Here is a 71673-nt window from a genome sequence, read left to right on the forward strand (position 1 = left end):
TTTCTACGGGTTTTGGGTTGTCTCTGTTTCCCATACATACGACCATATACCGATCACAAGCTTCAACCGAGATCTGTTCCTTGTGTTTTTATGGGTTATTCTTTCTCCCAAAAAGGCTATAAATGTCTCCATTTGGAGACCAATCGGGTTTACATGTCCAGACACGTTATATTTGATGAAACTAAATTTCCTTTCACAACTTTTCTTTCTTCAGATTCCTCCCTGCAGCCACCTTCTGGATCAGATAGCTGGTTGTCTCTTCTTATTCCAGTTCATGCATCTAACTCTGGAGCGGATCAGCCACATGGTGCCCCTGTTCTCTCCAAACCGTCGGGTCCAACCTGCTCTGGAGCGGATCCCATCACCGCCTCTATTATTTCCTCCAATCCTTCGTGTACCACTCGAATTGGAGATGATCCTAGCCGCCTTCCCTCTATTTCCTCCTTACCTTCGGGTCCAACCTGCTCTGGAGAGGATCCTGTCACTCACCTTTCATGCATGGGCACTACTACTTCCATTCAACCCGAGAGCCTCATTCCTTCAACAGAGACTCAGGCTCAGCATCTCTCTACACCTGTCCCTTCACTCCAGAACTTTTCTAATCCACCCAGTCACTCCATGACCACTCGTAATCGTGACAAAACACGAAAACCTCGACTTTTTCCTGATCATATTGCCTATATCTCTCAATCCTTCCTTGATACCGAGCCCTCAACTTTTAACCAAGCAAAATCTCATTCTCAATGGCTTCAAGCTATGCAAAAGGAATACGATGCTCTCATCTTGAATCATACTTGGGATCTTGTTCCTTTCTCTCCCGAACAAAATGTTGTTGGATGCAAATGGGTGTTTAAAATAAAGAGACATGCGGATGGCACTATTGAGCGATACAAAGCCCGTTTAGTTGCCAAAGGTTTCCACCAAGAGGAAGGCATTGATTTTTTTGATACATTTAGTCCGGTAGTACGACCTACCACTATTCGCATCGTTCTCACTATTGCACTCACACGTGCGTGGCCAATCCGTCAACTAGATGTCCAAAATGCTTTTCTCATGGTGAACTCAAAGAAACGGTGTTCATGCAACAACCACCCGGATTCGTTGATTCCTCTCATCCTCACCATGTGTGCAAGCTTTCCAAGGCGATCTATGGTCTCAAACAATCTCCAAGGGCTTGGTTTCATACATTGAGCACCGCTCTTCTCCAACAAGGGTTCGTTGCCTCCCATTATGACCCTTCACTCTTCATTTTCTCTTCTCATGGATCTACACTAGTTGTTCTCGTGTATGTTGATGACATTATTGTCACGGGGAGTTCTTCACACCTTGTTCAAAACTTCATCTTATCCATCCAAAAGTCCTTTGCTCTTAAGGATCTTGGCCCTCTACATTATTTTCTTGGCATTGAGGTCGCTTCTACCTCTCATGGCTTACATCTCTCTCAAACCAAATACCTTCGTGATCTTTTAACTAGAACCCGAATGCTTGATTCTAACCCTTGTCCTTCTCCTATGGTTCCCAATTCCTCTCTTTCCCGACATGATGGAGACCCATTTGAAGATCCTCACCTTTACCGATCTATTGTTGGTGCATTGCAATACGCCACGGTGACTCGACCCGATATAGCCTTTGCGGTTAACAAGGTTTCTCAGTTTATGCACTCTCCTACCACCTTGCATTGGGCAGCTGTGAAGCGTATCTTACGCTACCTCAAAGGATCCATATCTCACGGCCTTGATCTCAAACCGGCATCCACTTTGACTCTACACGCATATAGCGACGCCGATTGGGCCGGCTCTCCGGACGACCGCAAATCTACCTCGGGATTTTGTATCTTTTTCGGCAACAATTTGATCTCTTGGAGCTCAAAAAAACAACCAACGGTTGCTCGGTCAAGTACCGAATCCGAATATCGAAGCCTAGCGGTTGCAAGTGCCGAATTGGTTTGGGTTCAATACTTGCTCAAAGAATTACATGTCGCCCTCTCTTCTCCTCCTTCTCTATGGTGTGACAACATTGGAGCCTCATTCCTTGCCTCGAACCCAATGTTTCACGCCCGAACGAAACATGTTGAAATTGATTACCACTTTATCCGTGAACGCGTAGCCAACAACACCTTGCATATTCGATTCATCTCCACCAAAGACCAAATAGCCGATGCACTAACCAAGCCTCTTGCTGCCCCCAGATTCATTCACTTACGCCTCAAGCTGACAGTCACCAAGGCTCCTTCAGCTTGCGAGAGGCATAAAACAGCATATGTTGGTCAACAGTCATCTTAGTCAACAGAAGTTAGTTTAGGCTGTTAGTGATTCATTAGTCAACTAACAATCTGTTAGACTGTTTGTTAGCAAAGTTAGTTAGCACTAATGTTGTTGTAACAGAAGGAATTATGAGACTAGCAAAGTCTTTATATACCATGTAACAATTACATTTGAGATAATGAAAAATCTATTCTCCTTTTACATTCTAATTTCTTCTATGTATCCTATTAGTAAAATTAGATAATATGGAGAGGTGTATTGTTAATAAACTTGAATTGTGTAAATTAATTAAGTAGGGGGCCTCTATGCAAATCTGAAAATTTTGAATTATAATTCAGCCTTAGGAAATGCATTTTTGAATTGGGCCATTAAAGTGTTGAAACTTGCCTTGAATTGTTATATTGGAAATAAAATGTAAATTTAAAATAGAAAATTGAGCTTATAACTTTTGGACTCGGTTGTAAATTAAAGTGGAAATGATGAAATATTATACTGAGCGCATGATAAACTTTTGAATATGATTAGTATGTCATATCTATTTTATAAAATCTACACTCTATATACTTAGTATATGTCAAATCATTTTCTAGACCTCCTGTTTTTCAATTGCAATAGTCATCAATTCAGGTTGAACCGGCACATTCGACCAGATTTGCATTTATTTCTCTTATTATCCATTTTTTTTTTTAAATTAACTAATCTTTTGATGTATGCTTATTTGCATTTACATCACTGGTTTTAAATCCATGGAGATTAGACTGATCGATGCTTTTTGGGGGTCCAATCGACATCGAATCAAATTCAATATGATATTTGATCTGAGCCATTTTATCCGTATCGAGATCGTGCATCCAGTTAGTTTTTAATTTTAATTCTCCGCACAAATCTTAGCGCAGATCTAAATGCTGGCTTTTTTACTTGCAAACCTCACTTATCTATGAGGAGATGTTAGAAAATCCAATATTTATGACAATATCAATGCACTTATTTTGATTTAGTGGTAATATATATATATATATATATGCTGTTAGTAGATAATCATGCTGGAATTGAAAGGAATGGACAAAAATTAGTGAATGTTTGCCTTTAATTCATCTTTTATGTATTGATTAGTTGCTTTAATTAAAGATTACAGGCAGAGGGAATCGAATATACAGAGAAGTTCCCAGCATTTGCCTACTAGCTTAATTAGAATAATGTGCAATTAGAGGTGCTACTTTTACCTGATTATCTGGATTCTATTCAGAACCGAACAGGATCCGACCCGGAACAGACTCGGATCCGATTAATTTGAATAGAGTATGGTTTAAAAAATATAACCGGTTAAATTATGAGTATGGTTACAAAATTAATAATTTAATATCCGACCTGGAACCGATAATGTAATGGGTAGGATATGAGTTTCATTTAATTATCCAACCCATAACCGAACCCGACCCGATACCCGTATAAATACCCGATAAAACATATATTAATAACTATTAATATATAAAAGTACAACTTTGCATATTAATTTTTGCATAAGCCGTGATGAGTCAAGTACTTTATTTTAATATGAGAAAATAGAATGCAGTGACATATTCACTATGTTTATACACATTGATGGATGTCAAATTTATTTCTTCTATAACAGCCGCATTAATTTTTTAAATAAAATTTATTACTATGGATACATCATTCAATATTTGTCTTGATATTATTTGCATAATAATGGAAATTTATTGCTCTCATTGATATGTCATTTCTACAAATTATTAGTATTCCATTAATAGATTTTTTGAACCATAGAAAATGAAATCGTCATCTATAATATTTTACTTTTTAAAAATTATATTTTTTCTTCAATATTTTTTTTCAAAAGTTATTTTCTCTCCATCGTCCTGATTTTTTTGTGACATATACCCACTCCGGATTTGGAACCGCCCCGTATCCGAACCGGACTTGATAATCTACAAACAAGTTATGGGTATATATCTACCGGAACCGAAAGACTGGACCCGAAATATCTACGGTAGATAGGTACCCGGATCTGGATTCGACCCGAATAGTAGTTATTCCAACATTTACAAGAAATAGAGAATAGCAACTATTCTCATTATTCCGAATAACAAAAATGTTATTTGAATGCATATTGTTATTCTGAATAGCCTTTATTATCAAATAGCTCCTTATTCTAGTTATTCTCACTACATCCAAACATACCCTAAAAATATCACGAGAATTGAGTTGCCGGACGTGCCCTTAGATTTGTATAATGCTAGAGTGAAAGAAAATGTTATAAATTATAAGAGAGCGTGTGGGGAACAGGGGAAGTGAAAATGAGAGAGAAGAGTTAGTGTGGGGAGTGGGGGCTCAGCTGGGAAAAAGTAGAAGTGAGAGAAAGAATAAAAAATGAGTGGGATATAGGGTCGGACCCAGTAGAGAATTAAAAAATTAAAAAAAGCAAAAGATAAAGTGGGAGAAATGGAGAGTGATTCGCATTCGCATTCGCACGGAAATGAAATGGTCGGTTCATTCTATTCGGTTTTAAAACTTTAAAATCGAATCGAACCAAAGTATTTGGTTCTGAAAACTTTTAAAAAAAAAAAGCGGAAGGCATATTTGCTGTTTCTATTATTTTTTAGAGTATTAATAAAAAAATCGGAAGTAGTAAGAAGAGAGAGATGGAGAAGAAATAGATTTCATTATTTGTTTTTCTGTATTACAACGCTGTTTTTTTTTTTGAGAAAATATTACAACGGTAGTTATTTTCTACTGTATTTGAAAGAAAATAATCTAAGCTAGAATACAAACTACAGCTCATGCTAACTGTAAGCGCCACAGAGAATATCAGTCTGTTGATTTCACTCCCTGTGAATTTGGAATTCAGATCCTCTGAGATATCTCATATTTTGCGTGACTTTTTGGAAACATCTGAACCGTTCAAATACGTTGTGCACCAATCTCGAAGCTCAAATAATACTGGCCCCCGCGCTACTCCCGAATAGGCACTGGACACGTCGGTCACGCAAAAGTTGAGATATCTCAGAGGATACGCACTCGTTAATTTGTATATCCAGGTTGATTGTTTGTGGCCTGCTGCTGTATATCTAACTTTCTGAAAAATAAATCTTTACAAATCCATTTGGCCTCACATGAAAATAGAATTAGAATTCTTTCAATTTTTAGAGGCAGGGATGTGATTTAGATTTGTACTATTTTGTAACTTGCTTTTTAGGTTTATACTCTTTGCTTAATTCAAATATATATAGACCAAAAAAACCAAGGCTCAGTGCCACATTGAAATGTAAAAAAAGAATAAAATCACCTTTAAAGCGTATTTATTGATGTATCCAATTTCAATTAACTGTATTATTGTGAAGGACATCAAAATCAATGGCAGAAAACCAAAGCTTTACAAATCCATTTGGCCTCACATGAAAATAGAATTACAATTCTTTAAATCTTTACATTTGTATTATTTTGTAACGTGCTTTTAAGGATTATACTATTTACTTAATTCAAAAGAAAGAAAAAAAAAACAATGGTTTCCTTGGAATATCAATTTGAACTCGTAATTCAACAAATTACAACTTGTGTTGCAAAAAGTTCGTCGTACTGGACCTTGCAAAAAGTTTATCAACTTTGTGTTTATCTAATATTGACAAATTTGCCCCTTGCATGGTACATTTTGTGCTTAGCTCAGACCGAACTAAAAAACCAATTAGTAATTAAAATAAAGATTTGAATTAAATTACCCCCAAAATCAGGCTGGGGTCGTGACAAAAAGAAAGTCAAGGAGGAAAACAAGAAATAATAGAACGAGATCGAAAAGGAAAATGTCCGGGGTGGCAGAAGAGAAACCACTGCGTAAGATTGCGGCTGCATTCGATCCGCTTGCTGATGTGGCAAACAGTGGAGGCACGGCGATGGAGCTCGAGGCCTTCTCTCGTGCATGTGCACACGTGTCGGTTGTCTTTGAATCTCTTGGCATCGCCTTCAAATTCGCTGAGAAGGATTATGTATCTAAGGCATGGACATTATTTTTCCTTTAGAGCTATTGCTTTAGACCTTTTAGACCTTTTGTTTATTAGCTGTTTTAACGTTTTTCACTTAATTTTTGGCATTTACCCACTTCAAAGATGGAAATTGTGTGAATATTTTATGAGATGTTGCCTTATTAATATTGTTTCCTGCACATAGTCCTGTCAGCATGTATCCATGCATGAACACCAAAGCAAGCTCATGCAGCTAATAAATTTCTACTCAGCTCGATGCATTTTAGGGCTTATTTGGGTTGAATATTGCCACAATAAGAAACCAATTCGAACATAATTCTTTGAAATTTAGAATGATGGACTTGGTGGCAGGTGGATGATTTGATAGAGGCATCAAAATCTATCTCGACATTGGAAAATATGATAGAATTAGACATCCAACAAGACTGTGTGAGACAAGTCGGGAGCCACACAAGAAATCTACTCAGAGTACTACGTGGTCTCGACATGATGAGAGTTCTTTATGAGGAGATTATCAAGTCAGAGTAAGTTGCAAGACCAGTGATATGTAAATTTATGAGCTGGGCATATACAAATACTTCTCATTTGTCATGTGACATCTGTGTTGTGTCAAACAACCTTTTCATGTGAATTGTGTGTTCTTACATCTGACAAATAAATGAAGGAATCATATTTGGTTTTAGTATTGTGTGATTTATGACTGCCATTGTGGTTTCTAAGCTGATATACTAGCATTTATCCTTGCTCAAATGCAATTGGTTAGTGAGGTACCAGATAAATGCTATTTAAGCCCTAATGCTCAACATTAAGCCCAAAGACACTTCCATCTTACCCTGTTTAATTCTTCATTTAGCCATGCTTGCAATAAGAGTCGGTGCTAATTTTTTTTCTTTTTCTTTGCAACATCCTTGTTAACAAATTACAGTGGCAATTCAGTAAGAGATGCACTATCAATGGCCTACGAAAAAGTTTTTGCACATCATCACAGTTGGGCTGTTAGAAAAGCAGTTGCAGCTGGCCTGTTTGCGCTTCCTTCCAAGTCCCGGCTCTTGAAAAGTCTGAATGAAGATGGTATGTTCTTTTACACAAATGTCTTGATTACTGTCTGGTTTTTTAATATTCTTATGTGCTGGTTCTAACTTCTACGATCCACTCAATGTCTCATTTGCTGAATTATTCCATTTGGATCTTAAATTGTGTTCTATCTATTACCAAGGATTAGAATGTATTAATTCCTGGATATAATGCTTTGTTATGGTAAGGTATCGGTTATCAGACTATCAATCTTTCTACTTTTTTTTATGTGGCTTTTTTCGTCATGAGGGACAAGGAGCATTGCTGGAAATACTTGGTCATATATTTATGATTATGTTTTTCGTCATTACCTCATCTAAAAGTCACAAACTTTTTAAACAAATTATCACAAAAATTATTTGTGTAGTTAACAGTATATGCATAATCATTGCCTTACAAAATGACTTAATTTAGTTGGTTTTTCGTATTTTGCACAGAGGGCTCAGCAAAAGTTGAGATGCAGAGTTTCGTCAGAACATCTGTGCCTGTTATCAAGTATGTTGAGGAATTGTTCAATTCAAGGCAGCTTGGTATTGATTGGTGAACCTTTTGCCAATGATGTCGGCGGAGATGATATTGTTTAGATGTTTAGGTATTTATATCTTGTTAGATGGTACTGTTCAGATGTTTATATTACTCGACATTTAGATGTATAGGTATTTATATATTATTTAGATGGTACTGTTTATGTTACTCGATAATTACTGTTTATATGTTACTTGATATTTTGATGTTTATGTTTGATGATATGGTATACAGTTTCTTGATATTTATGTTTATATTTGTTTGTATGTTTATGTTGTATGTGATGTTTATGTTTATGTTAATTGTATGTATCTATATTTATGTTTATATTTGTTTGTATGTTTATGTTGTATGCTGGTACGTGTGGTATCAATTATTAAATGATGAAAATGTAAGTAACAAAAAAAAAATCCATAAACCTGACAGAAGAGCATCAGTGACCGGTTTTGAGTATCAGCGATCGATTATTTTGGTCTTTGATAAATAGAGAATCAGCGACCGGTTTGGAGTTTCAGCAACCAGTCTGATTGGTCGTTGATAACATGTGTATCAACGACCATTTATTTTGATTGCTGATGCATTTTTATGACATCAGCAAAAACTAACAGTGACTAAAAAAAATTGGTCGCTGATAAGTTATCAGCAACCGGGTGACGTCATTCAGCGATCGGTGACGTCATCGGGAGAGCATCAGCGATAATGCCTTCAGCGACCAGAGTAAGGCATCAGCAACCAGCACCATACTTTTCAACGACCACCGGTCGCTGATAGTTGGTTCTGCTGTAGTATTTGCTGAAGTGGGGTCTCAACCAAACTTATCAATTCTCATATTGTTTTCTTCTGTTTTTCTTTCAACACACAGATTTATGTAACTATACTACTTGTCTTTGATAGTGCCAAAAATTCGTTTATTGAAAGTTTGATTTTTCTCTAACTTCCTATATAATTATAAATTGTTATCGTCACTCTGACTACAGTTTCAAGTAGAAATATCCATCTTCGCTGTCAAGTAGCTAAGTTGTGCACTTAAAGTACTTTAATGTTTTCATACTTCAACTCCCTTGATTTTTCAATTGTAATTTTATTTACCATATATGCAAGAAGTGGATCATGCATTTGAGGTGCTAATTTGACAATCACCCAAAAAATATTAAACCTCTACGAATCAACTTATTTTTTAGGGATGAACTAACTATCCTCCGATTCATTTCCCTCATTTATCTCCCAGTCAATAACTATATTTGTTGACCACTAATTAAGAGGGGAGCCACAACTTTCAACACTAAAAAACAAAACAAAATGTGTCATATCACTACAACAATGTAGATACTTTTTGCGAGAGAAAAAACAAATTTATGATGGTACTCCCTCGCGAAAAATACCGTCGCAAAAAGAAAAAGCTGAAGAATGTGAGTAGTCCGTCGCAAAAAGTCACTTTTTTATCCTCGCGAAAGGTGTCTCATTCTTGTTGCATTATCGATTATTAAGTTGAGGGGCTACTCATTTACTGGGTGGAGCACTAACTACTTGAGGGACCGCTTAATATTTGATAAATTTTACAACTGGCGCGTGCAAATATGGATACATATGCACACAAGTGTTAATATATAATAGATCAAGTATTCATACCTAATATATCAAGTATTTTAAAAAAAAACTGGACACATCACATCCATCTTTTACACGTTTTTAGAGGTGGGTTTTTTTTTCTCCGTTCAATCTCACCAATATTTCTAAAGATCTATGATAAAATTTGTAAATCTAATATCACGAATGTCTTTTACGTACTTTCGAGTTGTCCATCGCATAAGTATTCATATCTTGTCATGTAGTTTCATACCTCGTCGGGCAAGTATTCATACATCTTTGTGCAAGTATTGATACTTTGTCGAGCAAGTATTCATACCTCGTTGGGAAAGTATTCATAAATCGCCTGTGACAACCTACCTTGTTACCGGCGGATCGGTAGGAGCCGATGGATAGGTAATTCGATTTGTATTATTTTATTTTTCATATAAGGTTTGTACTTCATTCAATTTTGAATAGTGGAATAATATCAGCCGATTTTTTTATTTATATCCAAAAATAAATATAAATTTAAAAAACTAACCAAACCTCGCGTCAATTTCGAAAACTACCCAAACCGGAAAAAAAATTTCCGGTAAATGGATATTAAAACCGGAATAATTTTTCCCGGTTTTAGGATTTTTTTTTTTTTGAAAAATGAAAAAAAAAAGAATCCGAAAAAAAAAATCTTAAAACCGGAAAAAATTATTCATGTTTTAATATCCATTTACTAGAAATTTTTTTTCCGAAAATTGGTGTTGAAACTGGAAAAAAAAATTCCGGTTTGGGTAGTTTTCGAAATTGACGCGAGGTTTGGTTAGTTTTTTTAATTTATATTTTTTTTTTATATAAATAAAAAAATCGGAATATCAGGCTAAAACTTTACTATGTAGGATGGTATTTTACTCACAACTAAAATTTGAATTAATAATTACTTGAATGTATAACTAAGTACAATTGTGAGTATATATTAAAAGTTTAAAGAAGTTGATGTCCTACGATAGGAAGATTTCATATTTTTACTACTAAATCTCTGAGACTGCTTCTGCATCATTTTCTCAAGCTCTTAGATGATGTTGTATAGTGGGAAGAATTTAAAACACTTTTGCAACTCCGTATACATCAAAGTCATAAAAAGAAACTGGATATTTGGCTCTCTGCCTCTCTGTCCAACGGTAGTGCCTCATGAGCAGCATTTTTCTCTTTAGTTGCATCGTCAAGAAATGGGAGGTTTTTAAAAACAAAATCAAATCAAATCAAATTGTCAATAAATAAGTATACTTGTCCATAACCAAATACGCAATTACACAATTGCTTAACTATAAAATTACAAATTATCTAACAATTAAACTTAACTTTCTTCACATTACACAATTGCTTAACTATATTTAATAAAAAAAGTCTCATTATGACTTATTAAAGAACATAGTACGTGGGTGAAAATACATAAATACAATATTACGAAAATAAAACAAAATTTATAAAATATGATATAGTATATCAATTTCATATTCCTTGTTATAAAGTTTTTAAGACATAAATTTGGTTCAATAAATTATAATTTAGATAATTGTGTTTTAATAAAAATAAATTATGTTTAATGAACATAATAAACTAATAATAAATGTTCATTTGGTTACCATTTTCTTTTTTGAAAATAAAAAATGAACAATTATAATTAGGTTGGTATGAAATTATTTTTGATATTTATATGAAACATATTGAAATGCCTTATAGGTGTCACAGAAAATAATTATAATTGTTCATTTTTCTTTTAAATAAAAAATGAACACTTATAATTGTTCCAAGTGGCTTTTCGCTTATTTTTAATGTCATGGCTTATATTACCGCAAAAGTTTTTAATGATTATTTACCTAAATTCACGACAACATCTCTGGGTGCTAACATATTGTTAATTTTGTTGATTTTCTCTGAATTCTCGTTTTAGTATTTAGTAATATATATAGAACATATACATAATATTTTGACATCATTCTTACCAGAGCATTTTTTTTATATCAAAAGGATATGCTAGTATATGCTAAACCGCTTCATTTTTTTTCTTGTGAACTGAGTGATATCATTCGCATTATTTGAAATTGTGTATATTATTAAGACACACTTAATACGTGATAGGCCATGTAAAATCCCTCATTCTAATAATTATTAAAAAACTATCAATTTAAAAATAAATTTATATCCGTCATTTTTTCAACATTGACAATATACGAGATATTTCGGTTGACTGCCTAAGTTCCCTATTAATCTATGTCCAATTGTCCATAGAAAAGTCCATACATCCATCCTCGGACTGGATTGATCCGAATTCTTATCGAACGGTCTAAATCTAAACAGAAATATTATGTTGCCTCAGATGGGTATGGGCTCATAATGGCACTTGGGTCCTCCCCTTTTGCTCTTCCAGTTATTGCAACAGGGACAAGATTGTTTGTTTCCGTAAGTGCCAGGAGGCACGCATAGGCATGTCGAGCAGCATTTCTGGCAAAAGAATTAAAGAACATGCATGGCTTCTTCTATGCCGTGGCTGAGCATCTCGTCACACATCCACCGGGACATTCTGCATTATCCAGCGATTAACCGTTATGGGTGTTAATTAATTTAATAAGTGAGGTGCTTTACCTGATACCTTAAAAAAAGGAATATAGAAAAAGAAAATAAAGATATGCACTAATTGGCAAAAGAATTCCAAGTTAATAGTTACCTTGTGGATGTAGGCTTCCTGGGGTCACTCCATACTGCACAGAAATTTATATGAAACAAAAAACATTATTTATAGAAAAAAAAAAATCACTCAAAGTATTGCCAAATTAAGTAGCTTTGAAGGTTAGCATTTTTGAGAAAAATCTGACTATATCTGTTTGTTTAAGAGAGGAAAGATAAGGAAAAAGACAACAATACACTGTTTTTCTGTTATGCATAAATAACTGGTTTTTCTGAAGCAAACAACATAAATTTCTAATTAACAATTGAGTTAAGAGCTGTGAATGTTTATTGCTTAATTACCATTGGAACTGGCTGAGCAGCTGGTACAGAGGCATGCCCTGGTTGAGCTGTGGGGCCTGGAGAATACTTGGCCTACAAAACAGTTTATCTTATCAAACTATGATTATTGATTAGTGATTAGAAAGGAATGAATTTATCATGTCCAATTCAATTTGGCAAATAAAGGAATTTTGAAATAAAGGGAAAATGACAAATTAAGAAGATCTCACTCTTTGTAATCTGAATGCATGTATATATGTAGAACTTATCTCTCAATTTTGAAATAAAGAGAATTGATGGGGTCTTCAAAATCAAATAATTCGTATATAAAACCTTAATTAATAAAACTTCAGAAACCTTAATTAGTAAGACCTGGCCTTCATGCCCTTCAACACAGAAAAGTAACAGCATTATGGAAAGCTTCAAAATTACAACTCTCAATTGGCATCTCTCCATTGCTGCTGCTTTCTGCTCTCTCACTGGGAAAAGTTTAGTTAAGATGACATCCTTGCTTGGCACTTCTATATATACATAACATAGCCAGCTTTCTTTGGACCACTATTTTCCAAATAATTTTTTGAATGAAAACAGGGATCATAAATGGATGTAAATATTACTTTTGTGTACTAATCGTATAGTGGGTCCTCAGACCAATATCATAAAATATTTCTCCATCTAGCTAGCATAGTAACAAAATTCGTGTATAATTCATGAATTATTTAAATTTGAGTTGTTAGCGAATCAACTCGCGATTATTCGGATTTGAGTTGTTGGCGAATCAATCCGTGTATTATTCGGTATACTCAAATTATTTGCAAATTTTATGAATTATTTGTGAATTTTAAGAATAATACCGAATAATTTTCTGGGCCAAAAAACCTCGTATAATTTGGCTCTCTTGTGGGACTAAGATCTTTGATCCGGACTCAATGTATAACTCCGGATTTTCCGAATCACGAACTTTTGACCCTGCCAAACCTTTCTCAAATTATTAAGTTGTCACTATGCCAGCTAGCCGTTAACAAGCAGCTACATGTGTGGCCACGTAGTCAAGTGCCACAGCAGATCCAAAAGTAGAATGGGGTGTAGATTTATGTGAGATTGAAAAAGATTTTCTTGTCAGATTGGAGTTACTAAAAGTAAATTTTAAATAATATTTTTAAAATAAACATTCAAATAACTAAACTATTTAGTTGGATATTTCATGCCTGTCCCACGTTGTATGCGCAAAAAGTATATCATTTTTATTGTATTTTGGCGTCCATCAAAAACTAAAAAAAAATAAATCAACTTTATTCATCTTTTAATAACTATCAAAATAAAATCAAAGTTTCATAATTTTCTGATAATATATAATTAAGTTGACATAAAAACATATCAAACGATTTAAAATTTATAAAGTTAAATATGATATTATTTCAGTAATAGTGACACTGACTCCACAATCTATATAACAAATAGGTTTCAAGTAACAAATTCAAACCGTTCAAACCAATCTATGTTACGAGTGATGTATTTACATGTAAAATTTATTTATTTTTGAATACATTAGCATGAAGTTAAGTGGTAAAAAATGATGAAAAATGAATTCGAAAATTAACTTTTAAAACTTTATTTTTTTACTATACTTCATATGAAATAAATTTGAAAACTTACAAATTTTGCAAGTAAATGCATTATTCATAAGATAGATCGATTTGAACGATTTAGATTCGTTGTTTGAAGTTTATCTGATGAATTTTGAAAGACGGCTAAAACAACACCGATGTCATAATAACTACTCTTAAAAATAATAAAAAAAATCAATGATTTTGCATCTCTATGCCGAAATTATTTAGCAGTTGAGAAGTCGAGTCGGCATTGCAGAGGCAGTTGGTAGCTTTTGGCGCGTGGCAATTGAACTCATATATATATACACACACACTTAATAAATTAAGGCTCATGTGTTCTACACACTATAGATGCTTTGGTCTAGTCTGGATTTGTTGTTTGCTAGTGCACTTGGGACAATGATTTCCAATTCTAGTTTTGCATTCTGTTGGATTTGTTTGTTGGGTGCCACTTGGGACAATGAGTTGTTTGGTGCCTTTCCTTCAATAACATGACCTCCATATTTTTAACCCTTTTTAACTTTTCATCTCTTTTTTGATTAATTTTGTATGGGTGCAGTGGGTTTATTTTTCCCAAAAAGTTAAGAATTGGAAAGGGAACTAACCGACTAAATTAGGTATTAAGGTTGTAATGAATTCTTTATGCAATGTATAATTTAAAAAAAAAATCATCATTCCCATAACTCCGAGATGTACAGCTGAGTCGGATAAGATATCATGGGTCCCACCTGTCCGGGAGGAAAAAAATGATAACAAAATTAGTGCAGCTAAACTTTTTTATTGTTTTGGTAGTCATTAATTAAAAACTATTTTTCGCTTTTTCTTTTTTTGAATTACATGTATGTGAACAGGTTCTTTATTAAGAACAAGGAGGAGGATATGAAGTTATGAAAACAAGAGGCAGCTATTAGAATAAGCTTTTAATATGGTGATAAAAGATAACGTTATTGGAATTTGAAATACTAGAACAAGAGGCAAATCCAGAATTATAATTTAAGGTACAGCTTAATTAAGGATCTGTTCAATTGCAAAATTTTGTAAAATTACAGGTCAGTTTTAAAGTTTGAAAAATAAAAAATTGTATAAAACATAGTTTATAAATTATGTCTTTATTCTACAAATAATAAAAACATAAAGGACAAATTGAAAAATATATGTTTTCTAAACTATCGAAAAATCAAGTCAAACTGATTTTTTTTTTTTTATAAACCTGACCTTATGTTAGTTTTTCGTTGCGGTTCACATGTACTTGACACTCTGTTTCGTTAGTTATCTTGTGAACTGGCAACGGGATTTCATCAAAGCAAAAAAAAAAAAAAATCAACAGTAAAAGAAGCTTGTGATTTGTGAACTTGAAGAAATTTGAAACCGAGCATGAACAAAAAAGCTGTCATGTAATGATGTAAACCAGTGCCTGCTAAATCTTTCTTGTCTCTTAGCCTGAGACTATTTTTTATCGTGACCAAATAGAACAATGAATCTGTGGTACCAAAATTAACATGTACAAAATTCTTTGATCATTACTTGTCACAGAATGGATCAAAGACAAAAATTTGTTTCTCATATATCATTCTTTATTTAATATATTCTGTTCTTATTAACTGCAATTTATTTATATAATGTAGTATGATGTTTTATTAATTTTACCTATTACATGTACATTTTCTTTTTCTTTTTGTTTTGTGTTAACAATGAAAATACTAAAATGTTGTTAATCATTGATATCGTTTCTCTGGTAATAAAATGTTATCAATGAGTTCATTTAACCTCAACACAGAAACGAAATTTTAATATTAATCTCTTTGCAAGTGATATTTGAGTCATGATAAAGCGTTTTCTTGACGAGACAACTTATGGAGAGATATAGGGAGCAGAAAAAGGATCTACACATGGTATTTATCGATTTGGAGAAAGCGTACGACAAAGTACCGAGGAATGTTATGTGGTGGGCTCTTGAAAAAAATAAAGTTCCAACAAAGTACGTTACCCTCATCAAGGATATGTACGATGACGTTGTGACTAGTGTCAGAGCATGCAATAGTGAAACCAATGACTTTCCTCTTAAGATAGGACTACATCAAGGGTCAGCTTTGAGCCCCTACATTTTTGTCCTGGTGATAGACGAAGTTACAAGGGAACATACAAGGGGAGATCCCGTGGTGTATGCTCTTTGTTGATGATGTGGTGCTAATCGACGAGAGTAGGATAGGAGTTGATAGGCAACTAGAGTTGTGGAGACAAATTCTAGAATCGAAGGGTTTTAGACTTAGTAGGACTAAAACCGAGTATATGAGGTGCGAGTTCAGCGGTGTTCGGTCAGATGATGGAGATGTCACTTTGGCTGGACAAGTAGTGCCTAGGAAGGACACCTTTCGATATTTAGGGTCGATGTTGCAGAGTGATGGTGAGATTGATGAAGATGTTAGTCATAGGATTCAAGCGGGGTGAGTCAAATGGCGACATGCATCTGGCATTCTATGTGGCAGAAAAGTCCCCCAAAAGCTCAAAGGCAAGTTCTACAGGACAGCTATCAGACCTGCGATATTATATGGTGCAGAATGTTGGGCTACTAAAAGGCAACATATTCAGAAGATAAGTGTAGCAGAGATGCGTATGTTGCGTTGGAGTTGTGGGCATACAAGACGGGACCGCATCAGAAATGATGATATACGTGACAGACTTGGGGTAGCACCGATTGAAGAGAAGATCATCCAAAATTGTTTAAGATGGTTTGGACATCTCCAAAGGAGGCCTCCTGAAGCACCGGTGCGTACTGGAATTATAAGGCGTATTGAAAACACAAGGAGAGGCAGAGGTCAGCCACGATTAACATGGGACGAAGCAGTAAAAAGAGACTTAAAGGAGTGGAATATAGCTAAGGAGTCAGCTTCGGACAGGAGCGCGTGAAAGCTAGCGATCTACGTACCAGAACCATGGCCTAGTGCTGGTTAGGGATTATTTAGAAATAATATTATAGGTCTTAGGTCATAGGAGTAGGAAGTTGGAGTCTAGGATGTAAGCTTAGGACTTTGACCTTTACAATTAGGTAGAATATAGTTAATATTAGTATTAATATTATTACTATCACTTTCACTTTTATTTTATGACTACTTTATTATTACTTATCTTTATTGTTTGAGTGTGATTGAGTTTCATTTATAGCCTACCCCAACTCGTTTGGGACTAAAGGCTTAGTTGTTGTTGTTGTACTTTTATTTTATGACTACTTTATTATTACATATCTTTATTGTTTGAGTGTGATTGAGTTTCATTTCTAGCCTACCCCAACTCGTTTGGGACTAAAGACTTAGTTGTTGTTGTTGTATCATTTTTTTTAGGAATGATCACTTTTAAAATGGTTACAACTTACAAGTGTGCACATCATATTCTGGGAATAACTTGCTATTCGGACCGTTCAGGCAACAGGGATCAAGGAAAAAACCAAGTATTGATGTATTATACTAAGCTGCACAGTTTGTACTTCAGATAATTAGTTTTCTTATTATATCGAGTAATATTAAATATATGCATGCACAATTTGTTCCAACTTTGATCAACTTTTATGAAAATTCGTAGATGCGACTAAAAACATCCATTACTCTTTTTTTGCAATTAAAGCATCTATTAAATTAGAAACAGCCATTTTAAATAAATAAATAAATAAATAAACTGCCTTATATGTTGATCGCGCCTCACAAAACTAACTAAAAAAAGTGGCCTATTATCATTTCAACAAATCAGTCTGAAATAATTATTCATGGGTTCTACCAAAGGCATGACTTCACAAGCCCCCTGAAAGAATCCATCTCAAGAGGAGCATTTAACAGCCTACACAAAAGTGTTTAACCAAGCAATAAAAATGCAAAACAAACACTATAAAACACAGACAGTGTGCTTCTCATGTCACATGTGAAAAATGCATAAAAACTCTTAATATAATCTTATTTGGCCTGGGGATGAGAAGCGATGAAATCGACTGCTACTTTAATAGAGTCGATCTTGTCAGCCTCATTGTCGGGTATTTCAAACCCAAATTCTTCCTCCAAAGCCATCACAATCTCTACTGTATCCAGACTGTCTAGGCCGAGATCCTTTTGGAAGTGTGCATTTGGTGTTACCTGGTCGATCATTTCACAAAAAGAGCAGTTTGGTCAATTCCACACACATTTCATTGATCCTGAATTCTACTTCTTTTAGATTTTATTAAAGGTTGCACACATGCAACAAAAACCATTGGCATTATTAGAGTATAAATTAATTAATCCTTCAGTCATAAAAACCAAGTAAATGCACCAAGACATGCACAAATAAAGGGATGGAATTATACATACTGGTGCTGGGCCATGCTTTTGAGTCTTAAAAACAGCGCAATAGCCAAAAATGCATATTTCAAAATCCTTTAAATAAATTAATATTCTTGTCTTATACCTATATATTTTCTGAAGCCAGAAGGTCCTTTATTGCTACATATCATACTAATTAAACCCCATTTTAAATGGAGAATACATTTTGTGGTCTCAGTATTTCTGCTTTAATTGTGTTTTCTTTTGGCTTAAGATTGTCTATCTGAAAGTATAAAACTAACTCAAGAACTGACGACAGTCTGCTCATTTCAAAAAAAAAAAGAGAGAGAACAGAACAATGCAGGGTAATATTTGATTTAGGATTACTTGATTACTTCAATAAAACCAAATAGTAGAGAGAAATGAAAGAAGTGAATGAATAAATTTAGAAGTACTAGCATTGACCCCAAGCTTTTAACTCAAGTTACATCTAGGCCACTTGGCATTTAGAATACTGAATATATAAGCAATAAAAAACCTTCGATTCTTCTATTGCAAAATTTCAAATAAGTATGCAGGAGATGTGACTAATTAGTGCTTACAATCTTTGGATTATGGATCAATGAACAAATCATTTATTCTATATCCCAAAGCTCCAAATTAGCAACCATTACCTAGCAATGGTTTCTTTCATATTAAAAATTGTGTTAATATTAGAAGACTTACGTATTGAATTAAAATGTCAATGACAATGCACAAAGTAGCTAAAGATTTAGATTATTAAGGGTGGAAAATTAAATTGAAAACTTGCACAACAATGAACTGTCAAATTACATATCAACATCTCTAGTTGAAACTAAAACCTCTCTAAAAGAAATAAGGACAGCTACCATACCAAAATACTTATCATCCTACATATGGACAAAACCAGGGGCAATTATATGTATGAGTCACAACACCAGTAAATACAGTAATCCGATATCACCATTAAGCTAAAACCCTAAATAGTTAAGCAGGACTACATCAGTGCTAAATACATATCTACAAACAGTAATCGACAGAAGACAGAACGACAAACCCCATATCAAAAAGGCATGTAAGAAATAGATAACAAAAATGTATGCCTACGTCACCAACAGATACATCCACCAGAACTAAAACCCTAGATCAAGGTAGGTAAATGTGTTGAAATCTGGGATTCATACCTTACTGGGCTCGACTTTCTGAAAATTCTTAACGACGGTGACGACGCGATCGGCGACCTCGCCTTTGTCAAGGAAGGATCCCCTAACCTCGTCGGAGAAACCGCGTCTAGAGACGATGAATCCGGCGGACATCGACGACGATGCCGACGGAGCTTTCACCGCTACTTTTAGATGCCTCAGGAGAGCGTTTCTCACCGCCGCCACCGCCATTGCTGGATTCAGAGAGAGAGAGAGTGTGTTGAGAAAATGCGTAGGCCGGATATGAGATGGGGAATGCAGAAGACCCTGACGTAACAATAGCAGAAGAGTAATGGGCTGAGATGAATTTAAATTGGGCTTACTAATCAGGACCTGTAGTCCAGTACTGGAAATTCAGAACCGGTGAGTTTCAATCCGGTCCGTTTGCTATATATTGAGACCGATCTTAAAGGGTCCCCGACATTCACGAGGAATTCACATCCTCCACCGTACCGTAAAAGTGGCTCTCTTGAATTAATGGATTCGGACAAATTTTCTAACTTTGCGCGAATCTCAAAGCTCAAATAATACCGCTTAATCCGAACTCAAAATAACTGAGAGACAGAGTAAATCTCAAACTCTTCTTATTCATGGGTACAACACTTGGATACGAAATCAAGTCCAACACCTCCATCGTTGATCCGACTTGACATGTGATACCTCTAATGGGTAAAAAAATATTTTTTTTTCCCTAAAAACAATTTGATCCATGCACGGATCTATAATAGTTTTGTAACAATCGGTGGTAAAGATTTAGTCTCATATTTATTTTAACGGTCGACTGCATCAATACTCTTTCACAAGATTTAATTAAAGAATTTAATCAAAATGTATCACTTATATTCTCTCTCTCTCTCTCTTTTCTCTTTTATGTTGCTCTAATTTTGTTCACTCAACACTGTCAAATCTTAATCCTAAATTGAACATACAACGCTTCTCGCTTCATCTCCTTAATCAAAATGTATCACTCATATATAGAGAGAGAAGAGAATGTATATAGGAAATTCTAAGACTGTGCTCCACATAGAGAAGGTGAAATGTCATTAATAGAAAGTGAAGGAAAAATAAAGAGGTGAAAAAGAAACTAATTTCATTTTGTCTACACTCCAGTTCGGAAGTAAAAGGATTGCTAACTATTTCTTTATATTTTTAACTTATTTCACCTCCATTCCCTTTCTCTCCTATTCATTCACTTCTAAATTTCAAGATTCTAAAGTAATCTACTACAGACAGATTCGGTCACACCTCCCTTCCCCTCTTTCTGTGTACCTCTAACTGGAGCAGACCCTAAAACTTAATTGGGTAATCGAACACAAAATTTGATCTGGGGGGATCAAACTCATGGTTCGGTTCCTAAAGATACTAAATCATAGATTTGTCCCCTTACTAGGGAGGAACCAAATTATAGATCTGGTTATTATAAAACTTGTAAAATATAAAAATCATCAAACCCCTTTTCCGAAAAGACCATCTTTTATATAATGAAAGGAAAAAAAAAATCATTGTTTCTCTGCGCGTACTAAAGAGAGTAGAACACAAATTTTAAAATTTAAAACGAAGTACCTTTATCTCACTCTGTTTGAATTAATACTATCTGAGGTAAACTCAAAGTTTGAGTTTAAATTACTCTAAAAAAAGTTTCGAGTTTAAATCTGAACCGTTTGAATTAAAGTGATATTGTGCATTTCATGAGTGTGTATCCTCTGAGATATCTCATATTTTGTGTGACCGACATGTCCGGTGACTACTCAGAGATAACGTAAGGAACCAATATTATTTGAGCTTTGACATTCATGCATAACGTATTTAAATGGTTGATATTTTCTAAAAAAAAAGTCACGCAAAATACGAGATATATTTGGGGAAAGTACCCTCTGCGTAGTTTTTCCGTGCAGAGCTTTTAATCTGGTTCGTTCGTTTCGAATCGGACGGACCAGATCAGATCTTGCCCGAATTTTGATGTGAATTATTACAATACAAGTAATAAATCCTAATTTACACTCAATTCGGTTGCAAGTGTACAACCTTGTCAAGTAGTACTTAGGGATTGTCTCCATAGGGACAAGTCGGAATATCAAATCTAACTAACAATTTAATTTAGTAAAAGAAAGTAAAAAAGGTTTTTGTTTGTTCAAAGGTTGGTTTGGTTTCGATTAAAATAAATTAAACTAAAGTCTTAAAGCAAAATCTGAGTTTTTAACAAGTATGAGAAATTAGGGTTTCTTAGGGTTCCTATCCACTAGTGTTATGACTAATTGGTTTATTAAATTTGTTCTTTTAGTTATGAAGGCACAGTTGGGTGTTGTAGGTACAAAGGGATATCTCTATATTAATATCATCTTTAAATTAGAATAAACGTCACCTCTCGGTACTTGGCTACCCTAATCTAAAATCATTAAGTTCTTACTGTCCCAATAAATCTAGAAAACTATCTTTCACCTCTCGGTACTTGGCACAATTCTCTAAACTATTAGGTAAAGCCCGTATAAGACAAGCGTCACCTCTCGGTACTTAGCCTATCAAATACCCTATTCCTTATGGTTTGGACCTAATATTCAATTTCTCAATTGCAAATATCAAATCCTAGGGTTTCATGTGATTTCGATTAAGTCCTCACAATCAATTAAAATAAATAATAGATCATAACAAAGAACAAGAATATATAAAATAAAACCAACTAAATCATAACAAAAGTTTCAAGTACAACCCTAATCAACCCTAGAAAAGCCTTTAGCCAGTCATGGCTAAAGCACAAATCAAAATAATAAAAGAGTTCCAAAGGAAAGAAAACAATAAAACCGGTTGATCAATGGTGTTCTCTTCTTCCTCCTTCTCTCTTCCTTGCTTTTCCTTGCTCAAAACCTAGAAATTCTGCCTAAAAAACATCCCCTTATATATTCTACAAGTCCCCATTTTATACCCCTCATAAAAACTAAGAATAACTCCCTAAAAATAGCAAATTCGGGCTCTGAACCGACTTATTGCGGGCCGCAATGAGTGGAGGCAGTTAACAGACTGCGCAGAAAAATCTGGAGAGGTTATTGCGGGCCGCAATGAGTGTGCTGGAATGAAAATGCTGTGCTGGAGAAGTTATTGCGGGCCGCAATAAGGTTATTGCGGACCGCAATAAAGGTCCTGGAAATGCTGTATTGAAGATGGTTCTGTCTGAGTTGGTTGCGGCCCGCAATAAATTAATTGCGGTCCGCAATAAATGTGAAATCTACTCCATCTTCGTGCTGTCTTGCTCCAGATCACCCGTCTTGCTCCGTTAAGCTCCAAGCACTTGATTACCTACAAAATAAACACAACTAGGGCAGTAAATTGAACTTTTGGACATTTCTAACCTAATTAAACCTAATTCGAATCAAAACTTGGCTTAATTTACATAACAAACCCTAGGTTTCAATAGATACAATTTCAGCTTATCAAATTTTAAAAAAACTCAAAAATTTGGTGAACCCTTAATCCAGTCCGTCCGATCCGAAACGAACAGACTAGATTAAAAGCTCCGCACAGAAAAACTCCGCAGAGGATAGCGTTCCATATATTTGAGGATGCAACTTCAAATTCCATGTGGTCTGATCTAAACTCAAATTTTGAGTTACCTCGTAGAATCGGACTCCCTATGCCTAGGGACTGGATCCCTAAAGTAACACAATTTTTGGATTTTGGATTTTGGATCGGGACTGTCCGATTCGAATTTTTCATTCGAAATCATTTTGAAATTTGGATTCGTTACTCAGAATGTGTGCGCTCCACTTCGAATAGATTATCATAGATTCGAATCAAACGGTTTCGATCCAAAACTCAAAAGTGAAGTTACTTCACTAGATTTGAATTCCTCTGGGTTCCGGATCCTAAAGGCTAAAAAAGTCAAAAACAATAAAACAAAAGGAACGAACGCACTCCAGAGTCCAGACTCAAAAGTCGAGAGTCGAGACGAAATTAATGACTTGTCAGTGACTCGCCACACAAAATTGCGGAATATCCGTAACAGAGGAGCGGCCCGACGCTCTACTTCCACTTTCAGCTTTCCCATTTCGATTTCCCGCTCTCGAAATTTTGGCGCATTCAAATATGCATGCCCAATGTTCTTCCTTTCAAACGTAGCTCTTCTAAATTATAATTTCACAAATCAAGTGTAATCGACATCTCACAGAGAAATGGTGGGAAGGGAGACCTCTAGCCTCTCTACTTTTTCCATCGGTAAACCTTAAACCCTGATCGGCAAGGAAAACCCCCCAGAGAAATTTCTCCATGTTTTATGCAACCGGACTTCATTAATGTTTCTAACCAATTGTTGCAGGAAATTGCAAAGTTGAGATCCAAGGGGAGTGTTTAGTTGACGAAACAAAAGGGAAAGATCTCGTCATATCAGTCCCTAAGGATGCAAGGATCGCGATTTCAGGTAAGTTCTCCTACTAATTTCTAGTACTATTTCCTTCCCTTGAATGTCTTTAGCTTTTTTTTTTTTCTACCTTTTATTCTACTGATAGACTTTCTTTTATCAGTTGACAGTTCCAAGAAATGCCGGAGAGGGAGACCTAAGAACAACATAAAATCAATTGATATCAAGAGTTAGTTCTTTTGTACTTGTTTTGTTAATTGATTAGGTGAAAAAATGACAATTTGTCATATTGTTTAGTTTTTTTTTTTTTCAATTTGTTATTATTAATTATAGAGATTGAAGATGATAAGTGCCTAGATATCAAGAATTATTCTTTTTGCCTTCTCCATCCAAAAGACATTGATAGCCCAAACACATCCTTGCTTCAGGTAAACTAGTATAATTTGCTGAAAACATTTATTTCTTATTTTGGTAAAAAATAATGCTATATAAAACAAATTAAGGACAACTTAGCTACAATAATAACATAAATACTACTGCTCTGATGCTGCCTGAACCTCGTATTTTTTTGCTTGCCATCATCAACTAAGTAGTATACTATTTTTTCTTTTTTTGTAGTGGGAATGTTTATTAAAAAGATAGAGTGTATTCTTTGCTTTTTCTTAAAGAAGCTAGTGTATATGCCAGACACATTTTAATGAATTTGTTTTAAAAAAAATCATTAAACTTTGTTTGTTTTGATATAAATTTGTATTATCATTTTCCTTCTCTAATGTTTTAGGAAGTGCTGGAGCTTTATTCTCAAGAGCTTCCTACAATGACCTATGCAGCAAATACTGGAAAAAACTCGGACTTTCTAAAACAATGCATCTTTAACGGGTAAAATATTATCCTTAACTCCATACATTAGTTGTGTAACTAGCTACCTAACTTTTTATGCTATTTCTTTTCAAAACAGGAAATACAAGACGCTAATTATAAGGTCCACCAGTAATGGACTTGGAGAGGTAATATTCTATTAAAATCCTTCACTAATTTAATTGTCTTAGCAAAGCTTTGCAGCCTTAGTTCCTTGTATTGTTTTGGCAAGTGATGTGACAGGTTACTAACAGATCCATAGAGGCCCTGGGTGCTTTGTGGGATTCTTTTCTTTGGATTGTTATTTGGTTGTACTAAATTGGGCTTTTATAGCGAAACTAGGGAATAATTCAGACAATTTGCAAATGGTACAAAGTGGTTCACACTGGTAGATTCGTTCAAGACAACCTTGCTTATCCTCTATTTTTAATAATGATATTTGATTAAGCTCTTTTTAAATTTGCAGGTCATGGCTGCACTATCGTATCAAATTATTCCTACTGATACACAATATGCTGAGATACCACTTGCAGTTGTCAGATTGTGTTATCAGAAGAAGGTAAAACATGTTTACAAATTCCTTTTTTTTTTTATTCCCCAGCAGATCATGGCTGTTTATAGGCTCAAGTTATGTCTACATATACTTTCTCACGGAACACACATGAAAAATAAAAAAAGCAAAACAATAAACACCCTCAGACCTCAGACCATTTATTTTGTTCACTTGTTGTAGGGATTTGGTCAGATTATGTACAGAGAACTAAGCAGGAGGCTTCAAAGTGTTGGTGTTCTCAGTATATTTTGTTGGGCAGATGACGTGTCTGAAGGTTTTTGGCTTAAACAGGTAGCATCACATTTTTTTAAAAGGCTTTTGACTTTTTAAGCCTAACTTATTTTCTACAATGTGGATCTGTTAATACCTTAATACAAAAAATGCAGGGTTATGTGTTGGTAGGAGAGGTTGACTCCAAGGGAAAAGCTCGTAAATTGTCAGTAAAAGCAGATATTAAAAAGATGCTGTGTTTTCCTGGTGCCTCTAAACTTATGGTGTCTCATCTCAAGAAAGATCTGTTGAATTGTATAAACTCATCATTAGATTGTCAGATCCCAAATTCTGATGCTAAATTTCCAAGCACCATCCCAGATAGTAAGTCTAATTGCATACTTTGGGTGGAATTTGCACAAAAACCCTTATCTCAACATATTGCTACCAATGCTGCTATTTCATTTATCTGCAAAATGTTTTTGACTGGCTTGTTAGTGCTTTTGGCACTCTTCTCTTTTGCCTTGGAAACATTGATTTGATTACAAAATGACAATACTATCCCCTAGGAAGCATGCATGATGATGAAATGCATTATTTCACATTATGAATGATCAACCTGTTCAATATTTCTATCATATTCTATCATGAATATTGAACAATAGTTGGGCTAAAGTCTTAAAGATATGCATCAGCTGGGTTTTTGAACATAGGAGAGAACGTTTGCTGGTAAAGATGAGAATGATTTTTTCTAAATTTTCAGATACTAAAAGGGACTCTTCAAACCAATATCTCTGACATAAATAAGAGACGCCAAGTTGTGTCCTTCAATAGTAGGTACTTTACACCTTGCAGTTATTGAGTTTTCGTCTTTGCTGTGTTTTTTTTAATTTTCCTCAGGCATTGCTTATGATGGTTATGATCTCAATCAAAAAGACACTGCTGCTCCTGAGAAGGGTATAAAGAGACAAATGTGGGAAGGCTCATCAACCTCGCTTAGGTCAAAAAGGGTGCGAGGCGACCACGTTACAAACAACTCTCAGAATTTAAAAGGAGATATCAATAATCATTCTTTGAAGGAAATTTCTCACAAGATAATGTTCATGAATATGGCCGATGATGCCAAGAAAACTTGTCTTACTAAGGTAAACTTTTTCTTCAATGGTTATTACACAATGCACAGGTAATAGTAAAGTCTTAAAAAAGTATGAATGAAAAAATAAAGAAAATCAAATAACAAACAACAGATGATTCAATAGTTGACTATATCTCTGATTTTGCAAATTATGTATATCTATTTACTATTGGACAAAATCTTTTTTTATAATACAATAGTTGGCAATTGGATACTTATAAATTTGATTGTACCAATTAATCCAAAACTGTGATGGTCAGTAGTGGAAATCTTTAGCATGAAATACAGGGGATCAAAAGGGGTACACTTGTGAGAACTATCTACAAAAACAAAAATGCTAATGGGCCACCATCCTTTATATTTTAGATCCACTTATGCTATAGAAAACAAATCTAAAACAAAAAAGAAACAATGTAGTTGCATGTTTTCAGAAAAACATAAATATATTTGTATCAGAAAAAAGATATCTTTTCATGTTTTTCAACTTTTATGTGATCTGTTGAAGAACATTTGTTTTGATATTATAGATAGTCGACGATCTTGGTGGAACTGTTACTTCTGATGGCAGTATCTGCACACATGTTATTACAGGAAAAGCAAGGAGAACCATGAATTTTTGTGTTGCTTTATCCTCGGGGTTAGCTATGTTTTATATTTCTGTGTTAGATCAATTTGTAAATTTGAGACTTTGGAACTTATATTTGCCCGTGACATGTAGTGCATGGGTAGTTTCTTCCAGCTGGTTGAAAGCAAGCTTCAAAGAAGGATGTTTTGTGGGTAATACAAAAGGAGCTTTTATATAATCTTACTGCTCAGATTTTAGTTTATTTTCTCTAATATTATATTATGTTTAATTTTATTATTGTGCTTGTTTAGATGAAGCTAACTACATATTAGAGGATGAGGATTACTTAACGAAGTACAAGTGTGAACTAAGGGATACTGTTGCAAAAGCAAGATCAAATCCATGTGCTTTGTTCACGGGTTACAGTTTTTGCTTCACCAAGCATATCCAACCTTCCATTGACAATCTCTCAGCCATCATCAAATCATGTGGTGGAAATGTAAGGGTCATGTCTCTCTCTCTAATAGTTGTTTTTTGTATTTGAATCTAGTAAATCTGGTGATGTTATTATATGCCAAAGAATCGAAATAGGAAAATAATGTAAAATAATTCATGGGAATATTATATTTAGCACACCCAAGTTAATGCACTGGTACAAATTGGAATCCAATAAGATCATCCTCGACTTGGGGCATATGATACATCTATGATTATCTTTTTCGGTACATCAGCTGTTATAATTGTCAGCCACGGTTCATTACAGGTAATTGGCAGGTTTGATGAGTCAGAAAATACAGATAAGGTTATATTTATGGCATCTGAGGAGGACATGAAAGATGCTTTGGATGCTTCCAAGAGGGGCATAAGAGTTTTCACCAGTGAGTGGTTCATGAACTGTGTTATGAAGCAGGAGCTTGATCTCGAAGCACCTCAATTTGCTGAGTCTCTCTAATTGAAAGAATATTTTGGTTCGGTTTGTGGATGTTTTGTATATAGTTAAAGTATATCACTTTTGTTGTTGACTTGTTTCTGTTAAATGTCAACAATAACTGCCAAGGATCATGTAATCTTATAGTCTGTCGGAGCAAGTAAAATGAAAGTAGAGCACCTATTTTTGCCTCTTCCCATTTGTCTATTCAAACGGAAGCTCTCTTTTCTTTTTTTTTGAATAAACAAACGGAGGCTCCTGGCCGGATATGGCTAGTAAGTAGTAACGAGTGGCAATGCATTAAGATTTTATTTGGTAATTTAAGCCCAAATGTTCCAATAATTAATTTAAGCCCAAATGCCAAATTTTGGTTCGGTTTGTGGATCATTTCAATACATTATATATCATACTTCACATGCACGATTGATTGAAATAATTTTTAAAAGAATGAAAATAAATCAGGTGTTGGCGCCAGCATTAGCAATAAGCACAGCAACTGCTTGCTCTCGCAAAGAGAAACGGAACAAGGGGAAGGCGAAACATCTAAATATATAATACAAATAATAAGTTTAGTCTTTCAACCTGTAAAATTATAAAAATTTACTAAGAATGTATTGAAACAATTTTGGCAAACTTCATAATAAGTTCTAAACATAAATCGTGCATGTGAAGTATGATATATAATGTAGAAATGTATATTATGTAGATAAAAAAAATAACAAAATTTATTTACGTTTCTTCGTTAAATGGCTTAGTTCCTTGAAATATAATCATTTAAAATTTATGACGATAAAATATTTAACTGTTTTTAATATAATTTCAGATAACAATAAAATAATTTAAAATTAAATACAATTTCCAAATTAGGAGAAAGAACTGTCTTGAATTCCAGTACTCCCTACTCCGCGCTCTCCACAGATAATTTGGGTCCTCTCTAAGAGTGTGCTCCATACTGGAGAATTTAGATCCAGTGAAGTAAATCGTTTTTTGGGTTTTAGATCGAGATCATATGATTTGAATTCGTAACAATCCATTCTAAAGTGAAGCGCACACATTTTGAGCGATCGATTTGAATTCTGAAGCGATTCCGAACGACGGATTCGAATCGAACGGTCCTGATCCAAAACTCAAAAGTTGGATTACTTTAGGGGATTTAGACTCTATATTGGAAGAACGGAGAGAAGAAAAAAAAAAGAAACATATTTTTGACGGGATCTAACAACTATTTACTTACTCATAATAATAAAAATCGAGAGGAAACATAGGAGAGAAGAAGAAGAAAGGAAACATATTTTTGGCGGGACCTAACAACTATTTACTTGCTCATAATAATAAAAACTGAGAGGAACATAGGAAAAAAGAAGAGACGAGAGAGAGGAATATGGAAGGGAAAAATAATCAATCTGTTTATCCCAAATCGGAACGCATAAAAAATGACATGTCTCCTTTCCTCTCCGTTACCTTTCTTTTCTATTAGGTTGTAATTCATAATGGAGGAGTAAACCCTTCATTAAAGGGAAGGAAGGGGGCAGATTGGAGGTGGCTCACCTTCGAACAGTATTTTTCACACTCCGATTTGAGGATGACAAAATTTCTGAAGAATTAATACTTCGCGGCTCCGCTCTTCCCTATTAGGTTGTACTTCAGAATGGAGGAGTAAACCCTTCATTAAAGGAAGGGGACAGATTGGAGGTGGTCTCACCTCCGAACAGTGTTTTTATACTCCGATTTGAGAATGACAAAATTTCTTAAATATTAACACTTCGCGGCTTCACTCTTCCCTCCAAACAGTACGTCTTCACCTTCGCTTTCTCTCCCGTTCACCTTTTATGGAGAAGGTGAAATGATCGGATAGTTGCAGTTTGGGATGAGACTCTCCTCTGCACAATATTTCTCCCTTCGTCTCTCTCCGCGTACTCCTAATTGGAGCACAACCTTAAAGGCCTGTTTCTGAGGAGTCCACATCGTCTGCATTAACTCAAATGATCAAAATCTTGACTGTCTGATTTTAAACGGAGCTAATCCGATCACTACATATAATTTAAGGGCTTTTAATATTAGATCAGTGTGGATCTAGTTCTTAAAACGTATCGGACGGTAAAATTCAAAAGGTTAATTTTTGAGTTAATGTAGGGGATACGAATTCGTTTCAGAGTAACTCAAATTTTGAGTTCGGATCTGGACCGTCCGATCTTCTCTGGAACGAATATTAAAGGACTTCTTCCGTTTCCGGGTTTCAGACCGTATTAGTCCGGATTCTGATCGGACGGTCGAAATCCAAACAAAATATTTGGGTTGGGGGATCCGGACCCACAGAAAAGCGCAAGTCCGCCGGCTAGCCAGAAAAGCGCTAGTACTCCCCACTCCACACAAAAAAATAACGAGCTCACACCGAACTTTGTTAGCCACTCTTTCTTTCAGTGAAGCTCATCTCCTCTTTCTTTCAGCGCAACACTTCTGAGCTCATCTACTCTAATGGCGACGACGCCGAGGTCACTGCCTTTCACCAAGGCTTCTCTCGTTCGCTCCCAATGGCTCATTTCGAGACGACTCCGCTTTTACATTCGCGCCTCCCGTTTTAACGATGGTAGGAACAGAAAGAACCGCGTGTACAGAGAGCTAGGTTGGTTTCACTTCTTCTTCGTCTCTCTTTAGGGTTTCTTATGCCAAGCCTTTATTTCTCTTTTAATTTTAGTGAAATTCATCCTGAAGTTAAAGTGTATTGCTCGAATGTCGAACTGGCAGCAGTATCGATTCAATTAAATCAAAACAGTCTTACAATGTGCATTGCTCAATTTTTGAAACTGCAGTTTCCAGTAGCTCGTAAATGTAATTGTTAATTAACTGGCACTCAATTCATTTCTGCTATTAATTTCATTTCCAGATAATAAATAATAGTTAGCCTTTTTGTCATATATTTCAACTTACACTTGCATGTCAATATAAATAATACTTGGCCATAGAAGTCTTAACACTAAAGTTGAGCAAAAAAGTGACGAATTACCCATAGCCTTTTCATATTAAATGAAGAAAATATTTTCTCATTAAGTGTTGTCTTTTATTTAAACCTGAACACAAAAAATGATACTTGCCTTGTTTGATTTGAGTTCATTTTGTGCATAGGGAAAGAAAGAGCTAACTAAAGCCAGGGAGAATTTTGTCATTAAGAGTATAAAAGCTAGGAACAAAATGTTAGGTATACTTGAAATATCTGAGAAATGCTAAGTGGCTAGGTGTCCTGCTGGCATAAAGAGTTATCTACTTCCCTCCTATTTTTTTTTAGCAAATTTAACCATTTCTCCTGTACTTCTCCAGGTTCTTTAAGAAGAAACATAAAAGAAATTGTGAGTCGTGTTGATGATGCGGCACCGGAAGCACTGAAGTTTGAACAAGAGAGAAAAATCAAGCAAGAAGAAATGCTGCATCAAAGCAATTTATGGGATGATCTAAATATCTCTGACGATTCTCTTTCTGCTTTAGCAGATACAGCCAAAGTGGTTGAAAGCCTCAGGGACCTTCAATATAAGGTGCTGTGCTAGAAAAAAAAATATATCATGTGAGTTCAATTTTTTTTTTTTTTTTACTTTACACCAAATTTGGCATATCTACTATGCAAATATGAAATTGGAACACAGTGTTTTCTGAATAAAAGTTATTCACTATTTGGGAAATAGATCAAGTACATAGAATATAGAAACGCACACCATCTGTACTATTTTTTTTTTGCAATTCCACCCACTGTTTGTCATACTCACTACTAAAACATTGGCAATTTCTTAGTCTGTTGCATCCCAACTGAGCTATTGAAAACGTTTGACAGCATTTGATGTTTGAATTAAATTTAATGGGCGAGGTGTCTTTGGATAAATTTAATGCCGTGATGTCCCAAACCATCAATTGGTTTTAATTGCATTTTTAATTGTGTTTTCTAAAACCTTGATCCCAACTGTTATTTTTTGTTGGCAGAAGTCCTTGTTAATATGCTCCAATTGAATAAATTGAAGCCAATTTGACTCTGATATTGGGTGTCAAAATTTATATGTTGGTAATGACTGATTTGGTTCAATCAGGGATTGTAAGAGCCCCTTGTCTAATTTTTTTTTTCCTTGAGTTGACCTTTCATCAATAGCTATGCAAAATATGGGAAATATTTTTTTTACATGCAAATATGGTAAATATTGAGCATTGTTTGGAAGAATCTTCATAATTCTTTATTAATTCATTTATGTCCACAGGCTGAAGAGGCGGACTTGATAAACCAGTTAGCTGAGACAGATGTTGTAAACTATAATTTACTTGAACAAGCTTACAAAGCTTCTTTAGATGCATGCAAGCTTTTAGATAATTATGAGATTTCTAGACATCTTACTGGGCAACATGATAAGCAAGGAGCATGTATTATACTGCAAGCAGGTACAGAAGGACCTGCTTCCCAGGTTTGTTTTGGTTCCGTATTTACAATTTACACATTCTCAATATACAGAAGAACCAACCTTTGGTCTAGTGGCAAAGGCAATGCTCTCCATGTGGGACGTTGCAAGTTCAAAACCCGGAAGGGGCAATCATTTGTGGATATTAAATAATTGGGTGGCTTGACCTCCAACCTTTTCTCAAAAAAATATATATGATCTCAAGAAAATTGGCATCTCAGATAATCAGCTGAAATAACGGTCCAATAAAGGAAGGAGAAATGTAAAAACAAATCAAAAGGTTTTAACAAGATTTCAAGAGAAATTTTATGTTGCAAAGAAATATGATTATGAAAAAGAAATAATAAAATATAATGAATGACGAAAAATTGATCACTATCAGTATGAACAAATTCAAATGATAAAGAAAAAACATAGTACTTGCAATAAAAATAATCAGTTATTAACATTCGGATGAGCATCTTTATTGTTTTATGCTTGCATTTTATGAAATTGTTGACTTTGACTGAAACAGGTATGGACAGGGAGGATATTGTCCATGTACATTAGATGGGCTGAGAAGCATGGCTGGAATAACAGAGTGGTAGAAAAGTATATGTCAGAGAATGGTGGGGTCCACTTGGCCACACTAGAGATTGAATCCGAGTATATATATGGCTACCTTTCTGGTGAGAAGGGTACACATGTCATGACTGACCGTGCTCTGGATAGTTTTGGAGCTCTCTCTCATGAGGTGGTAAGTGTATTTTCCTCTGGTTTTTTCATTAGGAAGTAGTGGTTTAGATTGGGTTGGGTTTGATTCGAGCAAACCCAACCCATTAATGAGGAAAACCTAGGACCCAGCCCATTAATCCAGTTGCTCAGATTGACTTAACCTGACCAATTGGGATGCCGAATTATTGACATATTAATTGATGGCAGGTTTACTCTGGCTCTTTATTTATTTTCAAAATAAGATGATTTTGGATTTAGCTAGGACTTCTGGTTTTTTTACATAAATAGATGAGTTTAAAAATGTACTGAATGGGTTTTGTAATGGCCAGACGACCAGACCTGAACAACCAACTTGACAGGTTAATGAAAACTGGGTCAGGTGCAGGTTGGTTCAGTCCAGTTTGGGTTCATCCAACTGCTTCATTTGCCAGTGAATATTTACATTCTAGTTATCATTCGTAACTGCCACAATATTTTTTTTCATATATTGGCTTTGCTTCTTTTGTCTTTTCTTTATGATTACAGAAATACTCGGCCAGGGTAGATGTGATACCTCTTTTCCTCAATAAAATTACTGCCCTGGAACTAGATGAAACTGAAATTGAAATTTTGCCCCTGGCTTTGGAGTATGAGAATACTTCGAGGAAGAGTTCTGCTGTTAAAATACGTCACATCCCAACTGGTGTGACTTTACAAAGTGCAGGCACGTATAACATCAGTTAAATTTAGGAGCGAGGTTATGGTACTATGCATAGCGTGGATTGTTCTGTACTATGGATCAATATTTTCGTTTTCAAATTCAAATAGTTGATCTGAACCATTCAACGTGATGTCCATATGAAAATGTACTTGCAGACTAATTTTTACATTTTTAGAATTTTTTTACTAAGTTTTAGTTAAGTAGAAAATCACTACTTTTGAATGGTCTAGAATTTTTAGATCAAGTGACTTTCTACCTATCTAAAAAGATTGTAAAAAAGACTGAAAAAAGATTGTAAAAAAGGTAAAATTTTATTTACAAGTACATTTTCATATGGAGATCATGTTGAAAGGTTTAGATCGATTGTTAGGACTTGAAAAAGGAGGTATTGATTCATAGTACGGTCTAATCCACGCTGTGCATAGCACCATAGCGTCACTCTAAATTTAGAATATTTCAATATTGTAGAAGTCGAAGTTGATTTTAGTTGTCTGATGTTGTTCTCTCTGGTTTATTTCTCCTTTATTTTGGTTCATTGTCCAATACAGGTTATATTGGTGCGTTTGGATGAAGGCTTGGGTTAGTGAGAATAGTGAGCTAATTTAAATTTGAGATAATGAGCTAACCTAACTTTTAGTTGGGTTAGTAGAATAGTATGCTAACCCACAAAAGACAAACAAAGAATAGTCACTTTTTACTAACCCATACACATCCAAACATAGAATAGTAGTTTGGAATAGTTGCTAATCTAGGTTAGCACTATTCTTTGCTTCATCCAAACGCACTACAAATGATATATTAAAAGTTGTTAGGTCATGTTCTCCCACTTTTGTTACTTTTTGCTAATTTCTTCACAGGGAAGTAACTTCTATCTTAAGTTTAAGCATCAGCAACAGCAATGCAATGCCAAACTAACCCCCCCCCCCCCCCTCCCCCACCACAACCTTTCTGGTCTGGATGTTTAGCGCGGATTGACCCGTAATATGGATCAGTATTTTCGTTTTTGAAGTCCAAACAGTCAATCTGAACCGTTCAACATGATCTCCAAATGAAAAATGTACTTGTAGATCAAATTTTACATTTTTACAATTTTTTACTCTTTTTTTAGATCTGAAAATTCTAGACCATTCAAAAGTAGTGATTTTTGACTCATCTAAAAATCTAAAAAATAGAAAAAAAATTGTAAAAAAAATGTATAATTTAGTCTGCAATGTACATTTTCATATGGAGATCATGTTGAACGGTTCAGATCGACTATTTGAACTTTAAAAATAAAATATTGATCCATAGTGCAGATTAATCTGTGCTATGCATAGTACCATAGCCTCACTCTTCTTTGTTATTATCAGTCCTCTTGTGTATTCATTTTGTCCGAACCCTTTTTTCAGGAGAAAGAAGCCATTTTGCGAACAAAATCAAGGTGCTCAACCGGCTGAAAGCAAAACTCCTTGTTCTCGCTGAAGAGCTTGGAGTATCTGATATAAAGGAAATTAATAGTGCCTTTGTGGAAAATGAATTGAAGCATGTGACAAGATATTACATGTTCAGGCCGCAAAACTTTGTTCGTGATCTAAAAACCGGATTGCACCTGCCTGACTTGAACTCGGTTTTAGATGGAGATATTGAGCCGCTCATAAGATATCATGTTGAATTAAGGCATGAAGGTAGGTAGACTGGGAACATAATTGTCATAATGATTTGTTAATATATATTTGGGGACTTCACATCTCGTGGTCAAAAGTCTTGAAATTATTTTTCAAAAGCTTGACAAAAGAAATAAAAGGAATTTCTTTTTGTCTTTTTTTGCCCTTTCTTTTTCTTCTTCTGATGTTACAAAGACAAGCCCGTTAATACAAGGATATTTAAAAATGACGTCTCCTTTAGGGGAGGCTCCGGTAGAGATGCGATGGCTGGTGTAATCTTTATATTCGTCAAAATTAACTAATTAAGAATATTAAACTTAGGTGTATTTAAGCTCATCAAGTTTTTGATTAGTTTAATTTCAAAACTTATCGAAATGATTTTAAATGATGAATCCAATCCATTAAAATTGATCTACTAGTAATGCATTTGTATGTAAAATTGATCTTATGGGCCATTTTTTTTTTTTCTGATCTAGTATTTTTCTTTCAATTTAAAAAGCTCAATACATAATTTTTAATTATTATGAACTAATCGAAGAGGTTGGTCTAAAACTAGTATCCATCTCCTTCTAATCACTTTGAGAGTGTTCGGCAAGTTGGGTAGAATTAAATTTTAAACTTTGCTAAGGAAGAGATATTTGATAACAAAAAGTTAATAAAGTAGTTGTTTAGATTCAAGTGCTTAAGTCATATATAATGGCTCTTAAAAGTTTTGATAAATTTAAAAATATAATAAAAAATAAGTTTAAAATAGTAATTTTAAGTTTTGCAAAGAAGTAAATATATTGTAAACTTAAAATTCATTAGTCTTCTAACGAGTTCTAAGGAGGTTTAAGAGTGAAATTAAAGACTTAGAAAAGATAAATACATAATAAGTGAGCAAACAAAGTGAAAAGGAATAAAAAGGAAAAATGTCTACTGAAAATATCAATTTTTTTATTCATAGTAACGATAAAATAAAAAAATTAAACCCATAGGCCATAGCAATACTTTTTAGAAATGATATTTCGTAGTTATTTTTATTAAAAGTAGACTGTAAATGTAATAAATAATAAAAAAAGTAAGAACCTTTGTATTCCCAATGACTTCCTTGAAATGCTCAACAAGGTAAGGATGCAGGCTCTCGTTCTCCACCACTCACCCGCAATCAAATAAATAATCAAGCCACCAAAACCGACATTTATTCCGAATATTCCGAATCAACTTGTTACTTGTCACGTTGTTATTTAAATTATTCATCTCCACTGTTGCAGTCATCTTTTATTCATTTTTTTTAAATCTATAAGAACATTTCTAAGAATTAATTTTAATGGTAATTTTTTTTTCACATTAATTTTAGAATATTATACTCCTATATATTTTACTAGGTGACAAAAAAATTAACTTATAATTGCTAAACGTATATCTTTCAAATTAGTACTTGTAAAGTCTGATTTGAATAAAATATTACTAATTGTAAATTATAAAATTAACAATTGTTCTATATTCTTAAAATTTTATTTTATTTTAAATGAGATGGAGATGCTTTAATCCACCTTTACAAATGTTGTTTGTGTGATACTAATTTAGCATTCAATGCACATCTTAGAACACACAATGCGTGCGCACACCTTGAGTTTGGATTCAGTGAAATATCGCCCTCCATGAAGGAATTTTTTTTATAAATCATAATTAAAAAAAATATTCTTATGAAACCAAACATGATTATTTATTATTATTTTTTTTACAAAAGCCATAAGGACCAAAATGACAATTCGCTAGGTATTTTCACAATTTTTCAATGTATTTTTTTTTTCGAAATCTGTGAAAACAGTTGGAACCGAAATGACATCTTGATTCTTGTAATTTTTGTAAAAATACAAAATAATCAAGTTAATCTGATAAAATTTATTTTTATATTTCTGGTTTCTAAAAAAAAAAAATTCTCCATGAAGTGAGATCGAACTGTCCATTTTAATAAGATCCTATCAATCTACAATTCTGCACGCACCTACCATCGAATCCAACCCCCCACCCCACCGAATCCATATCCTACGAGGTAACAGAATATTTCTGTTTATACTTGCACCTTCCGATTAGAATTTGGGTCTTCAATATTCGTGTAGATTCGATTTAAACGGTCACGATCCAAAAAGATATTATGTCACCCAATTCCCGAGGAGGGATCTTGCTCTGGTCTGTTCCTATTCACTAGTGGGGGATGCGTAGGATCTTCTGAAATAAATCTGAATCGTTCGGTTTAGATCAAACGGAAAACAGTTTATAGATCGGAGCCGCATTAAATCGGATTAGATCTGAACCATACATATATGATAAGCGGCTAGAAACAAATTTGACTATATAAGGAAGTCTATAGGGTTGGAAGGAGCATACCAATAATGGATGGACCCACTTTGGAAAATACAAGGTACAACTTGTAACGAAGAATCTTTGACTAGACAAATATACAAATATTTCCTGTGCATCAAACAATATGGAGTTGCTTTCACGACCTCAATTGGTTTTGAATTTTGAAGCTGTTTATTAACATTTATTCGTCATAGGATAGTTTTAATTGGATGCATGAGTTGAATATTTCACACTGCGAGATTATTTTCTTCTTCTTCTTATAATCGTATTTTTTTTCAGCATGAGATGGAAATCTAAACTCTTCAATTCACCTTTAGTACACACTAGATTTTGAATTTATGACCTCTATATAAATATTAATGTCTTCGTCACTAGATTAGACATGATTAATTCTTTCTCTCAACTAGAGTTGATTTTCGAAATTCACTTCGAAAAAAATATATTTGTTTGAAGAAAATATTTAATTTTAAATAAGACAATTGTATAATAATTTAACAGATTTTGAACAATAATAATAATTATTTTTAAAATAAAGGCCTGGTTTTGAAATAAACTGAAAGTTTAGTTATTTGAGATGATACCCCACAATACCCCCCCTCCCTAGGACTCATTTTTTAGATTTTACAATATGCATTATTCATCAACCACCTATTTAATAGTAATTGATGATGAACTAATTAGTTCTCAAATATCTGGAGATCTCAGATATCAAATATTTAAATAGCATTTATCGTATCATAGCGGAACAGTTAAAAAAATAGCGTTATGCTCATATTGCGCCGCTATAGTGTCGATAGCACTATAGCTTTTATGTTATGATAATTCTATAGCACGCTATTTAGAACCCTGCAGATATCTCAATTGTGAGTAAAATGTAAGTGATATTGACTAGATAAATATAATACTAAAATTATAGTACAATATATTATTCTCTTGTATGTTTGTTATACATGCAGCAGCATGCATATAGGTTTAATAAAAGATATGAATTTTGATCAATCTCCAAAGAGAAGTATTTTTGTTATTAATTCCCATATAATCTGAGCAAAAAGACTTTATAATTTGCATGTCCAGAGAGATGTGCAAAGTCCTTGAGGGGTGCTGAGAACTAAGAACTAAAGGGGATGAATAAGAAATCTTATATAAACTGAAAACATGAAATTATTTTTTTCTACTCAAATTAAATTAAACTATTCTATATATTTTAAAAGTGATAATCTGCTTCATTGTTTTATTACAACAGTGTTTTCGACATTGTACTTATGTTAAAATGGTCTCAAATAAAAGAAAAATTATTCTTGCATACATCTCAAATAAAAGAGAAATTATTCTTGCATAATATTTTGCATCCTTTATTTGCACGAAATGTATTTATACTTAACTTCTAATATATAAAGTGGTCGTCATTTGTTTTTAAATGATCATTATAAAGTTCAAGTTAAATATTTGGTCAAAAATGTAAAAATACAACTTTCAGAATTAGTATTCCTAGCTACTAATATAATTCACAAAATTTTTTTATCATAAAAATAAAAAAACACAGTAAAAAAATATAAAAAACATATGGAGTGAAACTAAAAGATGAAGATAAATATAAACAATTATCAGTCAACACTTTGCTCTCGTTTGGCCAATATTACAGTCAGGGGTTATTACCTGGAGATCTTTAGCAGCGGAGTCGTGAGAAACCCTTTCTCCCTCCACCATCAGAGCTTTCAAACATTTCCTACCCACTTTTATACTTTAACCACAATAATTCAGCAAAAAAATATATTTCCCAAATTATCGCCCATTCATTCTTTCTCGTCTTATTTCTTTCGGTTGTTCGATTATTTCCGGCTGAAGCTTTTTATTCCATTCGCAAAACAGGACCCCGCTAGGTTTTCTGGTACGTTTTTCTAATTTCGCTTTATTTTACAAATTGAGGCGCCTTTTCTTGCTACTGTAGTTTCTTTTTCTGTTCCATAGGATATCTCATTGTATAAATCAGCTAATTTTTACTTTGATCCTATCCTTTTAATGCAAAATAATGGCTTGTAATACTTCCAAGCTTATTGAATTCTACAAAAGGATTTAAAAAATGGCCTGGAATGTAAAAAGTAAACATATGATAGCTGTCATGGACCAAAATATACAAATTTGCTAATATAACCTGAAATGAAATTTTGCCAGAACTTTAGCTAGTCAAAATAGAGGTCTATTATTTTTCAAAAATATATCTATCAGTATGGTATTCTAGTTCAAAAGGAGCGCAATCAGTTAAAATTGTTTGAATTTTACTGAAAGAACATGTCAGCCAGTAGTGGAATATTTCTAAATTCTTATGGGGGTAAAATTGTGCACTTTAATAAATTGTCCTTTAGAACAGAAAAATACACCGTAAAGGGCATTTAGGGAAAAAAAGTAGGGGTCAGTGAGCCTGTATCGTTTGATGCTGAATTCAAGGTCTTCTTGCTGTGATAACTTTGCAGTGGGTTCTTATTAGATTTATTTAGGTCAGAATTTTTATTTGAAAATTAAATGAGTTGGGTTTCTGTCAGATTTACCAGAATGTAAAGTTTGGGTTGGTTTTGTAATTTGGATACATGTTGCATTTTTGTTATTCTTGTATATATATAAAAAAATTTAGCCATTTAGGTCATGTTAAGAAAATCATTAACCAATGTGTCAGTTTTTTTTGTTGACCTCCATAATACCAGTAATTCATACTGGAATTCTTCTTTATCTCCTTCAACACAACAATTTATATAACAAATACCATCGCCGGTTGGTTTTTCTTGTGAAACAGTAATTTTAGCAGTAGAAATGGAGGATCAAAGCATCGCACAAGATTTGGCTGCTACTTCTTCGTATGAAGCAGCGATGGAGGCACTATCCTCCCTGATAGGCCAGCATAAGAGGCCAAATTCTGTAGCCAGCGATGGTACAAATTTTCCATTAATGCTTAAATACATAAAGGTTAGGTGAAATTTATTTCCCAGTTTTGATAAGAATTACCAATTGTCTCCAGTAAAAGTGCAAGCAATGTATTGGCTGAAACTTTTATTTGGAGGTGCAACTTAGCTTTGAACCTGGCATAAAGACTCAAGTAAGCCCCATAATTTCATAAAAAAGGACCAAGAAAAGTTCAAACTGTAGAAGCCGATATACTGTTGTGGTTGGTATGCTCAACTCTGGAATTAAATTCAGTGAATTCAAGACCAAAGATTTTAATTCCCAGGGATTGTAAATTTAGGATTCTTGTACAGTGCAATAGTTTGCTTAAAGAAATTATGTATAATAGTTATGTTTCTTTTGCCGTGGGAATATACAGATGTTAGGTTTGGAGCAAAGCATCAATGAACTTAAAATCATACATGTTGCAGGAACTAAAGGCAAGGTAAAAGAACTATGTAAATCTTTGACCTAGTTCGGATTGCATAAATGATTCATCTATAGCTTGATCTAGTTTGATGTCTTCTTATGAACTTATAAATTAGGTGCAATGTTGCTATGTAATTGATAATTCCAGGGTTCAACTTGCACATTTTCTGAAGCAATTTTACGTGAATGTGGTCTACGAACTGGATTGTTTACATCCCCCCACTTGATTGATGTAAGAGAAAGGATTCGGATCAACGGGTATGTAATAACTTATTGGGGAATATGATAGTTATGTGGAGTCTTTTTTATCTCATTCTTAGTCACGTGAACAATGAGGCAATAATAAATTGCATAATGTCTTAACTCGTGATTTTCTAAGACATCTTTTATTCTGTACTTGTATGCAAATTATGTCTGATATTGATGTGCAAATTCTCGCAGGTTGGAACTATCCAGGGAAAAGTTCTTACATTATTTCTGGGATTTGTGGAACCAGCTGAAGGTGCTCTTCTTTATAATATTATCACATACAAATACTGTTTCTCTTCTGATATTTAGTTTCTTAATAAAAAACTAACAACTGTGATATTCTTTTCATTTTGCTTTGCAGATCAAATTGTCTGAGGAATTGTTGATGCCTGGTCTATTCCAGTTTCTTACTCTCTTAGCTTTTAAGATATTCTTGTGTGAGAAGGTACGAATCAATCTCTTTTCTGCTAGAAAATGTGCTGAACCCTAATAATATATAAATTTTTCTATGCTCAATGACATGGAGCGTGTAATCTAGGTTGATGTTGCCATTATTGAAGTCGGAATCGGAGGTAAATGGGACTCAACTAATGTGGTAACTCCCTTTTCTTCTGTTTGTTATCTTTGTTTTATCTTAACAAGCAGCTTTGTTTAATTGTTATGAATTTTCTGGAACGCATAGATTAAGGAGCCTGTTGTGTGTGGTGTAACTTCACTTGGGATGGATCATATGGAGATTCTAGGTTGGTTTCCTCTCTTATATTGTAATTGTTATTATTTTTTTCTTGTTATAGATATTAGATTAAAAAATGCTAGTACAGAAACTGAGGTCTCAGATATTCCCAAGTTTTAGAGAATCTCCAGCTTGACTCGTAACCTTTTTAACATCCATTATATTGGTAGGAAATACAATTGACAAGATTGCTTCACAAAAAGCGGGAATTTTCAAGGTACACACATATTGCCCTAATAGTGGTACTGAGTCCTTCATGAATAGGGGAAAAAATATAATGAACTACATATTACAATGTTTTCCATTTGATTATCCATGAATGCAGTTTTCTTTTCAAGAATTAACAAAAAATATTGCTCGTATGAATGAAGCCTCATGTCCCCGGGTTCACGGTGCCCCAGCTGCCTAAGGCCATGTTGGTTCTTCAAGAGACTGCATCTCGGTTGATGGTATATTCGCAATTTTACTACTAATGTGGTGTTTTTTGTTTGTGTAATTTAGGCCTCAATGTACTACCCTTCCTTGTGCAATTAACACGCAATAATTTTTGCCGTACAAGAAATGAACACCCAAACATTTTTCATCTGCAAAGGACTAGGTTATCCCGTCCATATCTCTTCATGGGCCTTTAGGCAGGTCATATGAGGTTTGAACTCGCATTGAATCGGTTGACTTGATTTTAGTTCAATTTGGCTTTAGAAAAAGAAAAAGAACAAACTCGAATAAGGGCAAATATTTTAATTTTAACTGGTTTCTTTCTTTTGCAACCTTAATCTAAATTTTTGGTTGACAATTGGAAACATCTTAAGACATGATGATTGTTATCGTATTATTTGCACATTTGAGAAATGTTGGTCTATTCTTCTTCTTTTTCTTCTTCTTCAAAGCCTTTATTTCCAAACAAGTTGGGGTAGGCTAGAAATGAAACTCAATTGGAATAAGAAACACATGGACTTCCGAGGAGGTCACCCAAACTAGTACTACTCCTGCCCAATTCATGAGGGATTCATTTCCATAAAGAGGCTGTTCTTTTATTGCTGGCTCGCGGGACCCTCCTTTTTCCTGGTTTGGGACAGGCTGTGTAGAAACTCCACAATACACAGGCAAAGTTAAATGTTGGTCTATTATTTTAATGAAAAAAATATGTATTCAGGATTTATTTACAAAAACCTACTTTCCAATTTACTGTTTGGTGGTCTTTTTGGTGCAAGTAATTTTATTCCTCATGCTCCTAGTTTGTTGCATATTTATAGATTCCCTTGGAAGTGGCATCAGCTCTTAATTCAAAATGGTTGAAGGGTCTGAAGCTTGGATTAGATGGGGACCACCAACTCATCAATGCTGGTCTTGCTGTAGCGCTTTGTAAATGCTGGCTTGAGAGAACCGGGCATTCATCCCTTGCTTCCAATGTCAGTTCATTCTTATCAGCTCAAAACTTTTGGTAAATTTTGGACAAAAAGTTCTTCAGAATTGCATAACAGGCTCTTATGGAAGTAAACATAACATTTTTTAACTGAGAATAATGGGAGTTACTTTTGTAAAACTGGTATTTTTGTCATTTCCTGAAAAGTGAGGTAATTTTCTTAAATTTTGTTGGACTAGATAATTGCAATAGTCTGTTCCAACAGGTTTTTAAGAGCAATAAGTATGAAATTTTGAATTTTTTATAATTAGGACTTCTTCGGAATAATGGTAGGGAGTTCTTTTTAGCATTCACAAAGTAGGGACCTTTTTTTTTTTTTGCAAATTTTCTAACTGATAAATTTGGCCATTTCATTTTTTGCCTCATTCTTTCTTTCTGCTGGTGCTATGCAGAATTAATTGAGGATTTTTGTTGCAAAATATAATTTATTATCTGGTAAGTAGGTTGCCATGGATAAAGATTTGCCAGAAGCTTTTCGAAGAGGCCTAGCATCAGCAACTCTGTCAGGCCGAGCACAAATTGTGAAGGATATCGATTCAGAAAATTCAAGTGGCAGGGGCAATTTGGTCTTTTACTTGGATGGTGCTCATACACCAGAGTCTCTTAATGTCTCTGCTAGATGGTTCTGCAGTGCCACATTTAGAGAGAACTCTCCTTTTGTGAATGGAGATTTAGATTCACTTCATGGGAATTCCCATGGTTACGAGTATTGTAATGGAAATGGCAACCGGTCTTGGATAAGTTTAAAAAAGGTGAGTTACAACCTATGTTATCTACACTATGTTTGGGTAGCAGGAGGTGAAGCTAAGGGAGGTTAGAGAAGAGGTAAATCAAATGTTGAGTTTAGATCCGGACCGTCCGATCGGAATCCGGATCAATTCGACCTGAGTTGGAATGCACAGGCCCCTTTAACATTCGTGCCAAAACAAATCTGACGGTTCGGATCTGAACTCAAAATTTGAGTTACTTTGGGTGATATGAATTCTAATGGAAGGGGATGGTTTTGTTCCTCTTGTTTGGTTAGTCTCTCAATTCTTTCTTTTTTCTTTCGAATCACCACAATATGGAGAGTAAGAAATTTAAGTGAAGATGTTCTTTTGAAGGTTTGTAGCTTTATTAAATTTACACTCTGAATAATTCCAGTAAAGAAGATACAAATAAATTTTCTTTCCTTAATGTTCAATTTCTTATCTCCCACTACTCTCTAGGGGATGGCACTGCAATGTTACCGGTAGTGCAGTTTTGTGCATTGAAAGATATGAACAGTGCTAAAATTGGCAAATTCTAACATTTCAAGTGCACAAAAGATGCAGATTTGAGTACTTTCAAGTGTACACATACTAAGTCACATATCTTTTGAACTCCTTTCAGTCCCTTTACTTTAGGAACTTTCAGGATCTATTATTAGAGATGGCATTACGTATGAACTTTTTATCTGTAGATTCTGTTGTTTAATTGCATGGAGAAAAGAGATCCACATCTATTGCTTCCACAACTTATCAAGACTTGTGCAGCAAATGGTATCTACTCTTTTGTGAACTTATCATATTTGCTACTTGTTGTTCTTTTACCTTTAGGATATTTTTGACTGCATTCGTACCCACTTATTTAGTAAACTCCAAAATTATAGCATGCTGGAATTGTGAATTATATGTACAGTTTGTGAAGTTACTCATATTATATTCATAGATCCAGAGGTTTGAAAAATCATGAAAAGGTATTTAAGAAATTCTAAGATGATAGGAGTGAGAACTAAGATTGAAATTGGGCTCATTTTTGTTTTTTCAGATGTGCATTTCTCGAAAGCCATTTTTGTGCGTGGCTTATCATCTCATAATAAGGTCGCCTCCCCAACATCTATTGTGACATCTGACACTTCCGTCAATCTGTCATGGCAGTCGACCCTACAGAGAACTTGGGAGAACTACATCCATGGAACAGGTAATATAAATGTACTAATTTTTAAATAGCATTGAAAATTTGATTTAGTTCAAAATTGCGCTGAACATGTTTAAGAAAATTCAAATTATACCCAGCTGTAAAGTTGTAATGAAAAATTCTAATATTGACAATTTTGCCCCTTGCATGGTACACTTTGTGTTAAGCTCAGACTGAACTAACGGGAAGCCAATTAGTTTTCTGTCAGGTTCCAACTTTATATGCACAAGTTAAGCCTAGTTTTGATCAAGATTTTCATAGGGGCAATTTAGACATTGTTTGCAAACAAAGTAAAACTCTGGTGTTATTTGCAAATATTTTCTGGAAATTCACTTAGGTCTTGTTTTAATCAATTATTATGTCTAACTTTTTTTGTTACACATTTTATTTTGTGTCAACTACAGTAGCCAATGTAAAAAATGGCAAGTGTTCGAGCACCATCAATTCATCTTCGAATGGATTTAGTGAAGAAAATGCAGTAGAAAGCTGTGATCCTTCCTCTAATTTATATAATTGTAGTTCTGTCATGCTTTCTTTACCCTCGGCAATTCATTGGCTGAGAGAATGTGCCGGAAGAAACCCTATGATCCAGTATCAGGTGCTATACATACATTTTTTTTTTTTTTCATTTTTAACAAGTTAGTCCAACTCCTTCATTACATGTTCTCTGGCACAGAGTTCACTTAAAGTCACTGATGAGTGGTCCCCACCTGCACCTAGAGTGGCTGATAGAATCCCATGGGGATGCCTACTTGAGGCAGTTCATGTCTACCTTTTTTCTTAATTTATTGAATAATGTAGGTTTTGGTGACCGGATCTTTGCATCTTGTTGGCGATGTCTTGAAGCTCCTCAGAAGATGATCTCATTTTTTTTTTTCGGAATTTCCGAAATTTATCTTTGAATTTTTTTCTCTGAGTTCCAAACTAAACTTGTATTGTGCTCTCCTACAAAATATGTTGTTTCCACCAGTCTTCATTCATTGCTGGCCTAAAGTAGATGATGCAGAACTAAATGGATGGCTGTCATTGTTCTCCCATAATTTTTACCGATTGTAAATTGCATTGGAAATTTTAGTCATGTAATATTAGTACTTGCCAGATTGGTGGGCAAAAACCAGTTCGATTTTGTGCAATTTGTGAACGTAGTTAGAAGCAGGAATCCAATGCTAAATATAGTAATGTTGTAATTTTGATTAATCACTTCCTGTGAAAAGTTATCCATGCAGTTTATAAAAAAAATAAAAAATAGTTATTAGTGTGAGTAGTTTTGGTCAACTAAGCCTGTTAAACTAATTCTCTTTATTTATGTAAGCATTTTTTGGCTACAACTAAAGGATTTGAAGATGTGTGTCACTTGCTATTTCAAAAGTTTTAGTCCAAGTGCTCTTAGTTTTTAAATTGCTTGAAAAGCTACTTAATGCACTACTTTAGTTCTTTGTAGCATAATTTCCTCTTTTCCTTGTATAAAAATACACAAAAACCAACTATAGTTAAGGAAAATGCCATCAAGTTTGGCGCTGGGGGTTAATTATCATTATACCAAATTTCATCATGAAATATTCTCGTCAAGGCCACATTGATGAGTCTGGCTATAACATCAATGTCATTTCTGCCTATATAGCACCAACTCCAAAATCTATCAAATTGACTTCAAATAAATCTATCAAATTGACTTCAAGAGAATCCAAACCGTTCAAACCGATTTACTTCATTAGTTATCCGTTTACATGTAAAATTTATAACTTTTTGAATTTATTTGATATCAAGTCAAGCGGTCAAATGTGGTAATTTTTAAGTTAATTTTAATACATTCATTTTTCAACATTTTTACCGTTTAATTTGATACTAAAATAACTCGAAAATATAAATGATTTGCATGTAAACGCATCACTCATAAAGTACATTTGTTTGAATGATTTGGATTAGTCGTTTGAAGTCTATTCAATTAATTTTAAAGTTAGTGTTATGTGACACCAATATCATATTAGCTGGACTCTCATATCAAGTATCAGTTTGATTTCTTCAAATGTTAAAATCAGGTAGTTAATTCATGATTATGTAGAGAGTCAATTTTGGCCATGATATATTTGATCTAAAACACCTCATCAAGTCCTGCAATGGTCTATGGCAGCCTTGCTCATCAGGCTAGGTGTCACAGCCTCCTGATCTGGGTTGTGTACAACAAGATGATGAAAATCTTTTCCATCTAATGCATTGAGTACAACCACACGCGCATTTTATGTTGAGTACAAGACTTGATCATATTTTGTAAGTTCAGCTTTGTAGCAGTGTGGTTTATTTGTTTATTTCTGGAAAATTAACAAGTAGAATGCAACTGAGTTCGTTGCGAATCAAACATCGGTTGGTAGCTGCAGTTGAAAGCAGAAATCATCTCTTGGACTTGGCATGTTAAACTCCTCAATAAAGAACCACAAAAAAGTGTCCTTTGGTACTAAATATAAATTGGAGCGGGTTCCATTTGTGCATTTTGGCAAGATTTATGTAACCTGTATAGCAATGAAAAATCAACATATATATATTTAGTGATTGGTTTCATAAAAAATCAAGACTTTACAAAATTGGAAAACTTCTCAGTTTTCTTATTTTAAAAATGAAAGAATAATTGTTGCCACTTGCTGAACAAATAAAATAAAAAATCTAAAAAATTAGGTTAAATATACCGATAGGTCAAACAATTTGTATTGATAGTTGGGTGAGTCTGATTGAACTCAATTATATGCTCTCCTAATGTAATCATATTGATTTCCTCTGATATTTTATTTAATAATTTATTTGGCAGAATTTTTGAAAGGCAATAATATATTTTCACGTACCGAATGGTTAGGCACAGGTGGTAATTTATATTAAAAATGAAAGCATATATATAATAAAAGTATGATAGTTCGTTCTTGGTAGTTCAGTCACAATGTTTTGCTTCCTAAGAAATTAATATTTTCATTCACGCAATTAATGTCAAGTTGTCAATGTATGTTTTTTCTTTTTCGGAAATAATGCCAATATATTTCTTACATTAATACTTAACAATACGGATCATGAACAGTAATTATATGTCTCATAATTTCTCTGATTTTTTTAGAACAGGAATTTTATGAAGGAACTATACTTCAAAGAAAAAAATAAAAAAAATTAACCCCTCTGTACCCTCTTTTCCCAAAATAGTAAAAATTACATATAGTAAAAAATAAATCTTAATCCAACACAGTTTCTAAGCGCATAGTACCATTTTTTTTTTTTTTGAGGGAAGCATAGGTACCATTTCGGCAGCACAAACTTAAGGTTACTTTAAATAAATGAACACAAAAGTTCCAACAAGTTTGTATATGAAAACATTGTAAAGGAAGAATTCTTTTATTTCTTTCACTCCAAATAAGATAGGGGTGAAGCCCCTAATCTTATATATATTTTACCGATAAATTATAAAATAAGATACAATCAAAATAGTCGGAAATTAAGTATGAAATTGCTGCATGAGTATTGAACACCACTCCTTTGTTACATGTTCTCTGCCACAGACTCTGCTTCAAGTCACTGATGAGTGGGCCCCACCTGCACCTAGAGGAATTTGTATCCCATGGGTGGGGCTGCCGATGTTTAGCTAACTTCTGGCATGATGTTGCGTTTACAATCGGACGGCCGATATCTATTAACTCAAGAGATGTTATTTTGAGTTAATGCAGGCGATGCGGACTCCTACACTCCTACTCGAGACGGTTCATGATTGGGAATTTGGGATAGCGGACACACAGTTTTATAACTTGAGTAGTTGTCCCAATTTCTAATATCCAAACATTGACGCTGGAATTGCTTTGCTTCTTGAAGCCTTCAAATTGACATCTTATAATGTTTGCCTCTTTATTTGCATTATGAATAATTTAATTTAGGTAACCTGTATATCAATGAAAAACCAACAAATATTAAGTTATTGGTTCCATGGATAGATTTATTTGGTTGAATCTGTGAAAGACAATATTTATTTCTCATGTGCGGAATGGTTAGACATAGTTAATAACTCACATTAAAATGAAATAAATGTATGATAGTTAGTTTTTGGTGGATTACTCCTTAGAACTTAATATGTTTATTGACGCAATTAATGTGAAATTGTCAATGTATGTTTTATATGATTAACCATACTGATACAAGAAACAGTAATGAACAGTAATTGGTTCACTTACAATATTTGCAGAGTCACTGCAGAGTGGGCCCCCCATATAACCCTAAACCCAAAACTACTTTAACCCTAAACCCTTTAACAGTAACCGGACCCACCCTGCAGTGACTCTGGGAGCAGGAATTTCGGGCAGGAGATCTGATTTCTTCTACAGACTAACTTAATTTTGTACGATTGCTCTTCATTTATATTTGATTTCAATAATTTATAAGTCTGACTCTGCCCTGTCTCTGTCAACAACCACTCTGCAATCCAATCTGAATGCACCCCACCCTCGGATTTATTTAAGTTTGTGATTTTCCTAAAGGATGCTATAAACAACAAATATATATTACTTTATTTAATGTACATGTACCTAGATACAAGATTGGCAAAATTATATAGAATCAAATATATTTTCAGATTTTCCTAGTCAATTTATTTATGCAAGTAATGAAAGTTGAGAGTTGACCTTCATCTTTATTTAAAAACAAAATATTGGTGAAGGCAAATATCGATAACCTCAAATTGATTCAACTGGTGCTTATTCTTTCTAACTGAGATAGTGACGACAATGACTTGGGAATTTAATTTCGACCCTAAGATCAATTTACTGGTACCGATCTTCATTGAGTTATTGAAGTTGCAGGGAATAGACTTTTTGAGGAATAACACTGAGAGTGTTGATCCGAATATATTTGCTGTTGCTGAGTTGTTTTGGTAATTCGGGTTAACTTGCAACTTGCAAGTTTGATAAAACATGGATAATGTTTCATGGCGCATATGATATGCATATGATCTTGCATTTTCAATGAAGATTATGTCTGAACAAGTGTTGTTGGATGATATACACAGATCCTATACCAACATTACTGTCTCTTTTAATTTGGTCAAGCATTATTTAATGTAAAACTTCTCATCAAGTCATGCAACGGTCTAATTGATTAATAATTGATATCAATTATATTTTCTTCTACTATAATCACATTGATTTCCTCTAATATTTTATTTAATAGATTTATTTGGTTGAGTACAATATTTACTTCTCATATATATACCGAACGGTTAGACATAGCTGATAAAAACCATACTTGTATTAAAACGAAAGCATAATAAAAGTATGATTGATCGTTTGTAGTAGTTTAGTCACAAGCATTTGCTTCCTTGGTTATTCACGCAATTAGTGACAAATTGTCACATGTATGGTTCTTTTTTTTTTCTTTTTTTTTTGAAAAAAATTGTCAACATATGTTACATTATACTTTACTGTACGGACACTGGCAAAATGAACAGTAATTGAGATAAAATAATTGTCAAATCAACTTTTTGTAGTTTCATAATTTTTTTTTTTTCTGATATTAAAGTATGATAGCCCTTTTCCTCCCAAAAATATAAATTATTTTTCTAAAGAGTTGTGTTGCGTGAGCATTGAATAACAGGAATTGGTATGACAATTAATTTTACAATAAAAATATAAAAATAATTAACTTGTTTTTTCTGGGACCATCTCTTTTGCAAGAGAATTTAACATTTCCATGCAAATAATTTTTTTTTAAAATAATGAAGATAACTAAAAGCTAACAGAGTACTTAAAAGAAAAAATATATTTTGGGAAGCATAAAATTGAAAAAACTAAAAGCTAACGGAGTAAAAAGGGAATATATATTTTGTGAGGCATAAATAAGTTGTTTGAAGTATTTAGATGATGTTTTGTCTCTAACAAATTGTGGTGTGTGTGGACATTAATTAACCTTGAAACAGAGCCTGAAAGTCAATGCTTTAAAAAATATATGCATGGTACGTACCTCCTCCTTCCAATAATATAATGATGATGATGATGTCGATGAAACACTGTGTTTACTGAAGATGGAAGAATTAATGCGATTCATTTAAACTTCCATGATTACCATTACATAACAAATATTTTACTAATCTTGAGAAACTAAAGACTTGAATTAAGACATTAATGCATCTCTCTTTGGGTATCTTTGAATATATAAGAATAGTGCTAACTCAAAATATATATAGTGATGTTATTATCATTTAGATGAAATTCAAACACATTTCTTATTAGCATGTAAGTACCGATTTAATTTGTGTAATTTGCTTAATATAGAATAAAGCTGGACCTATGGTTGGAATCATATATAATTGAATGCGAGAGTTCCTTTTCTTTCTCATTCAAAAAGTTGACAGTGCCACTAATTATTTTTTTAAAATTCGTCTTTACTTATCTATCAATTAGCAATATCCCATTAGTTCCATTACTTTTTTTTTTCTTATGAAAACTTCAAGCTGTGAGAGAGAATCAAACTTTCGATCTTTGGACAACCAACAATTCTAGTACTTTCTTCCTAACCAACTGCGCTACCTCCCTTTCATTAGTTCTCATACTTATTAATTGTTTTATAGGTGGAAATCCATTCTGTGCTTGATAATGGATTAGTTTAATAATCTTTAATTATAATAAATAAATTTGTAATTTTGAAATTTGGCAAGTGAAAGGTAATCAATAATTTATTCACATCATACACATGAAAACTGACGAATTCTAACCTTTTTTTTTTATTCAAATTCGAGATTTCAATCTCTAACCTGTTCTACTTAAAAAGAAAAAAAAATATCTCTACTTCACCCGAACTGTTTTTGTCAAAAATAAATAAATAGAAAATGTGCAAAATAAATAATTAATAAGTAAACTGCCAATTAATTTAATCATAATGTACAACTAATGATATCAACTATTGCATGAAAGATTGGATAGGATACAAGACATCTTCAAACTCGGCTGGGAAAACACCCAAATACACAGAAGGTTCCCATTTTGCTTCACTTGTAGCCTTCAATATCTCCGCAGCCAGTATTTTGTGTCTGCATCAGTTAAATTTTTAGAAGTTATCAACACGCAAACAAACCAAGCTGTTTTTTTTTTTATATATTTTTTTTTACTATTGCAAATGTGAACTTACATAAAGCACGGATGGCTTTTGTATTGCACTAAACAAGTCGGTAACTTGGAAGTTTGAGTCTGTATTGTTCAGTTCATTGCTCATTTCTAGTCAAGTGATAAGCTGCATGCTTCATATGTCCTAATTCGCGGGAACGGGGGGGTGGGGGGGGGGGGGGGGGGGGGAGGGGAAGAGCAAAATCAATTAAATAGCTTTGCATATGTGGTGATCTAAGAAATAGAGGATGAAAACACGGTAGGTTAGTTTGATAAATTACCTTTCCGGATTCAACAAGCATTTTCTCATTGACTGGAGGGCAGCTAAGGAAAATAACGCGTGGTGTGTCAGATAAACTCTGCATGTAAAAGTACAATCCACATAAGGCATGCAAATTGAGGTAAGAGTAAAAATAGTTTTTGTATTGTGGTGCTGCTTATGTATCAGTAAAATAGAAGCACTTAACAAGCATTAGTTTAATTCCAAATAAGGTATGTGAGTTTCATTGTGCAATTAAGCTGCAATTTATTCTAATTTTATATTAGACAATTCCTAATTTGGAAATTCTATCAAGTCTCAATTTGGGCCAATAATTAAGATTCTGCAAACCAAGAACCATGATTGAAATAATAACCAGCACGGTTGCATTCTAAGTATCCAACTAATACCGATACCAGCCCCTGGCTGGTACAATAACCAAGATACTGCAACACATGACTGGTAACATACACCTTGTTCAAAACAGCATGACAAACTTTTTCTCTTAAAACTAAGCGACAAATTTGCTTCAAAAGATAGCAAAAATTTAAAATAAGTAAATTAAGAGAGAAATACCCTGATGTAAAGCCGATTTGTCGGATGTTGTCCTTGTACTCTGATAAAGGCACATGAGGACTCATGCCATAGGGATGTGGTTGACACAAATCATTCCCACCAAAAAACTATCAGTAGAGAAGGCTGTACCAGCGAATCCTGATTTTAGTAGAAAATTACATAGCATGAGGTCGGGAACAAAGGAATTTGCAAATATAACAATCAAGTCCAGTGGTTATTATATGAAACTGTCAATTAAGTGAGGACGGTACCTCTTGGATACCGGTTAATTCCACACCAAGTTGATTCATATTGAGGTTTAAATGAATTGTAAAAGGCTGAGTTGGAATGGTTAAAAAAGCAAAACAAATATAAATAAAAGATTTGAGAACTGTACAGTTTACAGTAACCTAAAGGTACTAATTCAACGAGTATGATTTTTTTTTTAAAATCAGGGCTACCATGAACTCCGACATTCATTTCTTTTCAGGTGCCTTTTTGTGGGAACTAAAATTACGTCTTTTCATAGAGGGACAAGGCCTATCACCAACAAGCATGAAGCATGTGGTAAGACTCCGGTTCCTACAGCATGTGCATGATGCATTAAATTGGAGCATATTTATTGGACAACATTTGTTTTAAAAGAAGGTTTATAAGTTAATTTTAATGCATTTATTTTTTATCATTTTTTTACCGCTTGATTTTATACTAAATTAAGTAAAAAAATGGTATTAATTGACATGTAAACACATCACTTATGAAATATATTGATTTTAATGGTTTGGATTTGTCGTTTGAAGTCAATCTTATAGATTTTGAATCAAGTTAGACTCACAAAAGGGCTTGGTGAACCTAAGAACACCCTAGTTTACTCCAACACTTAAATCCGCCCAAACAAAAACATTGCAAAAGAAAGGAATTTAAGATAGTGAAATGCAAAATTATTTAGAAAAATAGTCTATCCTAGAAGCATATATTACCTTGGGAAAGACAATGGGAATTTTACAACGTCAAAAGCCAGGTTGAAACTCAGCCACCTGGAAACAAGGTCAATACAATCAGTTTACATTTCATAAAATAAATAAATAAATAAGGTCAATATATATATGCCCGCACCCCTAATTATTAGCAAAACATATATGAAATTGTAGTTTAGTATGGTCCCCATTTTCTGTGAAATGATCGTCCGGTGAGAGAATTGATGACATCTAACCCCCTCTCATTAAAAACTACTGCATCATCTGGTACTGTACCAGTATGGTGTTAGATGCAGTCTAATTCAGGACTGAACTGGAAGAACATACTTTCTTATCCAAGTAAAGACATCAGATCACTCAGAGAATCCAAAAAACTGGTCTCAATTGATATCAGAGGTCAAAGATATTCTAGTGGTATACGCAAACAAAAGTTCATACCGGCCAGCTCAGCCATTTCAAATAAGAAAAATATAAAGGAAAACAAATGGAAAGAACAGCTAAATAACTTTCGCTCAACATCAGACACTTCAACATGGAAAAATTTGTGCATGTCATTTGAAAGCTTAACTTTTGCTTTTTATCTAAAAAAACTTGCAAGTTTCTGTTGTTCAGTTTAGTTATTTATTTCTTTTTTGCAAATATTTTTGTTTTTGTTTTTGGTTAATTTGAATCACTATTCATCTAATTAACACTTTTTTTTTATGTTAATCCTCCATTTATATGGGCTTGGGACCAGCTATATTGTTTAGACTTAGGCAGAGTTAAAACAATGAAAATGTGGTAGTATCTCTCAAATATTTCAAAATTAAGTAAAGTTGAACGAATTGCTTGGAAACAAGAAAAGATATAAACCTGAAAGGCAACTGTAGTAATTTGTAGTGCAATAGTGCATATATGGCATTAAATTCTTTGTTCTTTTCCTCATAATTGATTGCATGGAGCTTGAGTGTAATGTAATCCTCTATTCCTCTCAGCTGTCACAGACTCTGTGCGTGGGGGCAGTCTTCCTGTAGGCATAATTCATAAGTAAAAAGAAAAGGAAAAAAAAACCTACAAAAGTTGAAGTTTGAGACAGAGAGAGAGAGATGGAAATGAAAATAATTATCTGATGAATAAGAGATTCGAAACCATTGCAAGAGCCTTTTATTGATTTCAGAAATTGAAAAGAAAATACCTTACGAATGCAGAGTTGTCAAATAATGGAGCATTATCCCATTGAACAAATCTGGTTTTGTTTCTTCAACATGAGTTGCGGATTCGTAGGAAAGCAGAGTATCCTTATGTTTCAGAGCCATCGGCCACGACTGTCTCCAATTTTCTTTACTTTCAAAGAAGCAGGTAACTCCGGAAGTTCTTTCAGCCGATTAGCATCGTAGATAGATAACTTTTCAAGGGCAGTGAGTATCGTCATTGTAGGAGACAATGACTTCAGAGATCTTGCATTTCTGATAGATAACGACCTTATAGAAGCAGGTAACTCTGGAAGCTCCTCTAGCAAATTAGCATTGTCGATAGTTAGGTTTTTAAGGGAAGTGAACCTGGCCATTGTAGCAGGCAATGATTTTATAGAGCTTGCATTCCAGAGGTACATATCCTTGAGGGTATTTTCGTTTTGCAGCATCCATTGCTCGGGCAAGTCCTCCATCCCTGAGCAATCATCCACTTCCAGATGACTAACAAATCTGAGGCTTCTCAGTGGTTCGATAAGAAGGAGACAGAGGTTATCAATGAGGAGCATATTGATCTTTAAAGAGCCCAAGCTACCCCCTTGGTCGGCACCATGTGCTTTTTCCATTAATGAATGTTTAGTGAGCTTGTCACATCCAATGATACTCAAATCAATAAGAGAGATGAATGAATTTTCTGTTGAGGGAATACGATTAATGTTTTCACTATTTTTAATCTCAAGGCAAGTGAGAGAAGTGAGATTTGATGCTGACTCCAGCAGTGACACATCAAGTTCACCACAGTTTTCTATTTTCAGATCTTTTAGTTTTGTAGGAAGAAGGTTTATCTCGTTATCAACTGCTACCAGCATTGGGCAATTACTTATAGTTAATTCTGTTAGTGACACAAATATCCCAAATGCACTCACAGGTATATGTACAAGATTCATGCAACTGTAGATGCATATTATGATAGCGGCCTGAAAATCTATGTTGTCTTGCTGTAAAAAACCGTTCAATGCTGTTAAATTTGAGCAGCATCTTATCTCAACTTCTCTAAGTGATGATTTTAGGGATGATGTTGATGGGCCGATCCTTGAGTCAGAATTTTGATAATATTCTGGAAGAGCACTCATTCCGACATTATTTATGCAAAATTTAGTAAGAGAAAGTGGTAGATTGGGACACTTGGTAAGGTTTTCGCAATCTTCTATGCTCAAGTGTTTCAGTGAAAATAATTTTCCAAATGTGCCTACTGGTACCAGTATCAGTTCCTCGCAGTCGCTGATGGTTAATTCCACAACAGCTTGTAGATCTAGGTTGCCTTGCTGCAGAAACCCATCCAAAGATATTAAGTTAGGGCATTTGCTAATCTTCACTACTCTTAGTGAAGATTTTAGTAATAATGGTTGAGAAGTGTTATAACCAGAACTTTGATATAAATCTGGAAGAGAAGTTAGACCCACATTATGAACTCGAAATTCAATTAGAGAAATGGGCATATTAGGTAACTTGTCCAAGTTTAGACAATCCCATATATCAAGAATTTGTAGATATGGCATTTGCCAAGAAAACAATTGATTTTTCCATATAGGACATGAAACTAATTTGAGGGATGACAAGTTAAGAAAAGGTGATTGCTCCATCCAACTAGGAGATCTTTGACCTTTATAATTCTCAACTGTCAATTTCATGAGATTTGGATGGGGTTGGAGGTAACCGATGATTTGCTCAGAGTTACTAGGATTGCTCTTTGAGCTCCATCTCAGAGACAGCGACATGATATTATTCATTCCTAATAGATTGGCACCCCCAGCTTCAGCAATATCCCCTACATTCTCAATATTTTCAATAATCAAGTGTCGAAGGTTCTTTAGTGTGCCAAGTTCATTTATACGATGACCACTCTCCTGTCCAACAAAAAAGGTTAACTCTCGGAGGGACGTAAGCTTGTTGACTCCATGAATGGTTTGCATTATCTCATTAGGAAGCCTCATGTAACGCAACTTAAGTAGATTTGTCATTTCAGTTTGTTCAATTCCTGAATAGGGTGAATTATACTGAGTTTTTGGAAACTCTAGTACTTGTAAATGATAAAGTTTGTAAACTGAAGCACGGAGCAAGTAGTTGTATGAGTGAGTAACATCATGAGATTGAATGGATAGATAACGGAGGTGTACCAAACAACTTATCTCTTCTGGCAATTCACAATATTTGCCACATATTTTCAATAAACGTAAACTTTTCTTAATTAAATTATTTGGAAGAACAAGTAAGTTTGGATTAGTGCCAGTTTTCTCTGAAGTGGTTATAACCAAGCTGTGTAAATTTTCTAGATGGAAGACCTTTTCAATTTCACTTTCATGTACAGAAATATGTCGTACAGTGCTAGGGATGGTAATAGATTTATCGTTAGGCTCTATTCTACAACATTCTCCAGAGGAAACGTTTTGGGCCAATTCATGCGTTAGATCATGCATAATGTACCTTCCACCTTGCCATGAGTCAACATATTCAAAGAATGACTTCCTCAAAAGATGATTAAAGTAATCTAGCCCAATATCCTCTGGCTCTTTACCTTGACATTGTTGCTGCCGTATGATACCGACAGCCATCCACATTTTAATCAACTCATCTTTATCAAACTTATGATCTTGAGGAAATATGCTACAAAATCTGAAACACACCTGCAAATCTGCTGGTAAATGGTAGTAGCTCAACTTCAAAACCTCCATGACATTCTTTGCCATCTCTAAGTTAAATATAGAACCGTGATTCAAAATTCTTCTCCAATGGTGGTGGTCCATGTGTGAATTCATTAAGCTCCCAATCACCTTTGCTGCTAGTGGACTACCCCGAAGCATTTTTAGTATTTGATCTCCAAATATTTGCAAATCTCTATGATTGTCAGGGTTAAATCCATGGAAAGCATAGTTATAAAAGAGCAATCGCAAATCTTGCTCTTCTAAACTTTGTAATGCCAGAGATTCATGTTCTTTACTTATCACACTAGCAAGTAAGTCTTCCACTGATTTCATTCTAGTTGTAAATAATATTTTACTTCCTTCTTGTACAAACCTCAAAGGAGCAATCAATTTCTCCCAGTCATTCCTTTTCTCATCATCCCATATATCATCTAGAACAAGAAAAATTTTCTTTAAATGTATCTTTTCCTTCAAGGTCTCTTGAAGTGCATTTAATGGTTTATCAAAATAACTATTTTCCCCTAGTTCTTTGAGCATCTTTCTCGTTATATCTTCAACATTAAAGTTATTAGAAATACAAATCCAAATTGTTTTATCGAAATCGTTTGACCCACTCATCTCTCTATATGAAAATTGGGCTAGGGTGGTCTTCCCCAATCCACCCAGCCCAACAATACCGAAAGAAGAGAGGTGGACTTGAGTTGGTCGCTTCAACCAACTAATTATCTTATTCTTCTCAACATCACGACCAAACACCTCTCTTTCAGCTAAAAAAGAAGTAGTTTCACGGCTTAAAACTTTACCAGCTTCTTGCCATGAATAATAAGAAATATCACATATACCTAATGTCTTGGCAAGTTGGAGGAGATCCTTGGATTTAGCAGCAGCATGATCTAACATTGTTACAGCCTCCTTTAAGCTCTCCAAAATATTATCATGGAGAGAACGTAATTTTCTTTTCTTTGAACTACACCCAGGTCCATTTACCTCAAGTTTTCTGTACTCCAACTCATCGAGCACATCTTCGGATGCTTCAACAGCCTTTCTAAATTGGTTGACCCATAAACCAGCACTCGGATGCTTCGTCTTAAGAGCTTCGGCAATGTCCATGACAGCCGTGATATGGGGAAGAGCTTCTTGTACTCTCTTTAGCTCAGCTTCACAGTCGGCCGGCAACATATGGTCATGCAAGTACGAATAAGCTGTGCCAATGAGGTTTTCAACAACAGAGGACCCTGCCCAGTCGGCAATGGCCAAAACAGCAGAACCTGCCCAGCTTGCCATGGTTGAAAGAGCCATCTTGAAGTCAGGTGCCGAACTAGAAAATTTATGTTAGGGACTGAAATGTAAAAATGCATGTATGTGTAAATGCGTAATACGTTGTCACTTGAATTTGAATCCAAGCCTCTATAATCATAAGGTGAAATTGTAATTACTAATCTACAAACACACATATAGAAAAGAAAAAAATTGTTGGTTGATTTGAATCAATAAATAAAAGATAACAATATATCTAGTAGCAGAAGTCTCTTAAATCAAAGCGGTTGTTTTCACGTTTATTTAATCTTCAAGCTCACCGACTCGAAGCACACCTCTCCTAGATCACTGTTTTGAGATAGACTACAGTTTGTTTAGCCTATCCCTCTATACCACCATATATATAGATGCCAAACACCTCAAGTTTCTCAATATGTGGACTTAATTTACCGTGACGGAAAAATTAAGATTTTATTTGATAGATAAGAATCCCTTTAATAAGATAAAGTAAATTGTCTATTTTAGGTTCGATTTGATCGGTTTTTGAAGCATATCGATCCATTCTCTATGTAGAAGATTAAGATACAATCCATTCTCGAAAATATATCCACATATTTATTTAATTTAATCCAACATACTCCCTCTTGGAAATACATTGAAGAGACAACTTGATCGTTTATATGATAAATAAATCGTGTGATCAGGGATACACCTGCAAGCAAGAGCTACTAGCTTATGGACTGGTTAAGACCAACCTAGAGACATCAACCTCTTATAAAACATATTAATTGGCATGTCTCGTACCCTTGGTTTATGTTTATACATCAGATAAGGTATTTTCGACCCTTTAAGAAACATACCTCCCTCTTAACTCTAATTGTATTCCCAATCAAAGTCCAAAATACATTATTGGTGGCCATGATTACAAGTTTAGGATGTAATTCACATCACCTTTTGTTTTCTCATGCCACTCAAATTGGGATCAATTGCTTTCATAGCAATGCACTGTTTAGACCGAATGTATCATGATCATATGATAACATACCAAGGTAGCATCATTGACTCTTTTCCTTGTGACATATTTAAAAGTATACAAAAGAGTAATAATGATGGACTCACTTAATGAGGAGACAAGGATATTTTGGCTTATGCAATCACTCAATTCATTTTCATGTATCGCTCTTACTCATGTAGTATATATGAATGCATGTTACGATGGACAATTTGCCTCTTAAGCAAATGAATGTCTATCTCGATATAACACACTGTACAAGTCTTAGCCTAGTAGCAAATTAATGCATGTGGTGCATGCCGATTTCAATGCTACTAACATTGATGTCTTCACATGCACACTTCCCAAGCATCATGGACAATGCTCTCTCGACTTAACATAGGCATCATGAATTATGGGGTAAAATTCATGTCGATCATATTTTATATGGTCTTATCTCAACTCCTATTGAGGCAAAATTAAATTCAAGGTTGCTCTTAGAGTACAATGAATTTAATTATATCTCATCTTTGCTCGCACCTAGAGCGCCAAAGATGATTTCTCATGTGAGTGAGCCGATCTCTCGCATATCTGACATTATACCATAAGTGCCAATATTTACTTGAACATAACACAAATGAATAAGTAAATTAGAAATCATCTTTGGTGGTCCTTCTTATTACATTCTAATACGTATTAGCATCCTCACATGTGCTATAAGTATATCCCTTACAATAGGCTTTGTTAAGGGATCAAGAAGCATTTCCCCATTTGGAATATGCGTAAGGAACACCTTTTTTTGTGCTATCATGTCTCTGATGTAGTTGATGGAGTTAATGTCATAGAGCAAATGTTATTTGCTTGTTTGTTCATATGTTGGTTAATTTATTAATCAACATGTTCCTTGAGTTTGACATTACTTATAGTATCTGGAACGAGGTTTCAGATTATGAGACACTATCTCGTAACAAGTAATAAACTCTAGAGTTTTCCTAATCTTTTTAATTATTCGGAACACTAATTAGATGTGATTAGTGTGATGATTAAATATTGATTGAGTTTCATAAATCAAGCGACAAGGGTTAGTTTAATATCATGAATGTATATGAGGTTATATGAAATTGCAAGTAACATAATGCTGAACATTATAAGGGGCCTGTGTTTGCCTATGTTCGCATGATGTATATGTGTTAAGTCTGAGATGATTTGGTAACCTCACTTGAGATATGCGCAAATTATGCTAGTCTGAGGATGTTTTGCAAATAGATAGTATATGATAGTTATTCTCTGTACCCATCTCACTTGGAGGTCCTTGCGAAGAATCAAGAAGATGAATATCTCTCATCATGATATGATTATCTGGATGAGTGATGATATCTTCTGGGCCCTTTGATTGAGTAAGATTATAGTCGCGCATTATAATTTTGGAGATTGTAAATATAATCAACCGATCAAGAAACATAATGGATAAGTAAGCAAGATGACATATCATGACTTGCGCTTATCATTATAGATATCATGTGATATTGGATATTACACGAGCAATGTATTTTGGCACTGTCTATATTTGGATCTTTGATACTGTTTCAAGAACATATCATCTGTATTAATTGGATAATCATATTGCCTTATACTAGATGCATCATATGATCAATGAAGGGATTTCATTGCTAACTTAAATACAGATCCAAAGCGGTCACACCCTATAAGGTCCCTGATGAGATATCATACTGTGATATGATACTTAATGGTGTTGTGTGATAACACCAAATCAAATCCTTGAATATAGCATGTGATGGTGATCATTACATATGGCATTTAGTCAATACTAATAAAGTTTATCAAATGACGAATTAATTTGATACTTGTTGTTTGCAAATTAATAGAGGAACTATTTAAAATGGTTCAACAAAAAGAAGATGTTGATGTGACTTATCTAATTTATCAATATTATTACGCCATTAGATAGAGCTTGATTCAATGATCGCATGGATATGTGGAATGTGCGAAACGAACTTAAGGTTTGATTTTTATGGCTGAAATGGTTTTGACTTGACTGGGTCAACAAAAGTCAAATGTGGGAATATGGCATATCTGATTGGGAGAAATGTTGACTGGTCAATATCTGAAGTGGAAGAGAGGTTTCTTAGAGAAGGGGCTTGGCCGCTTGGTCCATGAGGTGTATGGATATATTGTGAGGCTTTTTGAATGAACCCTTGGTCCATTGGACCAACCATTTGTTCTATTACCATTTTGTCCTTAGATATTTTATGAGGATGTCTCTCATCCACGTATGAGATGGACAAAGTGGTAATTACACAAATAAGATAAAGGAGAATATTTAAAAGCCCTCATCTCCCCTTCTCTCTCCTCATCCTCTTCTTCCACCTCTCCCTCTCCTTTCTCTTCTCTTTGGTCGAACCCACTGAGAGATGCCACCATGGAGCCACCAGCCACCATGGCTGCCTCCTATGGCCGCCACCTAGCACCACCGCCCTCCGCCACAACCTCCCCCTGGTAGGCCACCACCACTTGGCTGCTGTCGTCACCATTAGAGGTCGATCGGCCCCGGTGACCAATAACCTTATTCTTGGTATTGTTCTTCTCCTCTTCTCATCCTCTTTCTAGATCTATTATTAGATCAAATTTTTAAGATTCGTTTGATCCTCTTTCTCTCATTTGTTTGCTCTCATTTGAGAGGCTCATGGATTGAGCATTCGATTGTTTCTTTGATTCATTTTTTCTTGAAAAAAGTGATTGCACAAGTAAAGTAGAAAAAAGATTTGATTTTGGAGAGGTTAAGTATATCTAGTATTAGAATAACCTCTCTCTCAATCAAACCTTGGGTGGATCAAAGCTTTGAGGTTACCTCTCTTGGTAACTTGGAGAAGAAGACACAAGGGAGACTAAGGTGCTAGCTTTCGGCCGTTGCTCACTCCATTCATTTGGAGAGGTATGGTTATGAACTGTATGCTCATTCGTACGTGTGGTGCGAACCATAAATTACGTGGATGACTGCTTTTCTGATCGTAAGATCATACATGATAGGCTAGAAAATTTAAAATTGCACCATCTAGTAGCATGTATATTCCAACAGTGGTATCAGAGCACTTGGTTGTTCAATAGGATTGCAAATGACCGTGTTAGGAGCATAAATGTCTGGTTAGGATTTAATTTATCAACTTATAACCAATTAGATGCATCATGCATGGCTGGTGCAGCGCCCTCTCGTATGAGTGTTATGAGTTTGGGATTTCTTGATGGGATGTTTCCAGGGGTGAAAACAGAGTGGATTCGGAGCGAATAATGCTAATACCAAATATGTATCCTCTTTACAATGAGCAGATACGAATATAGACACGGATAATAAATGGTTATCAAAATTCAAAATCAAATCCTCCTTAAACGGATACGAATACAGAGCAGATAATCCATGGATACGGATTCAAATACATATGCAAAACAAATAATTATCGGATAGTTGAATCATATGAATTGCTCGTTCAAAAAACTAATTCACATCCAAAGTTGGTGAAGCAATGAATTCACGTCCAAATTTAATTTAATTAGTTATTTAAAATTAAGCTGCAATGGTCATTAACTGAACTAGACTTTTCATAGTTTAATTAGACTACTTATGTCAGAGGGCTTTTCTTTATTAGATTAATAAACTTGATATAAAGAAAAGCCTGTTAATGTGCCTTTGGAGTGGGAATTAGGTCTGACCCAATTCCTTGTGGAATATCACAGAAAGTCAAGTGTTCGGTTGGGAGGGGATGTTAGTGATTAGTCCCACAAGGGACAGATCTGAGTTGAAGGTGTTATATATAAGTCCTTAGCCTAAGTAAAAACCACGTAGCAGAGAGAGCATAGCGGTATAACGGGTCCACCTAGGTAAACGGATCATCTTGGAGTAAAAACTTTTGGGTCTGCTTAGCTAAATGGTAAATAGATATAAGCGGATATCAGCTACGTTTACGGTGGAAGAGAATTATTTGTATCCGGATTCGGGTGTTTCCTTTATGTCAGTTAATTATCCGTATCTGGAATTATCTAGATCCATTTAATCTAAATTCAGTTTATTAACAGATACATAGTGAATACAAATCAGATAATCCGACTCTATTTACACCCCTAAATGTTTCCCTTGATTCCTTGAACGCTTGAGAGTCTGTCAATGACTCTTAAGGTTTAAGCGAGTGATTCAGATTTTATGTGATAAATCAGTGAGAATCAAAAGTGAGGTAGCTATATGAATGGCTGTATGGATGTTTAGTCCCCTCGCTTTATTCGAGATTTTATCGTTCAAGTAGGATGTATTTTCGTTCATGTTATGAGACAAAAATTGGATTTTGAAAATTGATTTTAAAGTCTAGTAAAGTCCTTAGGGAATATATTCAAAATGAGATGTTTTGAATATGCATGCAAATCTGGATGTAAAGTCGATGAGGGTCATTATTGGTACCGCGGTGTCAATTCATGATAGCCAGCGTACATGACTGTAGACAATCAAGGGAATATGTTTATAAAGGTTTAATACCTTCTAATTGATTTTTCGAATCGATGGTGCATTGGAAAGATATCCTACCAAATTCACTGGGTCCTTTTGGGGTATTTTGATTGGGAGATCAAAAGAGAAGATACAAGATAATGAAGGGATATTAAAATGCATCATTTTTGAAAAATATAAGAAATTGGTTTTTGGCTATAGGTATTAGGTATGGTAAATTGAATATAACCAAGGTGTACACAAAATATTGTGCTACATGGATTACATGAAAATGTAAATTAAAATGGGCCCACCCTGAGTAGTTGGCGACTCGCAGATTGTATAGTTAAAGATGACCAATGCCATGTGTGTTGTATGATTGCATATGTGGAATGAATGTAAAGCGGCCTAAAGTGCCCCATTAATTAAGTTGTTAATTATGGTTTAGGCAAGCATCAATGTTTAGTTGCTTTTACATGTCATTTAGGCTTGCGTGTCATATTAGGAATCAAGATTGTATTTATTTCTTTTAGAATAGGCTAAAAGAGAATATGAGAATTCTAGTTATTTGGTTGCATGGCTTGGACACTACATGATGAGATGCTTGCGACAATAACGATGAAGAATATCCCAAGGCTATGCAATTTTGCGCTCTTAATATTTTGTGAAAGAACTATGAAAAGTCATAGGATAGGTATGGGAGTATGTTGACATGACTACCTTTTGAGTAACATAAACATGCTTATCCCAAAAGCCAAAATATCAACTAAGAAATACCCTTCCTTATTTATTCGGGGTTAGTACCTAGCAATAGATGGTGTTTTGCCAAAGCAATTATGGTTTACTCCATAAATTAATCATTGGATGAAGATACCAAAGGAATAACTAAGGTTGTATTGACGAGTTTCACAAACATGGTTTGTGATGCGGGATGTAGTTTTGATTCAAGTATGATTATCTTGATCAAATCCGAGAGTTGGAAATAAAGTTTTCAATTGGCAGGTTAACCTACCCGAAAATAGCTGTCAAGAGACATGCACTTATGCATGCTTGACAGTGAACATAGGGATCTCGGCTCACTATATAGGGACAAACACTAGGTATGAAATACAGTGAGAGTTTTACTTAATTGTAAAACTAAATATGAACAAAAAAACACTGAACCTAATTATCTTTAAAATTGTTTATGGATGCTTGTAAATATGAAGTCCCAATTATGCTCTCTTCTTGAGAAGATTGAGTTAGTCTAAAGGCTCTAAACTAGTGTAGACAAGAGAAGAAAGACAATATTTTATTTTACTCCCTTGTTTAGTAGTCGGCATTTGATGCCACTCAGGTAGTTAGTAATGATTTGATTCTCCATGATCCATTCAACTTGAGTCATTACGTGTAGGGTATGTGGTACATGCTTAGCATACATGCCTTTTTCACATGGACTGAGGTGGGGGCATGTGTGGCATGCCATTTCAAATGGATTAAGGAGAAGAATACCCATGTCCATAGATGTTCATGGAAGATCATTTAAACTAGCTTCTATCCAACCATAGATGCACGAGATGCTTAAGACAATTGAGATTGACACGAGGAAAATTGCTACCCATGTTATGGCAATTGAATGAAAAAGGACATACTAATAAGGTCAAAGATGAGACAAAGAAAGACAAAAGAAAGAAAGACAAAAGAAAGAAAGGCAAAAGAAAGGCTACAAAGATACTAGTGCAAACTAGAGTGCTTCTAAAAGCAAATGTTGTCTCTCATGCTAAGAGTTGCTGGGATAAGGACAAAGGGCATTGGTAGAGAAATTATTGCAAGAGATTAGCTGTCTGAAGTAGGTGTTGCATCTTTAGATTTAAATATTGTTGAATTCCTTTTAGCTTATACTTTCTAGATTATATGCACGCATCGGTTGAATGTGTAAAAACTAAGAGATGAAGGAAAGCTGGAGAAGGGCAAGGTACAACTCACCATCGACAATAGTGCAATTATTGAAGGATGAGTAAATCTACTTTTGCCTAGTGAGTTAATAATGGAACTGAATAGTGTTTTTAGGTTCCTTCTATTGATAAGAATATCACATCTATTTTGTTGGACAAAGATAGATATATGTTTTCGTTAAGGAGCAAATATTGTTCAATAATAAGAAATGGTTTATTCTATGATTCTTGCGAAGTATTAGATTATACTTGCTTGATATAGATTTTCAGCATAGACAACAACAAGTGACTTAAGAAAAGTAATCGAATTACTTATTTGTGGAAATGTTGTTTAAACCATATAAATAAGAAGTGCATCAAGAAAAACACTTGTGCATAAGAATATTGGTCAATCTGATTGTAAAATCAATTGATATATGCGAATCTCATTTAAGTGGTAAAATGACTAAGGTCCATTTCTCCAAGATAGGAGAAAAATGCGAAGAACTTATTGAAAAAGATACATAGTAATGTATGTGGTCCGATAAGTACTCCACAAGAAATGGTTACTAGTACTTTGTAACATTTACTGATATTGCAGTAAATGTGATTATGTCCATGGATGAGAAATGAGTATGAATTTCTTGAAATATTCAAGGAATCCAAGAACGAAGTAGTAAATCGACTTGATATGAAAATCAAGGACTTGAGATTTGCTCAAGGTATTGAATACCTTAATCATGATTGGTAATTATCTCAAGGAGTGTGAAAATTGGTTCACAACTCAAAACCTCTTAGAATACCATACTATTCTAGTGTATTTAAGATAGGAGATCAAACATTGTTGGACATAGTTCGATTGATAATAAGCCAAACTATTTTGCCATTATTTTATGAGGATTTGCACTTAATGCTGCCACGTTTACTTTTAATCAAGTACCATCCAAATCGGTAAAAGAAAACACTATATGGGATGGATAGTTTCCATATGTTTTTTTGGGATTACGAGACTTATGAAAAACATCAGTTGACTATGACTCAAATCCAAAAAGATTGATAAGCATGATTTTGTAGAATATCTAAAGAATCAAAAGGGTACCACTTTAGCAATAAATTTGAGAACAAAATGATTGTTGCTTGAATAGACGCATTCTTAAAGGAATGCGGTTTTCTTAAGAATTAGTGGGAGTGATGTTAAGATCACATAACGTCTCATTTACATAATATCCTTCTTTCTTTATTTAGTAAAGGAGATCAAGGAGTATTACCATTATAGGAAGTCTGAGAACATAATGTTTTGTTGCTCGAGAGACTGTATTCTTGGAGAAATATTTTTTCTCATAAGAGGTAGTGGGAGTAATGTTCATCTTGAAGAAATTCTTAATGCGTCACAAGATGTCCAAAATGGAGACATAATCTTGGTTCCTAATATAGATATTAAAGCTAGTGGAAGCAAAGTTGAACTCGCTACAAATGAATTGTAGAGGTGGTTCTGGAACTTGTTCATAAAGAGATAACTCGTGAGATGAGTTAAACAAAATGATGTTCAACGAAGTCTTTCACCACAAGCAACTACACTACAAAATAAAGGGAAGGCTATGCACTGGTGAGATGCATTAGGATTTATGATTTGTATTGGACACAAAAGAACCCTTTTAGATCATGCAGAAGTGATGGATCGACCTGACTCTGATAACTAGTATAAATCCATGAAATATGAAATACAGTCCATATACGATAACCGTGTCAAGGACTTGGTTGACTATCCAAAAGCATGGAGCCTGTTGGGAATAAATGGTTTTTCTAGGAGAAAATCGAATGGACATAAATATGAATGTATACAAGACACGAATGATTAAGATGAAACCTTCTTCACTTCGTGGCCAAGTTTAAAATTAGTTAACCTTAGCAATTGCATTATTTCACATTGGTGAAATTATGGCAAAATGATAGAAGTCAACCTTGGGAAATGTCGTCTTAGAAATCCTACCTCTGTGTTCATGAAACCAAAGGATGCTAAGAAGGTTTACAAGCTTAGAAGGTTATTCTATAGCTTGAAACATGTATTCAGGGAAATATAATTTCCAATTTGATGGAAGAGTGAATTTTTATCAAATGAAATGAGGAACCTTGTGACATCAAAAGCAAGTAGGAGGATTGTCATTTTCTAGTACTATTTGCAGGTGACATATTGTTGAGAAAAATGTGCCTCACTTAAATGGTATAAAATCTCATTTTAGAGAATGATTCTCTAATTAAGATTTAGGCGAGGATGCTTGTGTAATAAGCATGAAAGTCTATAGAAAGAGATTTGAAAAACTCATGAGTACTTGAGTTTATGTATGAACATAGATGAGATATTGAAAAGTATTTTCAGTAGGGATGGATCCAAGAGAGGATCTATACCCATGGAAATGGGATATATCTAAGCAAGACTCGTTTGTCAAGGACAAGTGATGAGCTAAGAAAGATGTCCATAGAACCATATGATTTGGTCATAAGGTCTATCTCACTAGGTTATACACTCGCCACGACATATCGTATGCTTAGAGCATGACAAGTCGGTACCAAATAATACTAAACTTCGTAGCACTGGAAACAGTGTTGATTACTTGTCATGTAATACATATGTTTAGGGACTTTACATATTTATCACCTCAATTGTGAAATTGTGAGCTGGAGGTATTCCTAGCATGCACAATGGATAATTCACTAAGAAGAGGTATATATTGTGGTCTTTGAAAAAAATACAGCAAGAGGCTACTAGATCTATGAAATGATAGAACTTATGAGGTTCAAAGCATTGCCAGATGGATGGTTTTTGGTTGAAAAACTATCTTGATGACATAGCTCAAGCCACTGAACCAACAATCAATAGATTTTAAAATAATCTATAGTCGAAGTAGCGGATTCAGTCGTGGAGCGAGATAGTAATTAAGGTATTATGGTAATTATGAGTGTATATAAGTAGTAATTTAGAGTAGATCTAGAAATGTAGAGGGTGATTAACGATGACTAAAGTAGTTTTGGAGATTTCGTGAAAATAAATGAGTAGATCTAAGAATTAGAGTCACTTTATTTATTGTAAGTATTTTTATCAGTCAAATTGTTAGTAGACATTAAAACCATTAACTTAAAAAAAAATGAATCTAGTTTTAGAAAAAAAATGATTTCTCTAAAATTGTCTCCAAACAACAAAACTGATAAAAAAATAAAAACAAAATAAATCATAAACAACAAAGAAAATGAATTTGAACGAAAAGCAACCTTGTGGCTCTGATCTATTGGTTGATTTGAATCAATAAATTATAAAAGATAACATGATACGTACCTTGCAACGAAAGTCTCTTGGATCGAAGCTGTTGTTTTCACGTTTGTTGAATCTTCAAGCCCACTAACTTGAAACACCTCTCTCCTAGATCACTGGAGATATACTGCAGTTTCTTGAGCCTATTCCTCTATACTACAATCTAAATGTCAAACGTCTCAAGTTTCTCAATATATGAACATATATACAGACATGAAACTACGCATGAAACAGTTAGGACCATCATCCGACTCCCCATGTGCGCATGATTCCAACTGTGACCCGTTTTGCCCACGTTCTTAACCCTCTAGTGCCCAAACATGGGTCCGGTACGAATGATCCGGTACAATCCAGTGCTTCTGTCATTTTTATTTTAGTCTTATCTTTTTTGTATTAGGTCCAATTTGACCTGTTCTAGTAGCGTATCGATTCATTCTCTATGTAGAAGATTAAGATACATTTCATTATCGAAAAATCATTTTCACATATTTATTTAAATTTTATCTAACAAAAGTAAATTTCGAAATAAATAATTTTGATAAAATTTAAAAAAATCATAAAAGTGACACAACACCGTGCACTACCTTAAATATCCGTTCTTCTTTGGAGTTTTCTTCTTTCCTTTTCGTTGAATTGCGCTTTCTAGTGGGCGTTATTGCTTTTGGAATGAAATACAAGTAGCAATTGTTAAGAGATGGAATTTTTCTTTTTTCTTTTGGTTTCTATATATCGAGAGACAGATTCTTTGGCTAACCAAGATGAGGAGCGAAATGAGAAAGATATGGGAAAAGTAATCTTTAACTGAGATATGGGAGAGACAAATGAATAGAGCGCACTAGAGATTCGTAGATCAAGATACTATGCGCACCATAGATTCGTTGATCGTGATACTATGTAACATGAACTGAGTTATCGACTTATGTGCAATGATTCTGCACATAGTTGACAAAATAATTATTTGGTTCAATTCGGCGAGGTCAAAAATTCGTGATTTGAAAATAATTCAGATATAATTCGAGAATGATTCATAATTATTCGGATAAAAAATCAGTCCTGCAAGAGAGCAAAAAAAAAAAAAAAAAAGTTTTGGGAAAAATTCACGAATAGTTCGTAAAATTCGGAAAATTTGTAAAATTCACGAATTATTTAGGTTTAACTCAGTCAAAGTTCGGTCAACCAAATAATTTGACGTTCAGTTTGAAATCACAAAAAAAAAAATTATTCGAATTTAATTTGCGAATCTTGTGACTATGA

At 34.3% G+C, this 71673-nt stretch overlaps 6 protein-coding genes and 1 long non-coding RNA gene across 12 annotated transcripts; 4 read left to right on the forward strand and 3 right to left on the reverse strand.

Moving 5' to 3' along the window:
• Positions 1 to 6046: 6046 nt before the first annotated feature.
• On the forward strand, positions 6047 to 8113 carry LOC144573297 (accelerated cell death 11-like). The gene is made up of 4 exons (XM_078323042.1): positions 6047 to 6274; positions 6614 to 6786; positions 7188 to 7333; positions 7774 to 8113. Exons 1-4 carry the CDS (start codon positions 6083 to 6085, stop codon positions 7878 to 7880), a joined length of 618 nt encoding a protein of 205 aa, XP_078179168.1. The 5' UTR covers positions 6047 to 6082; the 3' UTR covers positions 7881 to 8113.
• A 3699-nt stretch (positions 8114 to 11812) lies between these two features.
• Positions 11813 to 12935, reverse strand: LOC144573534 (uncharacterized). The gene is made up of 4 exons (XR_013518019.1): positions 12788 to 12935; positions 12452 to 12523; positions 12150 to 12183; positions 11813 to 12005 (listed from the first exon to the last, which is right to left on the reverse strand). It is a non-coding gene; the product is annotated as an uncharacterized LOC144573534 (long non-coding RNA).
• Positions 12936 to 17741: 4806 nt separating this feature from the next.
• On the reverse strand, positions 17742 to 19815 carry MTACP2 (mitochondrial acyl carrier protein 2). The gene is made up of 2 exons (XM_078322904.1): positions 19529 to 19815; positions 17742 to 18158 (listed from the first exon to the last, which is right to left on the reverse strand). The coding sequence occupies exons 1-2, from the start codon at positions 19736 to 19738 to the stop codon at positions 17982 to 17984; spliced, it is 387 nt and encodes a 128-aa protein (XP_078179030.1). The 5' UTR covers positions 19739 to 19815; the 3' UTR covers positions 17742 to 17981.
• Positions 19816 to 23593: 3778 nt separating this feature from the next.
• On the forward strand, positions 23594 to 28303 carry LOC144573349 (N-acetyltransferase). Its single transcript, XM_078323112.1, has 14 exons — positions 23594 to 23752; positions 23853 to 23954; positions 24058 to 24123; positions 24228 to 24322; positions 24676 to 24773; positions 24853 to 24901; positions 25219 to 25311; positions 25486 to 25596; positions 25692 to 25899; positions 26416 to 26660; positions 27178 to 27287; positions 27369 to 27427; positions 27527 to 27714; positions 27979 to 28303. The coding sequence occupies exons 1-14, from the start codon at positions 23710 to 23712 to the stop codon at positions 28165 to 28167; spliced, it is 1656 nt and encodes a 551-aa protein (XP_078179238.1). The 5' UTR covers positions 23594 to 23709; the 3' UTR covers positions 28168 to 28303.
• A 2220-nt stretch (positions 28304 to 30523) lies between these two features.
• Positions 30524 to 35789, forward strand: PRFB3 (peptide chain release factor). Its single transcript, XM_078323188.1, has 6 exons — positions 30524 to 30766; positions 31459 to 31670; positions 32379 to 32579; positions 33088 to 33309; positions 33813 to 33990; positions 35376 to 35789. The coding sequence occupies exons 1-6, from the start codon at positions 30619 to 30621 to the stop codon at positions 35657 to 35659; spliced, it is 1245 nt and encodes a 414-aa protein (XP_078179314.1). The 5' UTR covers positions 30524 to 30618; the 3' UTR covers positions 35660 to 35789.
• Positions 35790 to 39545: 3756 nt separating this feature from the next.
• On the forward strand, positions 39546 to 46964 carry DFC (DHFS-FPGS homolog C). 6 transcript variants are annotated; one of them, XM_078322829.1, is made up of 16 exons: positions 39546 to 39867; positions 40768 to 40937; positions 41293 to 41358; positions 41491 to 41600; positions 41784 to 41844; positions 41953 to 42036; positions 42130 to 42186; positions 42274 to 42334; positions 42495 to 42541; positions 42696 to 42773; positions 43578 to 43733; positions 44191 to 44499; positions 45189 to 45267; positions 45536 to 45688; positions 46090 to 46283; positions 46487 to 46964. In XM_078322829.1, the coding sequence occupies exons 1-16, from the start codon at positions 39561 to 39563 to the stop codon at positions 46544 to 46546; spliced, it is 1992 nt and encodes a 663-aa protein (XP_078178955.1). In that variant the 5' UTR covers positions 39546 to 39560; the 3' UTR covers positions 46547 to 46964. The 6 variants fall into 6 exon arrangements, with proteins under 6 accessions (XP_078178955.1, XP_078178956.1, XP_078178957.1 ...); XM_078322830.1 differs by having other exon boundaries at positions 40777 to 40937; XM_078322831.1 differs by having other exon boundaries at positions 40780 to 40937.
• An 8622-nt stretch (positions 46965 to 55586) lies between these two features.
• On the reverse strand, positions 55587 to 60166 carry LOC144573661 (putative disease resistance protein RGA1). Its single transcript, XM_078323434.1, has 2 exons — positions 55766 to 60166; positions 55587 to 55598 (listed from the first exon to the last, which is right to left on the reverse strand). Exon 1 carries the CDS (start codon positions 59759 to 59761, stop codon positions 55877 to 55879), a length of 3885 nt encoding a protein of 1294 aa, XP_078179560.1. The 5' UTR covers positions 59762 to 60166; the 3' UTR covers positions 55587 to 55598; positions 55766 to 55876.
• Positions 60167 to 71673: the final 11507 nt, after the last annotated feature.

This window comes from Carex rostrata, chromosome 21, assembly GCF_964058835.1.
Source record: "Carex rostrata chromosome 21, lpCarRost1.2, whole genome shotgun sequence".
Lineage (NCBI taxonomy): Eukaryota > Viridiplantae > Streptophyta > Magnoliopsida > Poales > Cyperaceae > Carex > Carex rostrata.

Bases quoted from the DNA above. Each gene is read 5' to 3' on its own strand.
- PRFB3 (XM_078323188.1), top strand. From the start codon at position 30,619: ATGGCGACGACGCCGAGGTCACTGCCTTTCACCAAGGCTTCTCTCGTT. The intron at 30,767-31,458 runs GTTGGTTTCACT...GTACTTCTCCAG, and splicing joins CCGCGTGTACAGAGAGCTAG to GTTCTTTAAGAAGAAACATA. The intron at 32,580-33,087 runs GTTTGTTTTGGT...TGACTGAAACAG, and splicing joins CAGAAGGACCTGCTTCCCAG to GTATGGACAGGGAGGATATT.
- LOC144573349 (XM_078323112.1), top strand. From the start codon at position 23,710: ATGGTGGGAAGGGAGACCTCTAGCCTCTCTACTTTTTCCATCG. The intron at 24,774-24,852 runs GTAAAATATTAT...TTTTCAAAACAG, and splicing joins AAACAATGCATCTTTAACGG to GAAATACAAGACGCTAATTA. The intron at 27,715-27,978 runs GTAAGGGTCATG...GGTTCATTACAG, and splicing joins TCAAATCATGTGGTGGAAAT to GTAATTGGCAGGTTTGATGA.
- MTACP2 (XM_078322904.1), bottom strand. From the start codon at position 19,738: ATGGCGGTGGCGGCGGTGAGAAACGCTCTCCTGAGGCATCTAAAAGTA. The intron at 18,159-19,528 runs GTATGAATCCCA...ATGATCGACCAG, and splicing joins AGAAAGTCGAGCCCAGTAAG to GTAACACCAAATGCACACTT.
- LOC144573297 (XM_078323042.1), top strand. From the start codon at position 6,083: ATGTCCGGGGTGGCAGAAGAGAAACCACTGCGTAAGATTGCGGCTGCA. The intron at 6,275-6,613 runs GCATGGACATTA...ACTTGGTGGCAG, and splicing joins AGAAGGATTATGTATCTAAG to GTGGATGATTTGATAGAGGC. The intron at 6,787-7,187 runs GTAAGTTGCAAG...AACAAATTACAG, and splicing joins GAGGAGATTATCAAGTCAGA to TGGCAATTCAGTAAGAGATG.
- LOC144573661 (XM_078323434.1), bottom strand. From the start codon at position 59,761: ATGGCTCTTTCAACCATGGCAAGCTGGGCAGGTTCTGCTGTTTTGGCC.
- DFC (XM_078322829.1), top strand. From the start codon at position 39,561: ATGAAGATAAATATAAACAATTATCAGTCAACACTTTGCTCTCGTTTG. The intron at 42,037-42,129 runs GTACGAATCAAT...CGTGTAATCTAG, and splicing joins AGATATTCTTGTGTGAGAAG to GTTGATGTTGCCATTATTGA. The intron at 42,542-42,695 runs GTACACACATAT...GTATGAATGAAG, and splicing joins AAAAAGCGGGAATTTTCAAG to CCTCATGTCCCCGGGTTCAC.